General features: G+C 33.0%; 7 protein-coding genes across 10 annotated transcripts in view; 3 read left to right on the forward strand and 4 right to left on the reverse strand.

Moving 5' to 3' along the window:
- The first annotated feature begins 10,878 nt into the window (after positions 1-10,878).
- Positions 10,879-15,134, forward strand: LOC129317977 (calcium-binding protein CBP-like). Its single transcript, XM_054962438.1, has 5 exons — positions 10,879-11,437; positions 14,096-14,142; positions 14,222-14,397; positions 14,526-14,544; positions 14,829-15,134. Exons 1-5 carry the CDS (start codon positions 10,957-10,959, stop codon positions 14,931-14,933), a joined length of 828 nt encoding a protein of 275 aa, XP_054818413.1. The 5' UTR covers positions 10,879-10,956; the 3' UTR covers positions 14,934-15,134.
- Positions 15,135-15,252: 118 nt separating this feature from the next.
- On the reverse strand, positions 15,253-17,462 carry LOC129317985 (alpha carbonic anhydrase 4-like). The gene is made up of 7 exons (XM_054962447.1): positions 17,259-17,462; positions 16,690-16,907; positions 16,433-16,539; positions 16,255-16,357; positions 15,879-16,037; positions 15,730-15,783; positions 15,253-15,463 (listed from the first exon to the last, which is right to left on the reverse strand). The coding sequence occupies exons 1-7, from the start codon at positions 17,356-17,358 to the stop codon at positions 15,389-15,391; spliced, it is 816 nt and encodes a 271-aa protein (XP_054818422.1). The 5' UTR covers positions 17,359-17,462; the 3' UTR covers positions 15,253-15,388.
- Positions 17,463-27,049: 9,587 nt separating this feature from the next.
- Positions 27,050-30,330, forward strand: LOC129286836 (eukaryotic translation initiation factor 3 subunit E). 2 transcript variants are annotated; one of them, XM_054922908.1, is made up of 8 exons: positions 27,050-27,307; positions 27,387-27,541; positions 28,234-28,461; positions 28,563-28,684; positions 28,878-29,097; positions 29,292-29,434; positions 29,631-29,801; positions 29,962-30,330. In XM_054922908.1, exons 1-8 carry the CDS (start codon positions 27,100-27,102, stop codon positions 30,059-30,061), a joined length of 1,347 nt encoding a protein of 448 aa, XP_054778883.1. In that variant the 5' UTR covers positions 27,050-27,099; the 3' UTR covers positions 30,062-30,330. The 2 variants fall into 2 exon arrangements, with proteins under 2 accessions (XP_054778883.1, XP_054778891.1); XM_054922916.1 differs by having other exon boundaries at positions 27,051-27,307; positions 29,664-29,801.
- A 1,467-nt stretch (positions 30,331-31,797) lies between these two features.
- LOC129302231 (cytokinin dehydrogenase 1-like) lies at positions 31,798-34,127 on the reverse strand. The gene is made up of 5 exons (XM_054940944.1): positions 33,482-34,127; positions 33,031-33,158; positions 32,677-32,937; positions 32,305-32,567; positions 31,798-32,217 (listed from the first exon to the last, which is right to left on the reverse strand). The coding sequence occupies exons 1-5, from the start codon at positions 34,125-34,127 to the stop codon at positions 31,878-31,880; spliced, it is 1,638 nt and encodes a 545-aa protein (XP_054796919.1). The 3' UTR covers positions 31,798-31,877.
- A 21,387-nt stretch (positions 34,128-55,514) lies between these two features.
- Positions 55,515-58,276, reverse strand: LOC129284374 (protein FATTY ACID EXPORT 1, chloroplastic). Of its 2 annotated transcripts, none has more exons than XM_054919839.1 (6): positions 58,067-58,276; positions 57,273-57,516; positions 56,327-56,494; positions 56,156-56,202; positions 56,031-56,071; positions 55,515-55,901 (listed from the first exon to the last, which is right to left on the reverse strand). In XM_054919839.1, the coding sequence occupies exons 1-6, from the start codon at positions 58,163-58,165 to the stop codon at positions 55,808-55,810; spliced, it is 693 nt and encodes a 230-aa protein (XP_054775814.1). In that variant the 5' UTR covers positions 58,166-58,276; the 3' UTR covers positions 55,515-55,807. The 2 variants fall into 2 exon arrangements, with proteins under 2 accessions (XP_054775814.1, XP_054775820.1); XM_054919845.1 differs by having other exon boundaries at positions 57,273-57,509; positions 58,067-58,257.
- Positions 58,277-63,242: 4,966 nt separating this feature from the next.
- On the forward strand, positions 63,243-69,101 carry LOC129316675 (DNA repair protein recA homolog 2, mitochondrial). Of its 2 annotated transcripts, none has more exons than XM_054961082.1 (10): positions 63,243-63,279; positions 63,429-63,566; positions 64,325-64,348; positions 64,479-64,539; positions 64,901-65,121; positions 66,373-66,460; positions 66,626-66,798; positions 67,859-68,005; positions 68,113-68,247; positions 68,481-69,101. In XM_054961082.1, the coding sequence occupies exons 2-10, from the start codon at positions 63,495-63,497 to the stop codon at positions 68,754-68,756; spliced, it is 1,197 nt and encodes a 398-aa protein (XP_054817057.1). In that variant the 5' UTR covers positions 63,243-63,279; positions 63,429-63,494; the 3' UTR covers positions 68,757-69,101. The 2 variants fall into 2 exon arrangements, with proteins under 2 accessions (XP_054817057.1, XP_054817052.1); XM_054961077.1 differs by having other exon boundaries at positions 63,249-63,333.
- Positions 69,102-69,168: 67 nt separating this feature from the next.
- LOC129316664 (protein IQ-DOMAIN 12-like) overlaps positions 69,169-70,851 on the reverse strand; it is a 2,978-nt gene continuing 1,295 nt past the window's right edge. The window contains exons 4-6 of the mRNA XM_054961066.1: positions 70,772-70,851; positions 70,177-70,308; positions 69,169-70,056 (exon numbers count right to left, since the gene is read on the reverse strand). The exon at positions 70,772-70,851 is cut by the window's right edge and continues 151 nt beyond it. Coding sequence (XP_054817041.1) covers positions 69,517-70,056; positions 70,177-70,308; positions 70,772-70,851 — 752 coding nt within the window. The 3' untranslated portion in view covers positions 69,169-69,516. The remainder of the gene's footprint in view (positions 70,057-70,176; positions 70,309-70,771) is intronic.

The following is a 70,851-nucleotide window of genomic DNA, read 5'->3' on the forward strand; positions in this document are numbered from 1 at the left end:
TACTTGATCTAAAGTTTAAAGGGTTATTTGCTCATTTATCCTGTATTTTAAAATGAAAAATAAAACAATTTTTAGATGGTTTCATGATATAATTAACTTTTATTGATTATTGTAAGTTAGTTATAAGTGACTTGTAATGGAAATAGGACTGAGAGGAACAAGGGAGCATTTCTTAAAGAAAAATAACAAATAAGAACCTTTAAATATCACAAATAATAACTTTAGACTACGAAATTTTGAAATTAAATTTTATGATTATATTCCTTTTTGACAATTAACAAATTTTTGTTTTGACTAAAATACCCACCTACTCTCTCAGGGTTGAGATGGTTTCTTCCTTCATGAGGCCAAGTTTCAACTCTTTGATCTTGACAACACTCTTTCAAAATGAAACCTCTATGACGCCACCCTCTACCCTCTGCAATTGGTCTAATGTCACCCGTGACACTTGCTCATGGCAATGAGTGCCAACAATAAGATAAACACGAGAGATTATTCAAAGATTTAGAAAGAAAAAGATTGAGGACATTATAGGAATCTGATACCTCCATAATAATAGATTTAATGATTGTATGATTGTAAACATTATGCAATGTTCTCACAACAATGATTTATGACTAAATTTAATAGCAAGGTCATATTGGTTTTAAATTAGGGTTGAAAAATGGGAGAAAAATGGCAGACAACTTGTTTTGTTAAAAAAGCACATTTTTTTACCCTATTTGCAAATATTTTAAGTCTAATTAGTATCTTATACTTCCATATTTTTTTACCTCTTATACAGGCTTGTTTTTATCTAGATTTAATGTTTAGATTATCCAAACTTGGTATCACATATTTATTACTATTACGTTTTAAGCTAGGCTTGATTTATTAGATTTTTATTTAGTATAATTTACATGATTTTAAACTATTATATTATAGTAGAATTTATTCTACGATAGTAGCATGTATTGAAATGATAAATTAACTAGTTTTAGATAATTTAACAATAAAATCTCTGAGTCAAACAAGTAAAGTTACTTGTACTAATCCACCGTAATCTCTAATCATTACGGAAATTACCAAATTTGTTAAATTTCATAAATGGGGGTCTTAAGTTTTTCAAAATTCAAAACATCCACTAAACCTTTACCAATTAAAATTAGAGTAATTAGATGTATGCAGAAGCATGTGATTGCTCACCAGTTAAAACATTTACATAAAATATGAAAACAAGAAAAATTATGCAAAAAAGCAAATGTGCGCCGTGGCTTATAATACATGCGCCGAGGCATAAATGCCTCTATGCCAAGCGCCGCAATGTATTACACATATTTAACAGTATTACTGTTGTCATTTGATACATGCCTTATTTTTTTGCCCAATGTTAGAATAAGGTGATCTATGTATTAATAGAGAGCTTTCTCGTAACTCTAACTAATAGCACTGATTTCAGTCATAGCATTTTTCCATCAAAATTTGAACACCCATTTCAAAAACTCATTTACAATCTTGATACACAATTTAGGTGCTCATTTTCTATGACAAGTGCTAAAAGCCAAATTTATGCCATAGACTACACTTAAAAGACTAAAATGGACCTGTTCAATTCGCCATATGTAAAATCTCACTCTACTAACCACAATTAATAAAAAAAATTTATGGTAATCAAATGATTAACACAAAAAGATGATTACCAAGTTATAGTTCAAATTCAAAGAATCCCAAGTTTTCATAATAAAAATGAGTTTAAACAATAATAAACCCTTATATTAGAGTAAAAATAAGTTACAGAAGTACGAGATATCTCTGAGGAGTTAATCAAAAATAACTCATTTGCTATGAAATAAGGCAATACGCCGCGAATTATGCACGCTGCACTGTTGTGTGTTGCTCTCTCTACGTGTTGTAGAGCCGGTAATTTGGGCTAAGCCCGAACCCACTCGAAAAATTTAGGGCCAAACCCGATCGAGTTTGAGCTTAGCCCGAATACCCAAATAAAAAAAAAATTTTAAAAAATATATAAAATATGATAAATATTTATTAATTTTTTAAGTTTTATATCATTTTATACCAAAATACTATATATATAAGTGTTTTAATGTAGTTATTTTTTTTTAAAATTAAAAATAGTTATATTTCATATTTTTATTATTTTTAATCAATGAAATAGCTTAAAATAATATTTAAAATATATTTTAATATTGATTTTTATATTTTAAGACCTAATTTTTTTAAAAAAATTTTGAATCCTATAAATCATTTGCATGTAAAAAAATAATTTTATATTTTTTATAAATTAAGATAATTAATTTTAAATTAAAAATAAAATGTAAGCATGTACAAATTTCTGACTTTAATACTAGATAAACATAATAAATAGAATAATATTTGTGAATAATTACTTAGTTATTATTCATGCTAAATTTAGTTAAAAATTAAGAGTAAACTAAAGTAAGAATCTCTTATATATAAGAGTTAAATAATGTAAAAACTTAAAGAAAAATGATTTCAAAAAAATAATATATGGGCTTATATAATATAATGATGGCAATTTTTTTTATATTCATAAAAATGAAAAGTACAATTTACCTAAAAGTTATTAAAAAATTTAAACTAATTGGGATAATAATTTTAAGTTAGTAGTCTAACTGTAATTGAATTAAGATAAACTTAATCATAATTAAAATAATATAATTTAATTAAAATATATAAATTATTTATATATGACTATGATAAGAGCAATATTTAAACAACAAAGACATTAATTTACAAGTAAAGAAAATATTAATGAATAAATTATACATAATACAATAAAATAATAATAGAGCTACTTAAATATAAAATTAATAAGTTATTTTTTATTTTTTTATTTTAAAATTAAGATAATATTTTACGCTTAATAAAATTATTTAAAAATTAAAATTGATTCAAAAAATAAAGAAAAAATACTTTTAAAAAGTTTCAGGTATTCGGGCCAGCCTGAATAAGCCCAAAGCCCGAAGGTGTTAGGGCCGGACTTGGCTATACGAGCTTTTTAAAAGAGGTAAAATACTATAAGTTTAATTTGAATAAGTCTGGCTCGCCCAAATTACCGGCTATAGCCTGTTGCACAAAATATCAGCAGATTCTGCTACCATTTGATAGCAAAATTGGGAAAAGTTTTAATGTTTTTTTATTCTCTATCCGACATCCAAATAACATTATCTAGTGTTTACAAAAAGTTCTTTTTATAAACTAACTAATAGCATGGGTTTCACTTCCAAAACAAGTCACACATGAAGTTAGATGCCCAAACATATTTTGATTACTTTTCACAACTTTCACATAATAAAGGTATTTAAAACCCATAACAAGTGCCAAAAGCCTTTCTCAACACCTGAACTATTTCCATTGGACCTAAAACTATCAATACAACACATCATACGCACTTACATACCAGTATAACATAAAATCATTCTTCAACCCCTTTTTATCAAAAACAAAAAGGAGAGGCAATTACCATTGCATTGCATCAAAAGCCATTTTAACTTGTTTAAAACATCATTCCTACACTAGCACTAGTATTTTGGCCCTATTAACATATATGTTTCTTAATAAATAAATACTCATGACCCAAAATACAATTCAGATATTTGTAATAACAAAATAGTACAAGTACAACTATATGCAACCTATAATTAGCAACCATATGCTATTACATAAAATAAATAGATACAAGAGCCATGCTAAATGAATACACAGATTTCTAGGCCTCAGTAGCTTTGTCCCTCTCAGCACTAGAGTTAAAGCTTAAAAAGTGCTGAATAAAAAGGGTGAGTCTAGCTAATTAGTAATCAAGGTAAAACCTACCATATACAGTTATATATCAATTGTAAATCAAACACATCCATATGAAACCAAGTACTTAAAACATGCCTACACACACATTATAACTTATCATTACTTATTTTATATCATCTTTATCTCACATACATTAGGTGCATTATCACAATGTTTTTAGACGTGTGACTATGAACCATTAACTACACGACTTGCCATAACTCAATATATGTGACACGTCATATATTTTTTCATAGGCAATAATCAACCAACCTTATACCTTTTTTATTTTCTCAGAATGAAACCGTGGGCTGTAACATTGAATAGGGACCCATCCGTGTGACTGGACTACCCAAACTCACCAATTGTGAGGTATGACATCGTTAATGATTAGATGACTTACTCTTAGACCACGGCTTTCTCTACTCTTAAATCTCTAGGGTGTCTCGTACCTTAAGCCATTATCCTTATTGAACTGGTAGACGTAGCTAAGTTCTAGTCCCTCAACAAACTATGGGACAAGGCTATACCTATGTACATAGAAAGGCAATCAAAATACCATATGAATTTTTCTCTACTCCTAATCCTTAGGCAACTAATCATGCCATAAATGATACTAACTCATTTTCACATTTTCATTTATTCATTATCACAATAATCACGTTGGGCTCACAACCGTGCGCTACCTAAGTAAGCATCAAGTTTCATTTCTCTTATAGCACATAAACACAGCATTTTCAATCTCAATCACTCATCTTTATCAAGATCATTATCCACTATTCATTCAAATGCATTATAAACATGAAATTCACTCTCGAATATCACTTTTACAACTTAAAACTCATTTTGTAATCTCTTTAGCATGTTTAATACATATTAAAGTGTTTAGATAAATATAAGATTTTATTGCATGATGTACTCATTCGCAAGTTAAAATTTACATGTTTAACACATAATTCACTTTATATTATAATTAATAAATAACTATTTAAAATAGGGTTTCCCCAGTTACCTCAAACTTTTAAAAGGTCAAAGATTTACCTTTCAATATAATAGCTTCCAAACTTGAATTCTCAAGCCAAATAGGTGTCCAAGAGCTAAATCTATAATTTACTAAGTTAATTTTCATTAACATTGCCAATCTCACACATTTCAACTCTAATCTTCCCTTTATAGATTACCCAATGTCTACATTACTTACATTTAAAAGGTCAAAGATTTACCTTTCAATATAATAGCTTCCAAACTTAAATTCTCAAACTAAATAGGTGTCCAAGAGCTAAATCTATAATTTACTAAGTTAATTTTCATTAACATTGCCAATCTCACACATTTCAACCCTAATCTTCCCTTTATAGATTACCCAATGTCCACATTACTTACATTTGGGCCTACCCATTAAGTTTATTAATTATCTTTAGTTTTCATTAACATTAACGAGTCATTAAACTCCCATTAATGGCATCACACTCTTCCAACATCCAAGACACCAAAATTTATTATACCTAGATTTAGATACTCTAATATACTCTCATTAACGGCATTTGTGTTAATAGATTTGGACTTATAACTCATATGGACTGAAAATCATCTTCTACTATCAAACTCTAACCATAAACCTTATAATATAGAAGAAAATAGGAGACTAAAAGGTATGATACTTACTATGAGTGTTTGTAGCTTCCAAAACACTCCCAATGTCATCCAAGAATAAACCTTAGCAGAGCTTGGTGTGCCTCTTCTATTTTCTCCTTCTTTGTCTCTATTTTTGACTCAGTTTCATGTCTAATAAATTGCAAAAAATGACCACGCGTCGTGGTAAAGTCTTAATGTACCGTGGTGCATGGCATAGAGAGGTCTTCATTCTGCATTTGAAGTGTTTGTGGCACAACAACACTATATCTTTATTTTCTTCTCTTTTCGATACCTGAGGGGCCCAACTTAATACCAGACCCACCTTTAGGGCTGAAACACAATCAAATATGATTATTAGACCTTTCTGACAACACACCATTACAATTATACTCAATTATCATAATTAAGTTTAGTTAATTAGGGAATTAAAAATTAAGATGTTACACCACAACACAAACATAACTCATAAAACACATTTTCAATGCTCAACCCATTGCTTACAAAGACATAAGGGGGAGCCTTAAATTTATAAATCATCATATCAACCTACAATAATCACAATCTTACTAACTTCTTATTTGCACTAGTATTTTGGCCCTATAGTATCTTTCTCAATCAGTACATATACACCCTAGAGTCCAAAATACGCAATATAGTTTAACAACCTTCTAATGCAAGTAAGCCCGAAAACTTGCATAACCCTAGTTGGCAGCATCATTTAAGTTATACACATAATAATAATAAAAACAAATGAGGCCTACTAATTATTAAGATCAAAGTCCTAAGCCTCGATCTGTTTCCCTCATTCACGTCTCGATGAGTTAGTTCCTATAATATTTAAAATAATGGTTGAGTACAACTACTTAATAACTAAGATCCATCTAACTTATGCTAATGCATGTTAATTAATTTAAATGCAAGTGTCAAGGATATTGAATTTCAAATCATTTAACATGTTCAAGAGTATAAATTTAAAATTCTCATTCATAATGACACATGCTCATGAAATAATGATTTAGCAATACAATTCTATATAGAAATAGGACTAATCACATGATTTGTTTAACTAGAGTCATAATATGAACAATTATATGCCCTTTTATCACTATATGCATGATCACACATTTTTTATATTCTCCTTATACCTCTGACATGAAACCGCGAGCTATGACATATTGGGATCATCTATACATTGAGATTACCCTAACTAAACATGCATGAGAGGTTACTTGACTAAAGTTTTCTAACTCACTTACGGGTCACGAATTTTCCCATTTCTCCCATTATGAGATGACATTCTCCTTAGACTAGCTTCCTCGTTGAACAAGTGGTAAATTAGTTAGGTTTGAGTCCCTCATCGAACAAGTGGGACAATATGAATAATAAATCCAGACTAACAATCAAGCTTTGATGGAAGCCTTACCATGTAGATTTAGTTTCCTACTTTCCTTCCTAGACAAACCCCCGCCTTTCAAGATCATGCGACATATAATAATGCAACATTTTAAAGTATGCAATTACTTAATGTCCAAGCAAGCATAACATCATTATTGCATTAATCTTACACATGAAAAATACATTAACTCATAAAATCAAATCATTGAACTCCACTTTACTTTTCTCATCGAACTCCTCATCTACACATTCATTGAATCGCTAATAACACATCATAGGACTCCACAACATACTATTTCATTTAACTTTTCATTTTTTAAGTTATTGAACTCCTCATGACAACAATAATTGAATTTCATTTGCGAATCACATCATTTAACTTCAATTGAAAAACTCATCATTGAACTTTACAAGATCATCATAGTGGACTTCAAGTGAGTCATGACATACTAATATTTCATTTAATTTCACACATTTCAATCATCGAATGTAACTCAATAAACTAATTAACACACAAAAGTATAAGAAAGAATTTCTCTAGTTACCTCAAACATTTGAGAAATTAAAGATTTACCCTTCAATTTCATACTCCCAAAGCTTTCACGAAGTTTGAATGGTGCCAAATGCGATTACTCTATAATTAGTCACAATATAATTCATCAATATTCCTTTTTGCCTAACTTTTACTATCTAGTTCAACATTTCTTCATCCTTAAGATTCATACCCTTAACATATAAAGGTACTCACAGGATTTCTTAGCTTCTTCTAACTTTCATTAACTCTATTGAACTCCTAAATAATTATTAATAAAGTCACATTGCTCCAACCATTTCAATAATAATGGATTTTCATCCATTTATAGCCCTTAACCAACTAAAAACATATAGAGTTATAAATGTTAGGTTTACATAACTCAACAAATTTCAATAAATTTATTTAAGTCAATGGATTCGGACCTATAGCCTTTATGAACTAAAAATTATCTTTTTCAACCAAACTCTAACTCCCATCATAAAGAAATATACAAGAGAAAGAGAGGTTCAAGCTTAGGAAACTTACTTCTGGTGTTTAAAAACTTCAAAACACTTCCAATACTTCAATCTTTTAAGCATTTTCTCTTTGTTTTTCTCACTTTTTGATGCTCAAGTAGCCTGACTTTGCTTCGCACTCAATCCTAAGGCTGAAATGACAATTCAAAACACCCATTAGCTCTCTGTAACCATACACCATGTTAATTTACTTCATTAATCCTCATTTATTCAACTAATTAGGGGTTAAATTCTCCAGGATGTTACATTAACCATTGTAAACCTTTAAACTAGTCTTTTCTTTTATACCATAATTAATCTTTTTATAACTACAGTTAAAGTATTTCATTATAGAATGGTAATTAATGTGGGTTAATCTCAAATTACTACAGAGGTTGTGGTTATGTGTTGAGGTAATGAAGGTGGTATTTCAATAGAAGTTCAAAACAAGGAAAATAGTAATCAAAGACGTTAATATGAAATTTTTATCTGTCAAAGATCAATTATTGTCAAAACTTGAATGAATACTTGTGGATCCGGGTTAGTCTTCTATCAACAAACATCCACTCAAGTTTTACCAATAACTAATTCTAAATTAACAATAGTTCATTCAAGTTTTAACAATATCTCATTCTCGACTAATATAAATTTCATATAAAGGTCCTTGATTGCCATGTTCTCTTTAAAATATCATCAGAATTTGCATTATCAAGGAGGGGAAAGTCCAATAAAGTCCCCGAATGCATCACTGGGTTTCACACAAAGGCCTCCACATCTTCAATAACGCCAACCATACTATCGAGTTCATGTGCTACTTTCCTTCTCTCGCGTCCCTTTCCTTCTAAAACAACTTAATCAACTCCTCTCTTCTTGTTGGTATCTCTCTCATAGTACTCTCATAGATCCTGCATTAAACATACTCTTGTAAATTCATATGCAATCTCTTGGATTGCTGAGGGTTACTATCAGGGGTATGTCGTAGGTGATGTCAAACCAAAGGTGGCATCACAAAGGTTCCAAATTGAAAGAGAATTGTAAGGACCAAAGAATTGAAGCTTAACCTTGTAAAGGAAGAGATCCTCTCAAATAAGAGAGAGTAGAGGGCTACTTGAGTCAAAACAAAAATTTGTTAATTGTAAAAAAAAAGGGAATAGTCTTAAAATTTAATTTCAAAATTTTATGATCCTGTATGATTATTTATAATTTTCAAAGATCCATATTTGTGATCTCCTTGTTTCTTAATTTGTAAGCTTGTCACAAGTTTTACCATTGAATTTGTTTGATAAAAAACTAAAACACAGCATAATTGATTTTAGATAGGACTGTCGTAGACAAGTACTTTCCTAGATCTGTAATTTTTCCACATTGCATGGCACTCTAAACCTTTTGATCAATAAATCAAGTGTGAGGAAGAAGCTCTTCAACACAACCACCCCTGCATCTTTTGTTCTTGTTGAAGATGTTTTAAATTAAAAATTTTTGAGTGAAAGACCCTTGACCCAAGATAATGAAAAAGAGGACCCTTGAATTTTTGAAATTTCACTGAATGGCCCGTATGGATTTTCGTTTGAATTTGCAACTGAAATGATAAAATTGCCCTCATTTAAATGAACAATATAAATGACTTGTTTATAGTCATAATTTCACTTAATTTCATTTTAAATGTTGGTTTCATGATAAGACGACTTATTTGTTTTCATATTGTATGCTGTTTATTTACTTATAAACAATTATTGTTTTACCTACTTCACTTGTTTATGACCTTGGAATAAAATTAAGTGAAAGTAGGACTATAAACAAGTAAAGTAGGAAAATAAACAACATTTCATAAGTAAATAAAGAACATACAGCATGAAAATAAACAAGTTGTTTATGTTGTTCATTTAAATGAGGAAAATTTTGTCATTTTCATCACAAATTCAAACAAAAATCCATAAGGTCCTTCAATAAAATTTCATAAATTTAGGAATGTTCTTTTTCATTTTGTTTAGTCAAGAATCACTCACTAAATTTTTTTTTAATATAAGGCGACGAGAAAATCGTGCAAAAAGACTAAGGTCTAGTCATATCAGAAGCCATGGGGCTTATGCAATTGTGAGGCGAGTTGATTAAGATAAATGTATTAAAATCTTCATAAAGAGTCTTGTGAGCCAAAAGGTTAGTGTAGCTGTTTGCTTACCTGTAGACGCAATCAAAAGTAATAATTTAATCTCTCATGGAGAGATCTCCAATGTTTTTGACAATCACAGAGAGGAGGTGGGAGTCATAACATCCATTGTTAATGAGCGATAATACTTTTAGGGGATCGGAGTGGACATTAATTTTAGTGAGTTTCTCATTCCAATAAAGTTTGAGACCTTTTAAAATTACATAGAGCTTAGTTGTAATGGTAAGGTAATAACCAAGGTTCTTGGAGAATCCCTTAATCCATTTACCCTTGTCATCTCTAATTATGCCTCCACATGAAGCAGCACGATAAATATTGACAGAGTCATTCATGTTGAGTCTAGCCTAACCAAGTTCAGGAGGACTCTATTTAGCTTCATATTTGATGCTATTATTGTTTAATTGGTTAATCTTGAATTGAAGCTTTAGATCATTCATAATCTATTGCATGATGAAGAAGGCAATGTTGTTAATTCAAAAATTATCTTTTAAATAAATTTTTCTGCATATGACTTTCCATATATTCTAATAAGTTTGGATAAAAAAATTTTATCAAGAGATTTTTTTGATTATTTAACTGTCAACTTCATTTTTAACATTTTAAATTATTTAATCTTATATATTATGAAAGAAAAAGGTGTTAAAATTTGTAGGATTCATTGACCTTTTTCAAACTTTTTGGGTTTCAAAATTTTTCTTTTTAAATTTGCTCCCTCCCTCTCTAGTACGATAACTCTTCCGTGGTTGCCAGCTGTCTTTAATTTGACCACGCTACTTGGCATCATTGTCAAATGGCTTGATTGTAATAACTAGCAAAGCTTAGGGCTTAGAAAACGTCAATCCGCCTAGAATGCCGAGGTAGAGGTTTTTTGAGCCAGCCATCATTGTAAACGAAGTCTCTCCCAGCTTTTTCCTCACCGCCTCATCATGTCTGAGTACCCAAACAAGCCCCCTGGTTACGGATACGGTTACGGGGCGCCGCCATCAGGCCATCCCTATGGCTCGGCGCCACCCTATTCCGCCAATCCATACGGTGCAGCTCCACCACCACATGGCCAAGGTAACCCTTATGCTCCGGCAGCGGCTCCCTATGCTGCACCCTACGCACCACCTGGTCAGAAACCCCCAAAGGATAATTTCCAAACCCATGGCAGCAGCGGTGGAGGCTACCCGCCGGCGTCGGAGCCTTCGTACCCTAGCCCTTTCGCGACGTTGGTACCGTCGGCGTTCCCTCCTGGCACTGATCCCAGTGTCATTGCCTGCTTCCAAATTGCAGATCAAGACGGCAGTGGATTGATCGACGACAAGGAATTGCAGATGGCGCTTTCTTCCTACAGTCAGAGCTTCAGCCTGAGGACTGTCCATCTTCTCATGTATCACTTTACCAACACCAACATCAGGAAGATTGGTACTCTCTATCTCGCATTTTATCTTGTTTTTCCCCAATTGGTTAGGGAACTGTGTTTTGTGGAATTCGGACCGGGGATAGTAAATGTTCTGATAAATTAAGCCGGGGGAGAATTTTTCCGGCATGCGGTGCTAAATTTTGCGGCCTCGCCCACCCAGGGGATCGTCAGAATAGAAGATGCCCGGTGGATGCGGCGTGTCTCAATCTGGACACGTGGCGGTGGTGCGAGTCCTTACTTCGGTCAGCCGGCAACTGCATGTGAAATGTTAAAAAATGCCCTTGTTTTGTGCTTTGCGCGTTTTTTTCTTTCAAAAATATAATTTTTGGTCTCGGCACTTTTGCCCGTTTTTTGTTGTTAATTCCTGTATTTTTTTTATTTTAAATTCTTATATTTTTATTTTTGTTGTTTTAACTTCCCACTTAAAAAAGGTGTAAGGATAAAAATAAAACGCGAGCAAATGTAACCTAAAGCTGTGTTTTTCCTTCTTTATTTTTTGTACTTTTGGATAATAGCGCGTTATCTGCTTTCCTAAAGCTGTGTTTTTCCTTCTTTATTTTTTGTGCTTTTGGATAATAGCGCGTTATCTGCTTTTCTTACCGCCCTGAAAAAATGGTCCGGGGACTGCTCTTGTAAAGGGTCACCTTGCATAAATTACGCGGATTTGTCATCAACTAAACATCTTTAGCTTTTATTTCGCTCAAAAGAAAAGCCTCTTTAGCTTTTAAGTTTTATCTAAATAAACACCTCCCCTTTATAATAATATATTTATATTTATATAAAATATAAAATTTATGCTGAGCTGAAATATCAATGGCTTGTAATTTGTAACTGTAAGTCTGTAAGCAGTGTTTTATATAGATATTGATATATTGACTCTCTTTTTTGGTTTTGGCTTTTGTGGGAGCTGTATATATGGGGCCTCCATTTACTATGGCTGGAATAGAATCCACGCGTTGCGTTACGCTGTTACAATTAAAACTACGGGAAAATCACACCCAGGTCTCCACAACAAATGTAACTATCAGCAATAAGTTCTTTTGCAGTTTCTTGGTTCTCATGTGTGAATAAGTTTGCAAGCAAAATAACCTTATTTGCCCTTACTGGACTGGGTCCCCTTAGCCCCATTTGGCTGGGAGTTAGGTTTCCTTCTTTGTAAAAATAATATACTGTTCTAGATGGTTAAATTAAATTTGATAATTCTTAAAAGTACAAACAGTTCAGATTTTACAGGAGGTGAAGCCAATGGACAGAAGTTGACTCCCTTTGGTCGCCATGTTTGCCCTCACTTGTTTCTCAACCACAGGTCGAACACTTGACACTGAAAGTAAAACCCAGAGAAGGATGAAATGATTCAAACAAGCTGGTCTCACTGTCACGCCATGAATGGAGAAGAAGGGGGGGGGGGGAGTTTTAAAGAAGGTAAGGGGCGAGAGGTGCAGGAAATATGGGTGGCATTGAAGAAGTGGCATTAAATTTGACAACAACCGATCAAGTAAGGAAGTTGGGAACATTAATTTAAGGAGGGAGGGTACAGGATTCAATTTTAAGGAGGCAGCATTTGTGGATCATGGGGTTGGGAAAGAGGGGTTGTTAGTTCTGTTCAAATTTCAATCTGCATTTATTGCATCAAACGGAAAGTTGAAAGGACTCTTTGGGGTTGGTTGAAATTATTTTTATTTTATTGTTTTGAAAATTAGTGTTTTATAAAACATATTTCAAAAAAAAGAAAATTATGAAAATAGGTGATTTTTGTTTTCTCCTTTATTTTTAAAATAATAATCTCAAAATATTTAAAAGATGTTTCTGTTTTTTTTATTCTCTGAAATAATTTTTTTTTGTTTTTCAAAACTTTTTTTAAAAAATATGTTACCAAATAGATTTTTTGTTTTGTTTTGTTTGAAAGAATAAAAAATTGGTCTCAACACAGGTTGTCAAATAAGCCCTGCTTTTTTTAGCCTTTTTTTTTTTTTTTTAAAGGTTTGGGTTTCTGGTACTGTTTTAGTTATTGTCATGATGCCCCTCCTCTTACAAGGTGCTTCGTGGGTTCAAATTTTCCTTTACTTCATGCCATTGATGGAGGGAAGGGAAAAAATGGTGCTGGTGGGGAAGACGATCGCGATAAGAATTTAATCAGCACAAATAGGTCATTTTACTGGTAGTTGCGGTTGTCATGGAGGACCTAGGTGTGATTTTCCCTAAAACTTAAAGAGTTAAGGCATATGGTCGGTTTGGCAGCTCATTGGTTTTGCCACTAGATTATCGCTTTTTAGATATTTAATGATGATTGTGATATTTGTTTTGATGCATGTCGAGTTAGATCTGGCTGTGCAGTGAGCTGTAATTAAAAATTAATGTGGAGGATTGTGAGTAAGGGTTCAATTCCTACCATCTCTTTGAAATAATATATAGGCGGCTGTTCCATACTTCTCACTGGATAAAGCTTATGGAGATGCCAAAATATACTAGGCTTTGTCCCCAACTAGAACAAGTGATGGCTAAAACCCAACCCAAAAGATGGAGTGAGCTGAGTAGCCATATGGCCTCGGTCCTTGTTTTGCATGCGTTTCATCTCCGGACCTAGTCCTTATATTATCCATCTGCTATTTGGAGCTGCAATTCATTTACATCTTCTGTTTTCTCTGGTCATTTTAATGCAGGACCAAAAGAATTCACTTCTTTATATTACAATCTTCAAAACTGGAGGGTACTTTCGTCTCAGTCAATCTCAATTTGAAATTTTCCATGCCCCTTTTTCTCACATTCCGAATTGTTATTTGTTTCAGTCCGTCTTTGAGAGATTTGACAAGGACAGGAGTGCCAAAATTGATTCATCTGAGTTGAGAGATGCTCTACTGAGCATGGGGTTTGCTGTGTCACCTGTGGTATTGGATTTGCTCGTCTCCAAGTTTGACAAAACTGGTGGAAAAAGCAAGGCTATCGAATATGACAATTTCATTGAGTATGATTTCGCTACATGTACTTCGTCCCTTTTTTTGTTGAATATATGCATACCATCCTTGAGAAATTTTGTATATACGATCCCCTTAGGACTGATTTTTCCCTTGTTTCCCGTGTTTGCTAATGCAGGTGCTGTCTTACCGTTAAGGTGAGCTCCCTAATCACATTTCATTTTAATCTCACTTTCAAATAAAACGATTTCTTGAAAAATCTCGTTCTTCGTTGATAATATACTCTTGTTGTTTGGTCAGTTAGTAACATGATTAATTTGATAAAATAAGGAAGTAATCTTATATTTAATATTTTGTACGTGAGCTTATTCCTATATTGAATGGAATCCAATTCCTTGATTAAAACCAAATGGAACGTCACATAATCGGCCAATTAAATGGTTATCTAAAAAGGTCTTACTTTGAATGATGCGACTTGCAGGGACTAACCGAAAAGTTCAAGGAGAAGGATACCAATTACTCTGGTTCTGCAACATTCAGCTATGAGTCCTTCATGCTGACTGTTCTGCCATTCCTGATTGCTTAGAGAATAACGGTTTGCCTTTGTGATTGCTAGTACCTGGCTTCTTAAATATCATGTACCTTTCCTTGTAAGTAAGCAAGTTCCGAGATAGTGATAGGATCTCATGCTCTATAGCAGTTTGCATGGAGCACTACTTTGTTTTGTAAAAATTACCTTCTCTATCATTTGCTATCGTTATCAAATTGCTATCATTATCATGATAAATCAACCATATGATGCCGATTTTTCAAATTAATGAAAGCTTTCTTCTTTGAAAAAAAAAAATTATACGATACAACACTAGATATACGCTTGATCTGCACAAAATGTGACTGTATCTCCGATTCAACTGAATAACTTGACAATGGTGGGAGGCTGTAAATCATAACAAAATGGTTTATTTGTTGTCCATCCAAGAACGTCACGGAAGAAGTTCACTTCCCTCTCTATCTTTAGAGCACGCGCGCGCGCACATATATTTACGGTCCCTTGGTATATAGCCAAACTGGTCTTCCGTCTAGTTCCTGCGTAGGCCTTGAATTTTTCTCGAAACCCTGTTTCACGCCATAAACTTGTAAATTACAAGAATCAGAAAGCTGCCCAAGTCTCAAGGAAAATTTCAGAATTTTTAGCCGCCTTTGATTTTAATCCCGTGGCGCGAATTCTATTAGCTAACTTGGGAGTTTCCGAAGCAGCTTTTTTTTGTTTTTTTGGGTACTTCCGAACAAAGTAGTAATTCTTAATCTTCAAGTTTATAAGAGACGACTCTTTTAATAAAGAATAAAAAAAAAGGAGCAGAGAAGCTGTCTGATTTGCTTACATCATTAACAGCATCTCTCAATTCTTTGATCTGCTCCCTTGAGGCTGTCCTCACCTGCGATGAACAAACACAGCGTATAAATACAACAGGAGTGTGATTAAAAAGTTAAAAACATGCGTAGTTTAAACAATGGTGTGAAAGCAATGAACCTTTTTCACTATAGTCCAGACGACACCTTCAGTGCAAGGTGGGACTGTAATAGAGCCAAGGTATCTATAATACTTCCTGCTTCCAAACTTAATGTCTCCAGGGTTTAGTATTCCCAAATCTCTTTCTTCCTCGCCAATTGACTTTACGTGGGGAATCAGCTGCCAGAAAAGAAAAAACGAACTGCAAATCAATAACCTAGTCACGATCATACCCAACCTGTTTAAGGAATTACATATACGTAGCTAAATAAGCATCATGTTTTGTTTTTACACGGGTGTGTCAATTTCAGTAGAATGTCGTGTATTATACAGGTTAGCAGTGGATGCATATATTAATTCCTAGGAGTAGATACAGACAAGAAGAAACATGTCAAACCTTCGAAAGCAAAGGATCTGGGCGGCCATATTCATATAAAATTCCAATAACAGCCAACCTTCCATCATCTGATTCATGAACTGCATGGAGCTCCAGGTTAAACCTGCAAATCAAATTTGAGTGGATATAACACATGAAGAGCCCTGATGAGACTGTTTTTTATAATTAACAAACCGACCTTTTTTCCTTCACCGTATGCTCTGAAGGTACATGCCAATGGCACTGCACTAGTTTGTAATAAGTTCCATTTATGTTAATCTGACCTGCATATCCCTTCCAATGGACCTGCCAATACCAAGTACAGCAATTAACACATCATCGACACACCATAATTCTTTTGAACAGCCTGATGACTAAATAGATATCTAAAACTCTGCAAGAGTTATTCTCGATGGAGAAATGTGTATTAATTAAGTAGAATGGAGATGAGGCTACCATAATGTCGTGACCCCTGTTCTTGATGGTAGCTGGAGCAGGTTTGTAATCTCTTTTAAGTTTGCCCAAGTTTGGAAAAACCTGGACCCTTTCGTCCAGAAGATCAATCGGAGATTGCAATTTCCCAGTACCACAAAGTTTCCATTCTGGCTTAAGACTTCCCCAGCGTTCTGGCCCTTTCCCAGTTCCCTCTTCGTAAAGGAATGGGTGTTCATCCTCTGTCCAAAGTCCAAACACCAAATGAAATTCCACTCACAGAAATAAAACAAACCAAAAGGAACCCGCTGCACAAGATTTCACGAGGAAGGCATTGTCCAGGTACAATTAAGTATCTGTCTCGTCTTTGTGCATTGATAAACAAACAAGAAAAGATAAATATTGGCAGGGTAAGGAAAATGTGTTAACTACGACATGTGAGCGAATTTTGGTCTGTCTACAAAAGCAAAACAGGAATCGAAGCTTTGTGAGAAAATCGCGCTTGATCTGCATAACTTGAATGCCATTATTTTGAACCTAAATTTCAAATAGACGTCAAAAACAGAAAATGTAGTCTGAAAGAGGGATCATACCAACTTCTTCTTCAGAATGATCGGCCAGTAGGACGGGAGAGGAGCATAGAATGAGAATGAGGACGAATGAGAGAGATTTGGTGAAAGAAAGGGGGGCCATGCTTATTGTTGATTGTGCGACGAACACGGATAGGCAAAAATATTGTGAGGATCGTGTCCATATACACACATATATATAGGGATTAGGTACACGAATCTTCCTTCGTAGTGCTTTGGGGCTGCAGGGGAGTGGCCAGTGCCTAAAATCTCTGGCCGCTGCTATTTACTGACATTAAAATTAAAATTAAAATTATAACAATTAGCTGTTTCCTTTTTCGCCAAGAGAATAGTACATTTTTTGTCTTCATTATTTTTAATAATTTCATATTTATAGTACAATAAGATAAACATAACTTTTTAATTTTTGTACTTCACTTACATTTTATTTTAATTCTTATATTTTTTTTAATATTTTAAGTCCTTACATTTTTATTTTTTATTATTTTATATTTTTTCAAGTCTCTACACTTTGCTTATAGAAGGTTCAAAAATAATAAAAAATAAAAGTATAAAAATCTAAAATATTTAAAAAATATATATAAAGATAAAAAATAAAACGCGAGTAAAGTATAGGAATCAAAAGTTATATTTATTCAATATAATTTTTTTAAATTTTTAAATTTTTTTTACATACTATCATTAATATCATAATTAATTTTTATTGGATGGATTATAGATGATATGGTGCATCAAGTTTACTTAAAAATTTCTCCATTTTTTGAATATTATGCTGTGTGTTAATTGGTAATTTTTAAATAAAAAATGTCTGCCATACAAGTAGCTTCAAGCACAATAGATGGCACGTCATCGTTGATTTTTTTTCCTTTCACTAAAATCTTGGGGGAAAGGAATGTAATTATTTTTAGAAATTTTTAAATATATATCAACTGTCAATCTATTAAGCTACTCGTATTCTATGTTATTTTAAATTATTTTTTATTGCCTTAGGTATTCTTCAATGGCAATTCCTTTCACGAGAATTTCAAACTTTATTTAATCACAGTGTGAGAGACCAGTCATTTAGTTAATTTATTTTAATTGTTTTTATTGTTGTGTGGATAGAGTTTTATATGGTCTGGCTAAAAAAAAAAAAAAGATAGTTTTCTATGGAGCTCGTGTTTTATCCAGAGGTTGTATATATGATTGCATATATAGTTTTTTGTTTGATTACAGAGTTTACAAAAAGAGAAGAAAGTGACGTTGGAGGGGGAAAATGTCATAGATGTCAAAGATAATAAGCATCCCCGGCAAGGGAAGACAAATAGTTGCTGATAAATTATCATTTACGGAGATTGAATAGTAGAAAATTCGTTACTAAATGCGAATTAATACTCATAAATAACAAATAACTCAAACATCAGTATTAACCTGCCTCCAACTCTTCAACTCAACTAATCAGAAAATAAGATTAAAGATTTACAGTTACTAGTCAAAAGTACACCGAAGAGTCTTAAACCGCGATTAATTCGCAGTTAATTTGGACGCGTGACTGTATGTCAACCAGAAATTATGGAGGCTTTGCTCAGAATTAAAGTTATCTAATATAACCACTTTGGGCCAAAATTAGAAGAGGCGTTTGGATTCTTTTTAACCAAAACCTTGGTTTAATTAGGGACACACAATCGATTATAAATGTTTATCCAAGCAGGTACAAAAACGGCATCGTAATGTATGCTTTTTGACAAAGAAAGGAGACAGTGTTAAGGACAGATAATCGATTATGGATTATTGTGACAAAAACAGGTGTCACGGCATCGACATTAACAGTAAAAAGTAAAAAGAGAACAATTATCCCTTTTCACGTACGTTTTGTGCCTTTCTTCTTAGTGTGACCCAAAATTCCTGAAAGCACGCACTTATGATCTACGTGTCGCAGCAATATGAGTTATTCTTTCCTCTCTGCCAGGGGCCCGAGGCCCAGAGAAGTTATTCTTCCCTTTGTACTGAAATTTAGGAAGCTTGTGCGTGATTAATCTAAGAGAATCCCATAAAAAGCGTGCTTGAATCTTTAATTAGATTACAGTTTTTCTGCTGCATGCAACGCACGCGTTGTGATTACATGTCATGAGAGTCAATAGCCAGTTAATATGGGAATATTCTTTTTTTCTTTTTTGGCCTGAAGTTAATAGGGGAGTTAATTCAATGGCCCGGACTGTGGGAGTTAATGGAGAATGTACGTGCATGTATATAGTTATATTTTGCACTCAAGGATTTTCCTCTATATATGCATGAACTGTTGCATGCATGCGTGTTTTGAGATGAAAGTTTATTCCGACCGTTTGTATTTTTTATATTCTGTCGTCTAGCTATAATTAAGTAGCCAACGTAAGTGGTCCGCCAAATCCAATGACTGTCCGCGCGCGCAATGTTATTTACTGTGACTTGATAAATAATGTATTTCATTATAAGTTTTATTTATGTTCTATACTTTATTAATTTTATACTATACATTTGATGATTGATGATTTTTTATTATTTTTGTTGAAGCACGTGCTTACAAAATTGAAACACTGGTCCGTAATTAGGCTGGGAGGTATTGATGCTAAGAAGTGATCCCCCCCACCCCAAAAAAAAAAAAAAAAACACATATACACATAGAGAGAGCCCCTAAGATGACTCGACCTACCAATTTTTGACAAACAACAATGTAATGAAACGGCAGAGCATAAATTATTCGAAAGCACGTGTCAATACGTAGCAGGTATCGTATGCCAGCTGCGGCAATGATTATACCGAAGAATATTAGACTAATAAGTCAGGCTCTGGATTTTCAACGTTTTCTTTTTCTTCTTTCCTCTTGCTGTATTTCTTTCATTTTTCATGGCAATAGATACATCCTTCTTCTTCCTATTTTCTGAAATAAACTATTTAATACTATTTCCCAGCAAAGGTAATTTAATAATTTTTTAATAGGTATATAATGCACGCATATAAATATATCTTCAATAGAAATTTAATTTTTCCTTAATATTATTTGTATATACTCTTTAATATTTTAACCCCTTAAATAGATATACTTGACAACTGTTCCGTGGTCATTATTTTCAATTTTCAATATTTTTTATTATGATATTAATCAAATATCTATTAACTATAATTATATTTTTACCATCCGCGCCCTTCAATCATTTTTTTTCCTGGTACAGTCCCTGGCAGGGATACTCCAATTTTAAGTTGAGATTTACATAATTCATATATTTAATAAAAAAACGATGCTAAATAATGAAGCTACTATTTAACACTATATTAACTGATTTGCAATTTAAACAGACACATGCACACAGAATGCTTATATTACTACTGTCACGTCTTTACAGGGTGTAGAGTTTAGTCGCCCTTTCCAGCGGGAAAGGAACAAAGGAAGTTGTTGACTAAACTTCATGCTCATGGATTTATAATTCTTGAGAGGCAAGCGGGGACCTGGAGCTCGCGGGAGACGTTGGGCTTGGAGTTGGGTGTGAGGTCACTGATGGTTGAAGTTTTGGGCCAAGACATGGGCTTAAGGAAATTGATATGGGCCCAAGAGCAGGCTTGGCGATGGAAATGAGAGCCCATTAATGTCATGTCAATCTTATGATCATTAATATTAAATATGCACATTAAAGTAAAGCGAATGGTGAAAAGCAAATGCATACTATGTAACTAGATGCAATGGAAAGTAGATTAACAAAAATTTATAATTATTTATATCAAATTATCAAAGGTTTCTTTATAAACAACATTAAAAGTTATATATCTGTAATGACCATCCTCATTATGAACTAATATCTTTAAACCCTTTATATTTTAGGCATGAGAAACAGCAATATATAACTGGCCATGGGTGAAAATAGGATGAGGCATGTACAAAATAGAATAATACAAGCTCTAGTTTTGACTCTTAATAGCCATTGCAAAGGCTAGTACGATGAAAAACTGCCTCCTTTTTATAGTAAGTTGCAACCTCAAAGCAAATAGATGCATAGCAATACATGGCATATATACTTTCGTCCTTGTAGTTTATCCAAACATTTCTCAGGTCTTAATACATATTTTATAGCTCGTGTAACTATAAGACGTATGCCGCTGCATGACTCATGCTTGTTGTTAGTGTAAGAAGTTGATAATTGTCTAAAAATAAAGAGTTAATGGCAAAAAAGATGTCTTCTCTTGACCTATTGGGTGTAGCATCCTAAATTTTAACTTTGAGAATTTTCAATATTTATAAGGGTATTTTAGTCAAATTAAGTGAATTTTTAATTAATGATGTTTTGGGAGACTAACTGAGCTTATGAATTATTGGACGGCCTTATAAGAGGGCTAAATTAGAATTTGAGCGAGCCATGGTACGGAGAAAGACCCAAAGCGAGTCTGGGGTTTCTTATGCCATGCGCAGTAGTGGACGAGCCAATGCACCACAGCGCACGTGCAAAATCTACATTTATCTACTCATAAAATCAAACACAAAATGATAAGTGGGATAAAAAGAATGCAAAGAGACGATGGAAGATGACTGGTTGGTATTAGGGCTCAACCTTTAGGTCACTTTGGAAATATTTGGAGCAAGATTTAGTTTTAGGTAAGTTTAATCCACTTCACCTTCTCCTTATATTCAAACTTTCTGATGATTTGAGTATCGTGGGGCTTTGATTTTGTATTTTCTTGGGTAATGGCTAAATCCATTGTCTTGGTTAAGGCCTTGGGAAGTTAAATCAAGCCTTTAAACCTAAATTTTTATGATTAAATAGTGATTTAGAGTTGTTGGTTAGGGTTTGGACGAAACCTGGTAAAAATTGAATGATTAAGAGCAGTATGAATAATGTAATGTTATTTTTTATATGTTGGGGGTGTTAAATAGGGTTAATGTAGAGTGTGGAAGGATTGTTAGGGCTAAATTGATGTTTTGAGCATAACAGGTACTCCTAGTTGTACTATAAAATGAGATAATTAGTGTAGGAATTTGACAATTAAGGATTTAATTGTGTAGATTAACTTTTGATCAAGCATTGTGGTGTTAGAGGACGTGTGTGGAGTCGTTGGTTGACCACAATAGCTCTTTCAGTGATAAAAGAGTTGAGATAACCGAATTGTCGAATCTCTTTTTATGTGTTTGGATAGTAGTGTGTTATATTTAAAAGTAATGTTTTGGTTTGATAATAGCCTGATAATAATATAAAATTATGATTATGAAGTTACGTGAAGTGGAATGAAAAGTTATTTTAATGTCTTAGCATTTGAAGAATAAATGCTATTTTTATACATAACTATTTATGAAATTCTATAGTTTATGTGGAAGTGAGCAATTGTGATCATTGATATGTTATGAGTATGTATTGGATGCATTAGGCATGTTGGCATGATCATTATGAGAGGGTAGGAGTTTACCCTAGTGTGTTGCCGAAATATTGTTCAGAAATCTATATAGTACATTAGCACTGTAAAGGTCTATGTACTCAATATTATATTGTTTGGAAGTCTTGGTACTACAAGTAGTAGATTGTGCATTGACACCTCTAGTAATTATGGACAGGGGGAATATGTGGTCCACAGTGGATGAAGGCACTCTTGGCCAAAGCTGCCTTTTACTGATAGTGAGTTTGGACCAATCCAGTCACATGGACTTAGTCCTATCAAATTGTTAGCCCACAAATTTAGTCGAAAGACATAAGAAGGGTATAAGGTGGTGTATTGATCATGCATATCATACTATAACCATATGTGTGAATTTACGAGACATGTTATTTGATTTACCATGCCACTTTACACATACATCGACTGTTCTCACACACGAGTAGTCGATTAGATTATTTGGTTACCGAGTCCTTAACTCACCCGTTGTTACATTTTATAGGTGAAGGCTCTGATAGGGGCAAGAGAAAGGAAGGCGCAACGGAGCATCGAGGGAACTAGCTTGCAGTTGTATAGTCCTTTCATTTATTTTGAGTTTGTAATGAATATTATATGCATATGCCAACTTAGGACTTACACAATTTTGTTACACATTTGCATGAATTTTATTGTTATTTGTAGGTATCTCGGCTTGGGTTTGTTGTGTCTGTGTTGTAGTAGTTATAAGAGGTCGAGATACTAGTGTAAGTATTGGTTTTGTTTTGATTTATGTATTAGATTGGCCATTTGATTGTTTATGAAAAATTGTTACCCCTAATGAAATTTATGTTGAAATTGGAGTTTTAGTGGCCAAATCTTATTTAGACTATTGTAGTTGAAATTTGAATGCTTAAATAGGTTGTTTATGGTCTATTTAAGTTGGTTCAAATGGTTTCACAGTTATTAGCACTTGGTTTGAAGGTTTAGGCACCTTGGTTGTAATTTTTGAAAGAAAATGAGCTATTTTTGGTTCGAGTGTCCAAATCTCATTTGATTCAATGTTTAGGTGTGAGTCTAGTGCCATAACCAGGCGCTCTAAGATTTATGTGTGGACACTTGAATCGCTCAGTGTTCAGATGGTGAAATGATATGCTCCGGAAGTTGGCCGAGAAAACTGTCACGACAATTGTCACGCGCCGTGACACGTTGTCCATCATGCTATGGCGTGAGGCATAAAGAGGGGCGTTTCCCTTTGTGTAGTCTACTGCTGTGGACAATGCACTGCGTCGTGGCGCACTGTGCCTATATGACTAAAAATATATTGTTGCTTATTATTTTGTAGTATAATGAATTCCCTATGCTTCCGTTGTCTAATTTATTTAGTTTTAAATTATAGTTTAAGCTCAAATGATCTTTTAAATAAGTTTGTTAAGGATATCGTTTTGCTTAAATGTTTTTAACTCTTAAGTTATGATAACTATTTATGAGGTTAATATAATCTCGGTCATCATAACATTGTTCCATATTTAGTGTTCTGTGTGTTTGGTAATGTTGAAGATGACATTATACTTGGAATAACAAGAAGGCTGTATTTACTTGAAGTCTCCACCAAATGCAACAACTTTTCTTCAAGAAGGAAGATCATTAACCAACATGCTATTTGACTTTTAAGTATTTGTCAAGAGCTTTAAGACAAAATGTCTTATCATGTATAATCAATGACATGTAAGCTAGTAATTCAATTAAGCTGCTCCACTATTTCGTGCCACATATAGTATCTTCATTCACAAGAAGAGGAATATAAAAATGTGAGTGAATTATTTGTCCTCCGAAAAACATTAGATAAGTTATTATGCTTGATGATGCATTGAAGTCTATTTTACCTTTAGATCTCAATGAAGTAGAAAGATTCCTTTAAACATATGTCTTCCCAATACCACCCATACAAGGAAAAAAATATCATTGTATTTATCAAATTTGATGACATATAAAAATCATAAATCTTCTTTTTCTTGAAAGTTAGGTTTTGAAGCAACCTCATCAACTCATCATGTAATACAGTTTTATCATAATTTAGTTCATTTTTTATTAATCTATACCCACTTGTATCTAAACTTGACATGTTAGATAAATGTATAGGCTCATAATCCCAATGACTTTTTCTATTATACTATAGTATTTTCTTAATCTCAGTTAAAATTGGCAATATGAGTTGAGCTTGTGGGTCTAACTAAAGGTGTTTAAAACTAATTCAAATTGATCACATCGAACCAAACCGACATGAACAGATAAAAACCAATTACAAATGAGGTTCGGTTTAGTTTTTCTCTTGGCAAAATTGATTGGTTTAGGTTTTTGCTTCTAGAAACTTGAACTAAACTGAACCAAGTCTTATTATATTTATTATATATACTCCTTCCGTTAAAAAATATAAGACATTTTTAACCGAATCTCACTCTTAATAAGGTAGTTACCTACTTTTAAATTAACCCTATTTTTTCATATTTACCCTTATTAAATACTCAACAATAAATATAAAGTTATTATTAATTGGGGTATTTTTGAAAAAAAGACAATGATTATACCTTGAAAGACCAAAAATGCCTTACTTACATTTTTTGAATATCCAACTCCTTAAAAAATGCCTTACAATTTTGAACAGAGGGAGTATATTTTTATGAATTTGTCAAATTTTTTTCCCTTTTTTAAATTTAGTTAGTTGTAAATCATGAGTAAAGATAAGTTATAATTAGTTAAATGTCATTTATAATTATTTAGGGCAATTTTTTAATTTTATAATCAAGTGTTTTAAAGACAATATATTATTTTTTAATAGTTAAATATGCTAATTAATTGTTTAAGAAAATATTCTTTTGTGTTCAGGAGATTTTTTCATTGTAGAAAATAGTTAATAATTAAAAATTATTGGTAAACATGAATATATATTAGTGATTACGAAGAATATCTCATTAAAAAAAATTAAACCTGATCCAGATTTAAATCAAATCGAATCAAATTACTTAAAAACCAAACCAAATTGATTAGAGAAAAAGATTGAATAGGTCTCAAATTATAGTGAATCGATTAGTTTGGTTTGACCTAATTTTTTCTCAAAACCAAATCAAATCAAACCTGCGAACACTTTTAGGTCTAACCCCATGAAAGAGTGATGGGTTAGGTTGCGTAATTTGAACCTTAGCTAGATGCAAGCCAGTTTTAGCTCATACCATTTAAACTGAGCCTACCAATTTGCAAGATAACCCATTTATAATTTTTATGAAAAAATAATAAAATATATTGCAATAAAATAATTTTAATTTTAAAATAAAAAATCATGTTTAAAAGTAAAATAAAACAAATTAAATAAAAAACAATGATAACAAATAATTAAATTATATTTAAAAAATTTATCATAATAAAAAGGAAAAATTACATGTAAGTCTCATGAACTGATTTATTTACAAACAGGTTCCATAAAATTTAGAAACTACAATTAGGTCAATTGAGATTTGAGTGTAATTTAAAATTTGGATAAAAAAGATAATAATACCTTTATTAAACATATATACATTGCATCGGTCAAATAATTTACAACTACTTCATTAGTAATTCATAACTGTAACTTCAACTTTTTACAGTTGTAACTTCATATATTCATTAATTAAATTAGACTGATCAATTTAACTATTAAATATGTGAAGTTACGATTGTAAAAAATTAAAGTTATAATTATAAATTACTGATAAAGTTATTGTAAACAGTTAATGTTAAATTTTCTTAATAACACATGATTATTTAATTATTAGATATGCGAAGTTATAATTATACAAAGTTAAAATTATAGTTATAAATTGCTAATAAAGTATTTGTAAATTAATTATTCGATCGATGTAGTGTATATTTAATACGTGTGTTACTATCTTTACAATTTAATTTCAAATTACATTCAGGTTTAAGAGATTTGATTGTGGTTTCTAATTTCACAGGACTTGCTTGTGAATAAATTTGCTTCACGGGATCTATACATAATTTTTTTTAAATTAACAATTAAAGTATACTTTTCATCCTTTAAATTTAGACAAGGTTTTAATTTAATTTTTTAATTTTATAAAAAATCTTTTCAATCTTCTAATCTTAACACTTTTAGCTTCAAATGATTATATTTTATACTCTCATTGTTATTTTTTATTTTTAAAAAGCCATATTTAGCTTGTTTATATTTATATTTAATGAATTAAAAATATAATTTATAAAATTAATTAAAATAAAATTTTATGTAAAGTAAAAAAATTACAGATATGCTTTAGCCTAAATTAATTAATTTTATTTACTTGCTCGTAAAGATCAGTCAATTAATTTTATTTACATACTGGGTGAGACGAATCTCAATGGTTTCTTATTTTTTATTTTTTTAAAAAAGCTAGTTTGCACGCCCTTATCATGCTCTCTTCGTCTAGGGCTTAGGACTCCCCGGCTTAGCACTCTCTTGGTGACAATGGCGAACTACGACCTAACCCCCCGGATCGCGCCGCACCTGGATAGACATCTCGTGTTCCCTCTTCTCGAATTCCTTCAGGAACGCCAGCTCTACGAGAATGATCAGATCCTCAAGGCTAAGATCGAGCTCCTTAACAAGACCAACATGGTCGACTATGCCATGGACATCCACAAGAGCCTCTACCATACCGAGGATGTACCCCAAGGTCCTTAGTTTTCATTGTTCTTTTGCGTTTGTTTTGATTTTTATCATACTGTGATGGCAATTTCGGTAATTCTGGTCAGAGATGGTGGACATGAGGGCGGAAGTAGTTGCCAGGCTCAAGGCACAGGAGGAGGCCGCCGCACCGCTCGTTGCCTTTTTGCAGAACGCCAGCGCTGTCCAGGATTTGAAGGCTGACAAGCAGTATAATCTTCAGATGCTCAATGACAGATACCAGGTTTGTTAACTTATTTTTACCTACAATTTTGGGGATGGAGATATGATTTTCCTGCTAGATGTAATATGGTCAGCCCTGGAATTGAATTTAGACCTAGACACTTGATCTCTGGCTGAAGAATCTCCCCACCTCAAACTCCCTCTATTTTTAAGTAGGTATGTTCATTGGCGGATTGCTAACCAAATTTATAGAATTGATAGCGAGTTCCTAAAATGTATTTTTTGCCGGTTTGCCGACCGAGTTTAAATCATTTTACCAATATTGGTAGTTGGAGGACCAGAATATTTTATACACGTATTCGAAATGTTTCTGTATAATGGGTGGTGCTATGCTTTTATAGCAGCTTTGTCAAATGACTCTTGCTTGGGACCTAAATAAATTGTATCGATCAATACATACTACATAGCAGAGCTTTTCCCCCCTAAGAGCTCGTTGGATTTGGCTTCAGTGCATAACTGCATGTGCACCCCTAGGTGATATTGAACTGATTTTTTTCCTGAAGATGTCATTGCAAAACTTATATGTATAATATAATCTTTCCCAGTTTCAACTGAGAATCTGAGATAATAACGTCTTGATAATGTTCCTGGACATTATTGCTGCTTAACTCTTTCCCCTTCCAACTTCTTGTGTTGAATGTTCAAATTTTGTTTGACCGAGTTCTGACTCTTCAAATGATATCTTTCTAACAGATTGGTCCTGAGCAAATAGAAGCATTGTATCAATATGCCAAATTTCAGTTTGAGTGTGGAAACTACTCTGGTGCCGCGGATTATCTTTATCAGTACAGGGCTTTATGCACAAATAGTGAAAGGAGTCTGAGTGCTTTATGGGGGAAGCTTGCAGCTGAGATATTGATGCAAAACTGGGACATTGCTCTTGAAGAGCTGAACCGTTTGAAAGAAATAATTGATTCAAAGGTTTGTTTGATGTTTGAATAGTGACATCAGGAATTTTATTTATTTATTTATTGAGGTTATCCTAGTAAACATAGGCTTATCTTTGCTGATCTCCATTGCAGAGTTTTGCATCACCTGCAAATCAGGTGCAAAGCAGAATATGGTTGATGCATTGGAGTCTCTTCATCTTTTTCAACCATGACAATGGAAGAACACAGATTATCGATCTGTTTAATCAGGACAAGTATGCTTTCCGGACTGAACCTGCTTCTGTCTTCATCTGTTGATAGACGTTTTACGCATTTCATTTTTCATTGCCATTCCTTATTAAATTGGATAGTTTCTTCCTTTTCTTTGCAGCAGCTTTTGTTTGCGCCTCCAGGTAGCAATATTTGCTATATTTACAATTTGACATATCTAAAATACATCTTTCCCAGGTATTTGAATGCTATTCAAACTACTGCTCCGCACCTTTTGCGATACTTGGCCACAGCATTCATTGTCAACAAGCGCAGGAGGCCTCAATTCAAAGATTTCATTAAAGTTGTTCAGCAAGAGCAGCATTCATATAAAGATCCCATCACTGAATTTTTGGCATGTGTTTATGTCAACTATGACTTTGATGAGGCACAAAAGAAGATGAGCGAGTGTGAAGAAGTAAGTGACCTTTATGCTGACTACCCAAGATAACCCTCGAAGAACATTATGTGCACTGTTTTAAGTGCTACACGTTAGGGTTGAAGTATATATCAATTTCCTGTTTCACATCTTTCTTGCTTATAATTTGTCTTTATCTACCTACGTTATTACTTAAGGAGCTTGTCACATATTACCACCTGCAATAATGCCAGGTAATACTCAATGATCCCTTCCTTGGTAAACAAGTCGAGGATGGCAGCTTTTCAACTGTACCGTTGAGGGATGAGTTCCTTGAAAATGCCAGGCTATTCATCTTTGAGACATACTGCAGAATACACCAACGGATTGACATGGGGTATGAACGTGCTTTCTGATAACTAATGTTGTAACTCTAATTATACTTTTTAAACGAACTTCTTATCATTCATTCATGTAAAGAAACAGTTCAGAGTTGTATGCCTTTGCTTCAATCTCTCCTGTCATTCTTTTTTCCTCCTTTTAGAAAGAAAAATTACTGGCCTTCATAACTAAGTATATGCATGAATTGTCAGACTGGTTTCACCAATTGCTGATGTTTGTGATAGAGTTCTTGCTGAGAAGTTAAATTTGAATTACGAGGAGGCTGAGAGATGGATTGTGAATCTCATTCGTAGCTCAAAGCTTGATGCCAAAATTGACTCTAAAACTGGAACTGTTATCATGGAACCCAATCATCCTAATGTGTAAGTGTGATCAAACATTCAGTGTTAATTGATAGATATTGCCTCTTGTGGTTATGATTTTGTGACTTCTCCATGTTGACGAGCCTACCTTTCCCTACATATGACCTGCAATCTTTTTTGTGATTCTTGATCCTTACTCATGGAAAATTCACTGCTCCAGATATGAGCAACTTATTGACCATACCAAGGCACTGTCAGGGCGTACTTACAAGTTAGTCAGCCAACTTCTGGAGCATGCACAAGCACAGTCAGCTCGATGAATAATATGGCTCATGAGCTGTGTGGAGATTTGTTGCTTATGTATTTTTGGATACAGCAATTTTGTTTTTGTTCTTTATTTAGAATTGCATTCAAATTGAGGCGCTTTTCAACCTCAAGCATATGGCTTAGGGCATCTCTTCCATGTCAAGAGCACAAGTAAAAACTGCTGTAGAGAATTGACCTTTTTTTATTGGTTTAGATGTTATCGCATACATTTAAGAAATATCTGTTCCAAGGAACTAAGTTCATGTATTAACTTATTTTGATATCTCTGATCTCATTCCCCACTCCCCCCTCTTAATTTAAAACTAAAATGTGAATTTTAATGATAAGTATTTCATGGCTCAACATGAGATAATTTCGTCTTTTGCCAATTTTTACTGGTAGTATTTGTGCAGACAATTGTGACTATTTGTCACAAGGACGAGCCGTTTCAGAGGTGCAGATCAATCTTCAGTTTGGAGAGTCGAATGGATGTTAGAGAAAGACTCAAGCAACCACTGAGATTACTGTCTTCAGATAAAAATTTTTTTGAACCGAATAATAACAAATGTTATATTCTATTTTTTATAACATGAAAACGAAATATTTTTTGGAGCTTTTTATAATTCATATTATAAAATTAAATTAAGCTAACAATTTAGCATTTCTTATATTTTTTATTATGATTAGTTTATTATATTTATCAATGTTTTAATGATATATTATCATATGTTAATGATGGATTTTTGTAATTTTTTAATGGTAAATCTTTACATATCAATTATAAACTTTTTACACTGATACCTTATGCGAATTGATTATATTTTTAAAGTTCTAAAAATTTGATCTATCTTTTTGGCATAAGATTTTGTACAACCTGTTGTTAATTGAGAGAATTACGTAGAAATTTTACATAAAAAATTAATTAATAGTAAATTTATCAATAATTGAATTAAGTAAATTTATAGTAATTAATTTTTTTATGTTAAACTTCAGTGTAATTTTCCCTCGCTAATTTATTCATATTTTTATTGCAATTGCCAAGTGAGGCCATGTCCTCTGTCCGTTAATTCCTAGTCCATTTCTGGGCCATGATTTATTAATTCCCAGTCTTTTATGCATTTTAGATCACAGCGCAGTGAACTCCTCTCAAAGTTTCCAGCGCAGGCGTGGTCGTATCGCTCGTTGGAATCCACCGACTTGAAAAACGAAACGTCGAGGGCTAAGCTCCTCCTAATTCTAACCTTTGCCTTTCGTGCCTGGTACGGTCTTGAACTGCATTGTAAGCTCATTTGAAGTTCTTCGTTCCTGGTATGGCCTTGAACTGCATTATAATTTCTCTCGAACGAGTTAAAATCGCATTTGGAGAGTTGGAAGGTTTCTTGCTTGAAAATCCTAAATACTTTTGGTAAAACTCTTTCATTTTAATTTAGAATTTTCACGCTTGGCCGATTATCTTGTTCTTGTTTAGCGCTTCTGAAATCGATGGGAGATGTTATATATTTTTTCCCTGGATTTCATGTATTGAGATTTTTATTTTTTATTTTAAATTTCGGGTTCAAACTAAAGAGACGCGCAATTTTGTGGCCCCAAATATAAAGAAAACGGAAATAGCATATCCACATACCGTGAGCTTACTCTTGGGCTTTTTAAGGCCTTTATATAAAACGCTTAGTCTCTCTCTTGAATAATTCGTCCGCTCATATTCTCGCCTTCTAAATAAGCTCGATGAAATAGTTGAATTGGCCCAAAAGGAAGATGCAACAAGAACAACGGTCGTGCCTACAGTTACTGAAAGCCGAAAATGCATTTGATTAATTAATTGCCAGTAATTCACATGGCCAACAGGAGGTTGGTATCGGCTTTTGAGTTTTGAAAGATTCTGTGGCCAGGGGCAAGAATTGCCAATGGGTCATACTCGGATTTCCTTCTTCTCAACAGTTCCCATCTTGTCCCAAAGTGGCCTTCCCATTCTTCTCGTGTGCTGTAATGTGCAAGATATTGCTTCGCTCCTAGCTGAGCCCGCTTGCAGAACTCTATGATCCTTTCGTTTTGGCTTAGAATGTAATCTAAGCTGTCTTTCCCTGTCGAAAATGGTACAGCAGAAGGAAGAAATGCCACCAGATAGAAAACATCTTCCTCTGGTGTAACCAAAAATGTTCTATTGTTCCACCTGTTACGAGAAAAAGACATATTTCATTTGCTTGCTCTAAAGTGGAGTATGATTTGGTTCGATTAAGGGTCGACAAGAGAGCAGTACCTTGATTGATTGACGGGGTATATGAGTATGGGTCCATTGCTTGTATCCGAAAGAATTTTCTCAAACACCTCATGTGCGAACTCATGAATTTTGCTCCTTGGGATCAGAAGATTGAGCCATGGATGGGGAACTTCCCACAAGCCTTTGGCTCTTAGCTTCATCTCGGAAACATGCACTCTGTCCAGGAAATCTACGTAAGGAACTTCTGATAGAAATATTGTCGATGGAATATAGCTCAGTTCTGATAACAGTTGGTCGATTTCCTGCATTTCATTAGGTATAAATGAGATCTAACTACCGAATTCCTCAGTGGAGATTCTTTGGTTACTCGCAATTTGCTAATGTTGAAGATCTAACTCACGAATTCCTCACCTGATTCATGGCTTCAGTTTCGCCTGGGTTGAAGTATTTTGCCACCTCGAGACAGTAAAATGTCCTCCCATCTGAATTGAATTGGCTGGCTTGAATTGGGTCTTCGGGATTGAAGGATGACCTCCAGTTGTTAAGGATGCCTGTTCTGTTTATAATTACGAAGCCTTCAATATAATCAAATGTATTTTCAAGTGATATCAAGTACTCTTGATCCCTTGTAAATACTGAGAATTCTGAGTATAACACTCTAATCCATTTCACCTGGCAGAAGTCAAGAATTTTGTCACAAGTAAGATATCTGTATGGAGTTTGTTAGTATCAACCTCCGGAAACATGAAAGTACACTACAGTAACCTTTATTGGTGCTGGTTCAAGAGAAATTCTAGCCCTGGTTATGATGCCAAATTGACCAAGCCCTCCAAGAACACTATAAAAAAGGTCAGCATTTTGGTTCTCTGAGCAGGTAAGCACCTCTCCTTTTCCTACAACAAAAATATGTTTTGCGTACTAGATCAGTGCAAAAAATTCAAAATGATTATCACGTGAAAACATTTGCTCAGTATGTTGAACGAAGGTTCTCGTTTCAAAGAGAGTAATATTGTCATTAAGCTACTAAAATAAATCTTCTCCTCGTGTGAGTTTTGATATGCTCTGAGATTTGGCCAGAACCATACTATAAAATCCTGTTTGGTGGGGAAGGAGTGGATTTTGCTTGATTGATAATATATACACCGGTGATTACTTCAACAACAACAACAACAACAACAACAACGAGTCTTTATTTCACTAGGTGAGGTTGGCATACCGGTGATTACTTCCAGCTGAAAAATGTTATCGATCTGGGGTCCATGCTTGAAGGCGTGTCCGCTTATTCCAGCATTTGATAGAGTTCCTCCAACTGTAAGATGAAGATAGTCTGTCCAAGATTTAGGTGCCAAACCGTGCTTAAGAGTCTCATGGAGAATGACTATCCATAACTCACTAGCTGAGACATCCACATAAGGAAATTCTCCACCGTGAACAACCATTTCTGATCCCTTCAGTGACTCCATGTTCACCACTAGGCCTTGATATGCTTGTGCCTGACCTTGAAGAGAATGACCGCGGCCTCTAGCTGCAACCTTTAGCTGTGAAGCAGAATCCATTTCAAAAATATGCTTTATTGTGCGTGAGATATCAGAAACTGTTTTTGGATGCAGAATTGCCAGAGGAGGACAATGGTATATGTTACCAAAGTCTTTATGTCCATTGTCTTCCAAACTGAAGTAACCATCAAGAGCTAGTGTTTGCAATGATGAAAGAATATCGTAGGCAGGAATTCTTGGGGCAGCAACAGAGTTATTGCAGCATAGGTTAGCTTTAGTTGTTAAACAGTTAAGGGTTACAACTATGAAGACTATGGCAAATAAGAACTTGCCATGTTCAAAACAATCAGATGGTAATGACCCCATATTTTTTCTGAAGTTTGCTCGGTAGGATAGGGGATTGAATGCTGTGTTGGGAGGCAGGGAATAGAACAAATTTAGAAGAGCATGGCCAAATGAAAGGGGGATTTTGGTTTTGTATTTTTTTTTTTTTTTGGGGGCGGGGGTTTGGATTTGCAGTGTCACAGATCAAAGGGGTGACTCCTTTTATAACACTTTGTCACGGGTGTGGCTTTTTTTTTTTTTTTTGGATGGGAATGGGAAGAAGACGTGCTCAACATTTTCAGTGGGGGTTTAAACTTTAAAGGACATAAAATCTCTACGTGGGACTAGCTTATGGTTCTCAGACGTGTGATTTAAAGATTTAACGCATAGATGTCACGCTCAACTATTGTCAATAATGAGGTGGGATTTACAAGAATGGGAATGAGTAACTCAAATATCTATTGTTAGATTAGATATAGCTAGAGTTTGGAAGAGTTTTAGAGGTGATATCCCAGAAGCTGTTGTTAGGTTCTGAAAAAGAAAATGTATATACAAAATGAATTTAAAAGTTAAAATATCGTACTTATGAATTATTGTTGATATTTTTATTTTAAGTCTCATTCTTTTGACTGTGGGACTACAGTTATTTGGACTTATAATTCAGAATATGTTATCAGGCACTTGTATTGATATATTTTCTTTAGAAGAAAATGTGTCATAATAATGTCATGTATAATGCTAGTATTAAATCGTGTACTGAAAGTAAGCCTGGAATGGCATTGGATTGGTTGATTCATTGGGGACCGTTTTGACTTACAGGTAATTGGTTGCAGATGAACTTTGAACTTAATTAATCAAATGCAGTACTGTCAGGTTTTGGAGCACACTTCTTTTTTCTCATGGCGAGTGATTGCAGGGGACCGGCCCCTACTGCCATCTCAGCTGCTTCGCCTTACAACCCTGTGAGAATTGAGTCAGATACCGCGGGGTCCCGTTCCTGCATTCGCCAAGTATCTTGGTATGTTTACATGATATTCCCCACAGTATTTGTGATGATAATCTTCTTCAGTAATTATTCAATCATATAAATATATATTTATTCACGCTGTTAATTTTTAGCTGATGGATAAGCTTATAATCATGTATCGAAAGAAGAACTTTGAAAAGTATTGAAAAAGAATGATGTCTGGGTTGTCTATTTTGGAGCTATACAAGACATGTATGAGGGATAACAACTAGTATAAAAATGTTTGATAGTGGAACAAAAGATTTTCTTATAAAGATTGGACTGTATCAATGATCATCCTTGAGGCTTTATTTTTTTGACCTAATTTTAGATGTTTTGATTGAGTATATTTAAGAGGAAATTTCTAAATACATACTTTTCGTAGATGATATAGTTCTTATTGTGTATACAAGAGAAGAAATTAATTGTAAACTTGAGTTGTGGGGGGCATTAAAGTCAATTTTTGCCTGAATAAGAGTAAAACAGAATATCTATATTGTAATTTTAATAAAAAGTCAGTGAGTGATAATTCGAAAGTGAAATTGAATAATCAGATTATATTTCAAGTGAAAAAAGTTTAGATATTTGAGAACGATTATTCAACGTAATGGAAAAATTGATAGAGATATTGTATATAGGATATAAGTTGGTTGATTTTATTAAAGAAAGTTTAAAAAAATTATTTGCAATCGTAAGGTATCTAATAAATTTAAAAGGAAGTTTATCAAATTTTATAAGACCAGCAATATTATATGGACACCTAAGAGAATAAAGTTTGAGTAACAGAGATGAAAATGTTGAGATGTACGAAGATATACATGTAAAGATAAAATTCAAGATACGCACATATGAAAAAAAGTGAGCGTCCCACGTATTGAAGGAAAAATAGTAGAAAATTATTTGAGGTGATTTAAACATGTACAAAAAAGACTACTAGAGGCATTTGTGAGGAGAGTGAAACAGATAACTTTAAGTCATGTCAAGAAAAGTAAAGAAATGTTAAAGAAAATACTTTTGAAAGTTGTTAATCGAGATTTATTAATTAACAATATTTTTAAAAATTTAATAAATGATAGAGTTTAATGACGTTGTATAATTCATGTAACTTGCCTCACTTTGTGAGATAAGACTTGTTTTTATTTTTTAGCTCATAAATAGATATTCAAAAACCATACTTTTTTTTGATCCCATATATAAGTCACATTTTAAAAGGTCTATTCAATTTTATTTATAAATCACAGTGCGTTTTTTAAAAAAATATTTAGAAGATATTTTTAAAATTGCTCTTTATTTATGAGAGAGAAAAAATAATATGATATTATTTTTAAATTTATTATATAAAAACATATTTAAAATTTTATACATTTTTATTTTATTTTTTTGATAGTGATGGAGTCGGTGTAAATGACTTAACGAGAGGGGTAATTTGATAGTTTTAATGAGGCGCCTTTGTTGCTGATGTTGTTAATTAATGCAAGAGCAGAGCCGACATCTTCATTTTCGAGCTTTCTAAAGAATCCAAGGAATCTACATGCTATAATTTGTTTACCTAAATTGCAGCGATACCTTGTACATTTTGCACAGCATTCCCTTGGCGTATTTTTAGTTTCTAATGCGTTTATCAAGCTCTAGATATGAATGGTTTAATGATTTACATATCATTTTTTATTACAATTATTAATAATTATTAATATATAATATTAAATTTATAATAATTGACATGTTAAGTTCAAGTCCATCATGAACAATAGAAATTCATTCTGTATGTAATAACGTTTTTCATTGGTAAATATTCTTTTGGTTTTATTTGTAAAGCAATGAGAGAAAAAAATTTAATCTTATTTATAAAATATTTATCAATTTTCAATGATCTTCTTTACATTTTGTCCCTTATTAAATGTTTTGAATGAAAATACTAATAATGAGATTTAAGAATATATATTAAGGATAAATATAAAAATTTGTTAAATTTTAAGATAAAATTGATGAGGTTTAACATTTTTTTTTTATTCTAGTGAAACATGTTGGAAGTAAGTTATAAATAAGATCCAGAAAATATTCTTAAACTTCTTTAGCTTATACATCCCTTTATCAGCAAATATATTTTGTTTTGCTTCAACTTCATGTATTTAAGATTGGAAGTCTAGAGCGCTCTCATGAGAGAAATTGAATCCATGTTCTGGAGTGAGATGCTATATGTCTTCGGGGCTCTGACTGAATCAGCCAAACCCTTTGGCTATATATATATATATATATATATATATTATCAGTTTCTTTGCATTGTTGAAAGAAATCCACACAATACATCAGTATATTGGAAGAGCTATGGCACAATTAGTAGATTATAATTTCCATGACAATTAGGATGATCATAAATTGAGGAGTAATTGGGTCAAGTATGCTGAAAAATTAGGTGGAAACATTCATTCTTGAAAACGATATTATTTTTAGTCTTGCGATGTTATGTTTCTAACTGGATGCCGACATTTAATTATCCGAGGAATGGCATATTAAGGGGATCGTGTGGGGATCAGCACACATTATCACATGTACCGCACTAATACAAAATTGCTTTTTATGCTAGGGATTTAGCACAGATTCGAAGGCAACCGGTTCAAAAACATGAATTTATACTTTCCATACTGATTATACTCTCTCTAGTCTTATATATAAAATATTTTTAATTAAATCACGTAAATTAATAAAAATTAATTATTTAATTAAAAATATAACTATATTTTATTTTTTAATTATTATAAATAAAAAATAAATCTCTTTTTTAAAGTAAATTAATGAGAGTATTTATTTTTTTATCTTTTCAATTTAATAAGGATATAATAATTTATTCATTAAAAAATATATCAACAATCTCTTATATTTTGAGGTAAAAAAATTCTAAAACATTTTTTATGTACAGGGAAGAAGGGAGTAGCTCACAACGAGCGTAGAAAGTAAATTTTGTGTGTGTGTGTGTGTGTTATATTTTCTTTCGACACCAATTCTACTACAATCGGCGTGACTTTCTGTAAGGATTATTTCTATTCTAAATTAAAAAGCCATTTTAAACTAATATAAAAAGTCTCTTATGTGCTCGTGTGATTTCAACGTAGATACACCCAGCACCACTGAAAGAGCTAGTTAATTGATTTCTCCTTGACTCTTGATCTCACTAGAGCTAGTAGTGCCCGTATCCTAATATGACATGACAGTGATACGTGTACTAAACTTTGCTCGTGTAATGCGGTCTGCTGTGTTTTTGTGTCTGTAATATTAGATAGAGCCAAAGAATACGAGTGATACATATATGCATTCTGCTCCTTCTTATATTGTACCGTCACGCCGTGTCATGCATGCATTTTCATGATTGCCAAACACAATATTTATCATGAAATCTAAGTCTTAAATGTTGTTGTACTAACCATATATTGCCCTCGAAAAGCTTGATGGTGAATTCTTTTGTTTCGGCTCTTGTTGATGTTTTCCTCAGCAGATATATATATATGGAGACCATGAAATAAAAATCTTGGAAGAACTGAATATCCAAAAAAAAAAAAAAATCTTGGAAGAACTGTCGTATATCTTTGAAACCAATAGAGTAGGTTTTGGCTTGAACCACTCACACAAAAAGATACTGAGTACATTGACGTACACCGATTCTGTTGGCAGGGTTGCTGGGGGTATTCCTTGGACACACTAGAGAGAGAGAGAGAGAGAGAGAGAGGTGCATTGTTGCTTTCTTGCGTCATTGTTACTTACCGTCAAAATATAAAGCCTCCTAATCATTGTACTTATGCTGCTTTATATTCCTTATCCTTCTTCATACTTCATCATTCCCCCCCTCCCCTCTTCCGATCTTTGATTGGACAAGGCTTTTCAAAAGAAAAAAAACTTGCTTTTACACGCGCCTTATTATTATTACAGTGTGCCTGTGTCGAATATAGAGTTACTACTTGAGGCACCTCCATCTGTCCATTTCACTATATAGGACTGTGATTGTGTTAATTTAGCATCAAGTACCAGTGTCTTAACTTGCTCTTTTAAACTGTTCCTTTTTCCATCTTTGGATGAGCGGTCGATTTACCTAAATAGAGAAAAAACGTATGTATAAATGCTTTTTCCCCCTCATCAAGTTATATAGAGCATAATAAGAGTGATTTGAGAGATTCAATTATAGGATGCTGAACTGTAAAAATTATACATTTATTTTATCTTCATTAAGAATATGTCGAAACAAATAAAATTTGCCCCTAAGGTTTCTGTTATAGACCATGCAAGCAAAGAAATCTGAGATGCATACTTATGTATGGGATATTTATGGCCAGCAATGACTTTGCTAGCTTTTTATTGTTGAGGATATGTATGTTGAACGTTTGGTTTTACAGTTAGGTTGCGTCTGAGACAATATCTATACGTTGCATTTCAGATCGAGGGACATATAGTTACTTGGTATGCAACAGCTGATAGCAATAATTAACATACATTCGTATACACGTGTGTTTTGTTTTTCCCCTAAAAAGATGAGCACAAGTAAAATGCACATATTGCAATATCAATTTTAAGTGTACCGTTGAGCAAATTTGTGTTGGATAAGTCAAATGCTTCTCTAACTTAATTAATAACCCTAATTGAGCAAAATTTATTATCACAGCAGTCGAGCTGCTCAAGTTTGGAGTCATCCCTAAGACTCTAACCAAGCAAGATACCTTTGTATTCAAATGTTCTTTCTTTCTTTTTTTTTTTTCCGGCAGTATGTATTCAAATGTTGAATCTTAAAACTAAAGCATGCATTAACGTGGGCCTGATTAGAAGGATATATATTTTCACACTGGTTGATTAACTAATTATGGAGAGCTAGATATATCAGTCTAATCATTTTCCATTTTTATTTTTTTCACAAGCATTGCTAGAGAAGTAACGTAGAGTCACAATCATCATGGTGATGAAGAAATTATTGCACTTTTTTTAATTATGTTTTGCCAATCAAAGCTGAGCATCGTGGACACTACTATTTCATGCCAGACCAACAAATTATGTCACAAGCGACCGAGTAAGTACATTTTGTTTTGTTAAGCAAAGTTGGGCAGAATAAGGTTATACTTCTTTTTAATTATATTAAATGATTTGGTCTCAAAATTCCACCACAAAAGTGTAACAGGAAACTTAAAGATCAGCGCACTAAACTAAAAAAAAAAAAAAAAAGGAAAGGAAAGGAAAGGAAACATGAACCAAGCCTTAACAAATTAATTTTACCATTCTCATCCTCAAGTTTTTTTTTTAACTTTTGACAATTTTTTTATTTGAATAGTAAATTCATTTTTTAAGTATTATAAATATTTGCTAAACTCTTCTAAATATTTTTTTTTTCAAATAACTTGAGAATTATTTCAAAACAATGATGAAAAATCCTTTGAACTTAGACAAATCTGAATAAATTCAGACTCGGAGCTCTAGCATCAATATCCTAATAAATCTCGTTAATTATTATGATAAGGCTGAGAGTTAATCAGGAGAAATTGACGAAGTGTATCATAGTGAGTGAAAACCAATGAAACGAGGACACGAAGTGAGATGATGACAAATAGGAGGGTGCCACGCGGTGACCCACGCAGAGGACCATCATCATAAAAAGAATTCGAGGTATGGGGTCTACAACACTGACTCGGTCACCCCATCTTGTTTCCCATGTCTGTTAAATCATGTCTCTATGTTTTCCAATCACTCCCTCTACACATAGACGTGACTGCATATCAAGACAAGCGTCAAATCTCTGTAGGCATTTGGCAAAACCCTAATGGAAATTACAGAAAGAACACCTGAAATGAAAAGTAGAGAAAATATCTGTTCGGCTTGCCCAATATAAAAAGACTGAGACATGTACAGTATGTGTATTTGCACAAGGATTACAAATAATTGGCTGTATAATTGGGAGAATGCTCGTAAAAGCAGTGAGGTCCTAAATAACTGATTAACTTGTATATAAATAAACCTTTAATGGATTCTCACAATTTTTTTTTGTCGTTTTGTGGCCCTCACTGGCATTCTCCCTGTATTATATTTTATCATATTTGCACAGGATCATAAGGTCCCCAGAATTAATTGTACTAGGTATGTGTAGTGTATAGGGAAGCAAAGTGGGTAGGTTATACGCATGCATGCATTTTAATACTTATTGACGGCAAGCAAGCACTGGCAGGTATGTGTGTTCGCACACACACTATGGGGAATCGATCTGCTTTGAGGAGACTTGTTGCAGCCAACACCTGAACCTACTTCTCTCTCACTGGCCACTTTCTTTACTGAGTGCTCTGCTCTGCATCTTTTCTTTTGTACGTATCTCTAAGTACAAGCACCGCCTTCAACATATATTCATAGAGACATACACAGATCTGGTAATTTCTTCACATTTATTTCTTTACTTTCAATATGTTATTTATCTTGTTTTATATGTACTTGATATTCGGAATGGGATCCTCTCCAGACACAATAATCACTACCAATTCATGTGTAATCCATTGGCTAATATACAACCGTTAGATTACATAAACACAGTTGTGATTGTGACTGGAGAAATGGTTGTACAAAATTTATGGCAGGAGAGGATCCAAGTCCCTTGATATTCATATTACATATCGTGATTGTATATGTACTCTATAGGAAGTTATGTATGTTTTTTTTTTTTTCCGTTCCGCAAATATATATCAGTCCTCTCTTCCGTAAGATCAATTCTCAAAGCAATCAAGATCCTACTGCAGTATTGCATCGATCTGTTACCAGTGAATATATATATATATATATTAATGCAATAATTGATGAAGTGCAGCGAGTGAACAATACATAGTGGGTACACATGAAGAGGTGGAGAAAATGGTCCATCGGAGGAAAGCTAGCTAGGCCACATCGTACGTTAAGTTGAAAAGGATAAGATAGCATGTGAATATATTAGTGGTACATACGTGATAATATCATTACGTACTGAATCAATAATTAACGCTAAATCCTCACGTGCATGCACCGATTATCTTCTATGCGGTCTCTCACAATAATAATGTCATTTTCTCTTGCAGTAGTCAAAAGTTGCATTATTTTTTCAACAAACTCGACCTTTTTCACCATGCACTCCTCTATATTTACAGTATTTCCTTTCAGTCCATATATAGGGTTTATTTACTTAGTTAACGCGCGCGCGCGTGCACACACAAAGGGTCGATGGCCTGGTGATGTAAAATAGGAGGAGGAAAAAAGGGAATAGAGATAAGAGAAAGTGGGAAGAGAAAGAAAGAAAAAGAAAAAAAAGCCAAAAATCTTAAAATCTCTATTCAATAATAATTAAAATTAGATACAAACAAAAATTGATAGCTCTATTCATAGACCCCTAAAATAATAAAAGAAAAATAATTTAAATTTAAATTTAAATCTTAAATCCTAAATCTAAATCTAATATCAAAGATGCTAATATCTAAGATGATGATAAAATAAACAACAATCAAAGTTGATTCTAGTGGATAAATACCATTATTTAAATATTCTTATTGGATAACCCTAATATCCTCAATTAAATCCTAACTATATTTTTTTCATATTACACCATTTCTTCCTTGATTGAAGAACTCAGCTCCTAATGAGTTAAAATTGAGGCAAAAATCCTAAAAGGGAAGGGAAGGGAACAGTAGGATAAAAGCAAGCTCTGGCAAGAGCTAGCAACTTGATACAAGTGAGTATATGGAAATCCCTTTCAACAAGCTAAGTAGCAAAAGAATGAGCTGATAGGAATGAGTAGTTTGACCATACGGAATCTCTACAAAACCTTTCAAACATATAAGGTATAGCTTGATTTGACCATTAAGCAACAGAGTGAATTTGAGAGATGCAACCTACAAATGAGGAATTGTCATAGCATGATAAGATTGATCCTTTCTAGGAATAATTTGAGAAAGAGCCACTTGTACTAGTGTATAATGAACAACTGGATCATTGTTTAGAGAATCTTCTACTTGTAAGGAAGGAGCTTCTACCATTATTGTCTCACTTGATGTCTGTTTTTCTATTTGTTTTCTCAATTCATCAACGATCCTCTTAACTTTGTAGGTTGCCTTCTTAACTTCACCGCAATCCCTCATAAGCTTGCCAATTTGTTCTTGCTAAAAGCAATCTAGTTTAGTTGTAACTTAGTCTATTTTCTCTTGAAAGTCATCATACTCGTAATGGTGATGGGTACTATTCTCATATTGATCAACATAATCATGTCAATGGCTATTAAAAAGTTCATATCATCGTTGATTAATATACTCATATTGGTATTGATCATTATACTCATATCGCTTAATTAGCATACTCAAATTGGAGATAACAATGCTCAAAATTATCACAATCAATTTGCTCATACTGCTAATAGCTTGTGTATATATATTGTTACTCTTCATAACTATACCGATAGCTCTCTTATCAATAAATATTTTGTGATGGACAAAGCATATCATGGTAGATCAGTATATTCATATCAATAGTCAGAATGTGTATCTTTGTAGCTCATATAGGTAACTAAGCATCATGACAAGTTTTTCCCCTCTCTTTTTCACTTATTTTCTTTTTTCTTTTTTCTTTTCTTTTTTGTTCTTTTTCAAAATACCAAAATTTCATATCGATAAGAAAAATGAAAAACCTGCCAAGAATGCTGCAAACATGTGAAGAAATTGCAAACTTCAAGATCCAATGATGAGAAAATTTGTGAAATGTGATGAAGGCACCTCAGTTAGTAATATTGAATAGTGAATTCATTGTACCTTGCTCATATCTTTGAGTCTCAATGAAAAAAATTATATTTTTTAAATAAGATTGGCAACAAAAGTGTGATGGGAACTTGGCCCACCAATAGGAAGGGGAAAGGGAGAAGAGGGAGAAGAGAAAGAGGGGGCTAGGAGAGAGGAAGATGGAAGATTAAAACTCTCGAAATCTCCATTCAATAATAATTAAAGTTGAATATAAATAAAAATTTCTTTTTAAATCTTAAATCTAAATCTAATCTTACAAATGTTAATAACTAAGATAATAATAAAATGAACAATCAAAGTTGATTCTAATGAATAAATATTCTTATTTAAATATTCCTAATGGATAACCTAATGTCTTAAATTAAATCCTAATTATATTTTATTTCATATTATACCATTTTATAAATTAATGACATGTAAATTCTCTTATAAATAGGAGATTACATATTTGATTTCGCTTATAATTCCAGTTCATTAGTGCTTCCCCATCCAATTCAAACAGAGAGAGGGAGGGAGGTTGTTTGCAAGAAGAATAATACAGCCTTTCAGGTTATATTGTTTCACTTTTTTTATATATTGGTGTGATGATGAGTTTTCAAGTGAATTGACTGTTGGACCATAAAATTTGTGCCGAAAAAATCAACTGCAATGAAGTCTTTTCAAAATTATGAGATAGAAGAGCAGCTTGAAATTAAGTTGCAAAGGACAAGAGGCATCACGATCAGACACCTGGAGTGGTCCTCGTCGCTTGTAGATCTTTGAGACACAACACACGGATATGGTGCTTGCGAAATGTAGCACTATAATGTTGACAGTCACAACATACAAGACCTGACACACCAAATGTATGTGTGAGGAAATTATATTATTAAAGCATTTAAATAAAGCCTCGAGCACTTTACATGCCTGAAAGGTTGCTGTCCATCACTTTCTGGTCGGTGCCTCAACTCAGTCCAGCCCTCAGCACATAAGAAAACGACAATACCTCACTTCGCAACGTCTAGCATATATTTGTAAAGGTTTAAAAATCAGGTTGATTATTGAACCGAATAAAGTAACAGTTCACGGTTTAATAATAGAATTAGGGTCAAACTGTAGTCAAATTAATAAATAATAAATTAATATATTTTAAAAAATTTACATTTAAAACCTGTTAATTAAATTCTTATATAGATATAAAAATATCATTTAAAATGAAAAAAATCACAAATATTAATATTTAATCTATAATATACCGGAAAAATTCATAATATAACAATCCAATATTAAAGAAAAAATAATCCTCCATCCTTACACATATGTTTAACTCATAATTATTACATTCTTTTCAAGTCTAAAGTGAAAACTGAAACCATTAATCCACAGCAATACACATTCAAAATCAAGATCCAAACATCAATTATCATCACAAAACTCATCCAAGTGAAGTTTTGTAGTTGCTAAGTCATTAGCAGCTACACTGCGATGGAAAATTCGAGAACATAGCAACTTGAGGAGCAGATTGAGCTCCAAGTCAAACATAATCAAACAAAGGTAGAGGTATAACATTCATATATTCATCACCTATTATAAACAAGAGAAATCAATCTTAAGGTCTTAACTATTATTTCTCTCAAAAGTAATTATAGGATAATAATATCTCAAATAAAAATAAAAGTATAAACCTTCATTATCCCTAACAGTAGTGAGAGGTTGTGAATTTTTTCCATGCAACAAAATATCACAATCTGCTTTATTAAACTCGAGAGTTGATTGTCCTTCAGTTATCCAAAAGTCAAGTTCGTCAATGGATACATAATTGATAAGATCATAATTTTTCTTCTTCAATTATGACCTATTAAGCAAAAATGAAAAATTCAAATATTTTTTACTTTTCAACTAAAAATAAATTAAAAACTAGATTATTTAAATATAACTACCTATACTGCAACCACAAATTGTAATTAATGAAAACTATATCATTTAGGCATTCATGATCTAATTTATTTCTTCTTTTAGTATGAATATATTCAAACAAACTCCAATTATGCTCACATTTCAAAAAAGAGGAAGTTTGGATAAGAACACGGATTGCAACTTATTGCAATTGTGAAGTATCACCTCCAACATATGACCACTATTTATCTGTAACAAAACAATAAAATAATGCAATATTTTTTCTTATCATTTCAAATTATAGTTAATAATTAAAAGTAATAAAAATATAAAATTAAAAACTTACGAGGCGCTAATTTTTTTATTACTTGACCCAAGTGATCCCGAGCAAAAACAAAACATCGTAATTTTTGTACAAATTCAATTGTTCCATAATTGAACACAATTATCAATTTCATACATTCTAAGCAAATCAAGCACAGCATCTATGATAAAGTTGGGTGCGTCCGCACTTATTAAGCACAAATCATATGCGCGCGCGTATATATAATATATATATCATTTGATAAGGTTGTGTGTGCATATAGATACATATGCAATGGTTGGTCGTCATCATGGATCAGCTTTTGCAGACCATGAAACACGCATGCACTAGCCCTCTTATCTTTTTTATACATACCTCACCATTGATATATGGGGTCCTGAGGATCAGCCACGTTTCGTTTACACTATGGCTGCGATTCCTGGGATTTGTCACCAAAGGATTGGTACACTTTTCAACGAGAATCCCACTATCAGCGTTACTCTGGTTCGTTTTTACATTGAGTAAATTCAAATTGTTGAAGGGCAGATTTCGCAGAACCGTAATTTCACTGAGTTTGATTATTCTCCTTCTGCTGGCAAAAAAAAAAAAAAAAGATGTTCTTCTTCTGCTTAATAATAATAATAATAATAATAATAAAGGAAAATTCATGTATATTACCGTTAGAAAAAATCTCGCATCGTCGTATTGACAGAGATAGAATCTCAAGCGGAAACAGATTCTCTCCTATCTTCCAGGATTCACTCCTGCCCATTAAAACTATGAGAATATGGTAAATATTTTGGACATGGAAGCTTGCAAAAGAATGCAATGTGATAGTCAACATGCTTGGTTTACCTCACTGTGGGCAAAAGCTGGTAAAATCATAGTTTGAATCATGTTCAGGGACACTGTCCTTAAAAGCTATTCCATTACATCAGGTTGATTATTGGTAGCTTCTTGAGATTAAACACTTTTCATACAAAAAAACAAGGATATAGAACAATAAAAATTCTCAGAATATAAACTCAGGTTATAAAAACACTAAAGAAGCAATGTGATAGAGGAGAAGAGAAAACCTATATCCAAGGTTCTTCTAAAACATATGGCAAGCACTACTTTTTACAGCTGATATCTCAAAAATCAGGTAATAAAAATACATCAAACGCATTTAAAAAAACAGTTTCATAAAATAATAGGGTTTAATATATATGTTACAACATATATTGATTTAAATAGAATTTAATATTATTAATTTATAATAATTTTTTTTGAAATACTCATAAATATTTTATAATATTCAATAATCTCCCACATATTTCAAAAGGAAGGGAAATTTTTTGAAAAGTTATCTTATACAAATAATTTTGTATCTCGGAAAAATAGTTTCCAAAATTTCAAGAAATTGTTGGGTATCACATCTAACTCACGCAATTATATGTGATAGCTCATTTCTTCTCTAAATCCATTTACTAACCCAAGTTCACACCTTAGTATACATGGACTAAAGTCAACATTTATTTGAGCAATATGGGATTTTCTTTTTTAACATAGCTACAACAATCCTCCATATATATCAAAAAAAAACATAATCATCTGAGTTATTCACACAAAGGATAACTAATTTGAATATGGTGTCTTTTAGCTTGAACTAAATCGAGACCAATAAAACTTAGCACATAGAAAAATTAGTGTAACTTTAATATTAAACCAACAAATTTTAATTGTGTGCTAGAGTCTTATTAGTTGGATTACACCCCCCACAATTTTGATCATTAATGATGATTTTGCACGTCATTGACCATGCCTAGTTTTAACAAATGTCCTAGAGATTTCACCAAGATCTCATAGGAGTGCCTCCACTCCATATTCGTAGAGATGCTTTCATCAAGTGTATCTGTAATGAATACGCCATTCATGAGGACTATGAAAAATATTAAGAGCTTTCGCTCAACCTCCAATCAATGCATTCTAGCACTTTCTCAAGCCGTAGGAAGGGACAAAAAATTTAATGCTAGCAGAACTAACAAGTGAAGTGTTCTTACCTATTGAAGTTTATTTATGCAATCTCCAATCACAAAGGTTAAGTTGCCATTACCGTTAATTTTAAATAGGCTTAAATCTCATTCCTCTCAAGTTTCAACATTTTAATAATTAAAATCATCTCTAAAGGCTAGTTAATGAATCCGTCAAATTTACATCTGATCTCACATAGTCGATTGAGATATTTTTTTAGCATGTTTAATTATATCTCAAACGATATCTACATATGTCAATATTCTCTTTGCAATGACTATCGCCATTTGGCAATTACATAAATTATTAACATAATAGGTGTCGGTTTTACTCTCAATGTAATATTATTTACTAAGAAGTTTATCAACTATATAGCCTCGTTACTAGCCAACTTTAGAGTAATATACTCTGACTCATATAATATTTTATTTGGCTATCGATGAATTTTTTCCTTATTTGAATATAAAATTTAATTTACATCATTGTATTATTTTAATACAATGAAAATCCATTATATGTGATACTAACATTTATGGTATCCCTCAAACACTTGTTTGTCTCATTCTCTCATGAGACTAATTGATATGCTCAATCTCCATGCAACATAACTATATCATGGGATAAACATTAATTAATGTAGTTAACTCTCTAAAATTTATACATGCATATATATATATTGAACAACAAAATCATCCCATTTTCATTTAAAAAAAAAACATGTTAGCATCATGGAATGCTTTTTGACAAGTGTTGGTTTCATATCAAAATAATTGTTACAAAGATTTTTCACAACTTAGCCTTTCAATTTTAGGTAATGCACTCTAACTCTATTATGGTCGTATCATTATATTTGTTTTCATCACTACTAAAGATAGATTATTTGTAGTGAATTTTTTCATAATTTATAATTCAATTAACATCCATGTTATTTATGCAACAAGAATCCACTACACACAATACTATAACTCACAATATCTTTCGAATATTTCATTTATCTCATGGGACCTAACATATAAACAAACCATTATTTACAACAATGAATATTTGTACCAAGATAATTAAATAAGTCATGTACTTATTTTAAAATACAAAATATCTATACCAGATAAATGATTAAATTTTTGCCACCATCACGATGCTTATTTCTAAGCCACTTAATTTCATAATTAATAACTTTGCCTTCATGCAAATAATAGCCTCCTCCTAATTTTCCTTTCTAAATTACAATACAAAATAATATCTTGGCATTTACAAAATGAAGCTAATATTTTGGCGCGACACATTTTTTAGTAAAGCAAAATCATTTTTTGCAAGACACTCCATACATTAAGTACCCCCACACTATTAAATATTTCAATTACATGAAAAATATTTCCATGCCTTAACAACAATAATTCTAATTAAATTAAAATCTCATCATATAATCTTCTCTCATCCTAAGTAAATTAGAACGATTTCTTAAATATCATTCTAATTAAATTAAAACGCTAAAGCAATCAGAATTTTCATTTAAAAAAAATACCACGCACCCATATTCGGATATCGTAAAGCATATTAATCATGGTATCATATCAAAGCAATTTATCCTTGCTCGAAATGTTAAAAAAAAAAAAAAAAACTCAACGATATGCCCTTCGGCCAGTCGAGAATCTGAATGCAATAACCACAAAATTGAATGCACCAATAAATTCACATGGTAATAAAAATCTCACATCAATAAATTCACCATAAACACACATCAAGACATGCACCAAATTTAGATATCACCTAGTTACAAATTACAAATATTTTAATTCTCTAAAAATTATTAAGTTCAACAAACTGATATATATATATATATATATATATGAAATATACTATCACATAAAATTGCAACTTCTTCCATATTAATATAACCAAAATATTAAGGTTTAATCCTAGCGTTTTCCTTGATCGAAAAGCCCAAAGTTTTTGCATAACTAATATGAAAATGATAATAAATAATAACTCATCACTGCAATTTCTTGGCGATTGCTGAGTAAAAACCAATCATTTGGTGAATTGATTCTGTTCGTGTTGGCCAAATTAGAATACTCGTTGCAATTCAATAATGGCCTTTAAAATTCATTCGTTAAATTAGTTGGGTCATCACCGTCTATACTTTCGTTTGATCATCTACAATTTACTGGGGGGAAAAATAGATATACTCCAACTCTTATGATGGGCCTAAGAATTATATCTAATTGTCATTATTCAAGATGTTTATATTTTTTTCATCTTATTTTCTCAGCGAATTCCCCTTAGTTGATTACTTTATGAAGCTTTTTCCATGCATATCATAATATCTACACATTTCTGCATCAAACTCGAGCCACAAATCCTATCATGCCTGTGGATGAGGTGAGCTCATATTAATATTGCATATTACTGTTATCTCTATTAATCTACCAAATATCCATTTGCATTTGTGCCGATTCCCACCGACAAAAATAGCATTACAAACTGCAATTTCAGGATGCAAAAATATATAGATACTTGAAACAAAATAGGACCCCATGTTTGTGCAGGAAGAAGAATTGCAATAGAGCGATTAAATTTTGTCGAGCCATGCATTCCTAGCTATTAAATTTTGTCGAGCCATGCATTCCTAGCTATGGTGGGGTCAACTTCCAAGTTCATTTTTGTAGCTGAAGGAACCTGAATGCTCTCCTAACATATTTGATAACTTTGCCCATATCATAAGCATGTGTTATTCATGCTTGAGTGTTCCACTCAAATGCACAGCTATTGAGGTCTTAAGTGAGTTTGAATTTTAGAGCAAATTTGGCATTCTTGGTCTTCATGCTCACCATTGTCCATCTCAACATGTACTTACTCACATGCACCCCAACAGTCAATTCTATTCATAAACACCATCAAAATCCATTAGCTCACCCACCAAGTTTAGTACAGTCATAACATATTAGAATATAGCTTTAAGATTGTTGGCAAAAGTAGGTAAAAACATACTTTAAGTCGTACTCAATAACATTATCCTTAAAAGCTATTTTATCACACCAAGTTGATTAGCGGCAGCTCCCTAAGATTAAACAAACCCTTCCTATAAAAAGTAAAAACATAAAGAACAAAAATTCCTAGAATATAAATTTAGGTTATCCTAGTACTAATGAAGCAACATGATAGCAGAGAAGAAAAAGCCTATATTCAAAGCTCTTTTAAAACATGTAACAAGCACTACCTTTTATAGTTGATATCTTAAAAATTAGGCAATAAAAACACATTAAATGCATTTAAAAAAATAGTTTCATATAATAATGGGGTTTAATATATATGTTACAACATAAATTGTTTTAAATAGTATTTAATATTATTAAGTTATAGTAATTTATTTTGAAATACTCATAAATATTTTATAATATCCAACACTAACTACCTCCAAAAGTCCGATTAATCTCCATTTAGGATAGGGACGTACCTACTTGTAACATAAGCAGGAGGGAGGGGCAAGTGCTCCCAAAAAAAAAAAAAGGTCCATTTTGCTCAAGTTTATATATGTACAATGTATATAAAACATTCCCAGATTTAACAATATTAGTTATAACGTCTCCATAAAATATACGTATATCTATGTTGTCCCATATTCTAAAATTTCCAGGTCCGTCGCAGAGTTAGGATGTATTTTTATCAAATTCAATAAATTGTTGCTTCATACCTTGGATTGTTGGTGAACTCAAGCGAAAAAACTAACATGGAAAGTGTATTACTATTTAGTAAGTACTAAGTGGACAGGAGAGAAACTCTGCCCAATCTCCGTTGCATACTTGTATCTAGAATTGAGGGCTTTCAAACAGAAATGGAAAATGTTGACGAAAAATCACAAAGCGACTCTATCAAGGGAGAATATCATGATCTAAGCAATTTAATCTATTAAAAGAACTTCTAACAAGTAAGTAGTAATAATTAACGAGTAAAGTTCTTGTATTGACAAATATTCAATCCCTCTAAGTCTTTTCAGATATTAAATTTTTTCATACACATCCTTCATTGATATTGGCCAGATCATCATGTGTAAAGCAATCATGCATGCAAAGGTTCGTTAAAAGCAGCTATTCCGTTCCATCGTTAATTTTTTTTTTTTTTTGGTTTGACCTTTCCATAGTTGACTAAACTGATCACCAGTCACCACGAAGGAACAAATCATAGCATTTATAGAGTTATATAGAATAATGGCTTGTTATGAACGATTATTTTTTCCCGCCTTAGAAGGTTATGCTTCTCTGAGGAATCTCACTTATTATCCCATGAAATAGTTTGCCATATTCACCGTAATTCATTTGTTATCTATCTGATGAAGGACAATTGGACAAAAGCTACTGAAGCGCAGCTTCATTCGTGGGCCTGAACAATGTCCAGTCTTGCTTGCAAGGCGAGACAAGGTTCAAACGTGAAAACAAACAAGACACGAGGTAAGGCGGTTCCTATCTGATAACGTCTCTTGATACATTCATTCCAAGCAGATACATCCCATCTATCTACTTGAAAAAATTTCACGAAAATCCCTAACCATGTGTCAAACGTGAACTGAAAACCACATACACAATGAGTGTATCTGGACAATTGCAATCCTTTCTTGTTGACGACAAACTCCAAAGCCTGTTTGAATTGCTATGAGTTCTGCTTCAATGGCGGAAGTTGGAAGCCCAGGTCCTAGTCACCAGTAGCATGCCTTATGACTCCTCCGCGAGCAGCGTGACCATAAGCATCCACCTCTACACCAAACAGTTACGTTCGCGCTGCTTGAATTAATCTCCCTCACTTCTCTTGGGTAAACATGTGTAAGGTTGTTCAATTTTTTTTTTCTGGTATGGTGTTCTATATTTTTAAGGAAAAATTAATTTACATGTTTTTTTTAATTTTAAATTAGGTTCCTACAATGTATTCTGTGTTAATCAAGTTTTTATAATTTGATCTATTAAATATGTTAATTTTTAAGGGTTAAAATTAATAATGAATTGTTAAATTTTCCAAACAAAACTCCTTTTAGAATTTATAGAAAATTTAATTTACTACTTACAGCCAAAATAAAAGAAGAAGAAGAAGATTTGATTTGATACACTTTAATTTTTTAATGAAAACTCTACAAGTATAAAAAAGATTTAAAATACAATCTAATTATATAAATATTGAGTTATAAAAATTATGAAATTAATTCTAAAACTATATAATCATTTAATGAAAATATAAAAGTTCTTAATTTTATTTTTTAAAAAAAAATTAAGGATTTTAACTTAGATAAGGGACATGAATGTCTAGAAAGTTTTTTAAAAGGAGCATTGAGTATCTTTAATTATTTTCATCAATAAGGCTGATTGTTTGTTTCATTTTATTTGCCACGTGACAGACACTTAGCATTTGAAAAAAAAAAAAAAAACATTGAATATCTTTCCTGTTGTCATTCTCGGAGATGGGAGCTGCTAGCAAAATAGGAAAGGTAATCTCAGTTCTTTTGTTCTAATCATCATTCTAACTAAATAAGTGGGATGATTCAACAACATCCGGAGAAACAATCTATCTACGATTGTCGACAGAATCGAACTCTGTCCCTTCATTTTTTTTCCCCTTAAATGATGTCGCTATCGGACATTGCCATCAACATCTTGGACGGCTCCAAGGTACTTGATCGTGTAAGGAAAGAGAAAGAGCTAGTGTTGAGAACAAGAACCTTGAAGCGAGTCACTCCATTCTTGTCTTTTTTCCCTGCTACTAATCATCCATGTCAATCTTCTTGTGACTTGGGAATATTTTATTTCTTTTGGGTTATTTAATGCTGGAATAATTTGTTCCCCTATATTACATTGATGTGACCTTAGTGGGTTTTTTTCAATAACTTTTTAAATCATTTACCAAAGTATTGTTTCCTCTCTATGTAAGCCTTGGTCGCTGCCATTGAAGGCTGAGAAGATTGAGTTCCAGGACTTGCAGATGGTGGCAAGATAAAAGGATGTGAAGAGATTGAAAAATGTAGACAAGATGGTGAATGGGAAGAGATTGGTGTTGCAGAAGCAAAATAAGGTGGAAGTGCTTGCTCGAGCTGTGCTTTTGTTTCCAAGAACCTTGCTTCTGTTTTTTTAGTAAATAAAAAATAAAAAATGCCAGCTGCTTGCCATGTGGCAAATAAAATGAAGCAAGCAGTCAATCCTAATGGCAAAATTGTACCCTCATTGAAGTTCGGAACGACATTATTTCAATTAAAAAATAAAGGTACCTACTGTTCCGTTTAGAAAACTTATAAGTTTGCCCCTTAACCCTTTTGATTTTCAAGGGTTAAAAAATTTAATTAACCAAAGATTCAATTAAAACAAAATAAATTAAAAAGACTTAATTTAAAATCAAAAAAATTATAAGAAATTGTAGATATATTTTCTCTCTCTCTTTTTTTTTTTTATGTTACATTGTTAGACATTGATTTTACGTTTTTGGGCCCGAGCAAGAAGTTCAGATTTAGGCGCTCCAAGGCGTTCAAAGCTCTGAACTTGCATAATTCCAAAGCTCTCGCCTAAAAGTCATTTACAGTTTTTCCCCTTGGATTTGTTTTTTTATTTTTAAGTTGGGTTAAAAGCATTAAATGCTTATCAGATTTTCAGATATCAACCAAACCATGTGATTAAGATTAAGTATTCAAGATAAAAAAATACGTGATTTTTAATAGTTTAAATTATAAGAAGTTTTATTTTGTAGAGATTTTATGAAAGAAGTGCAACAATAGAAAGTGATTATTATAACGCCACATCTTATCGCCCTTCTCTGGTTGGTAGTTGTAGTTTCTCAAATTGAAGTGAAATCAAATTATCATACCAAAAATGGGGCAAAAAAAAAAAAACGGTTCTTGCAGCAGAAAGATCCTTTCTGTGCCTCTACTTATGGTAATATAAGAAGTCCTATTCACAAAAAAAAAAAAAGAAAAAAGGAATATAAGAACTCCTCTAGCAAACAGTGTGCTTATTGCAAACCCTCCTTCGAAATCAGCCGAGTTTCTCACCTGGTCAGGGATCGGGGAAGGCATGTGCATCTATGCCTAGAGTTTGATCTACCAAGTGCAGACGTCATCTCAATGAAAGTGGCAAAACACATCAGGACTTCAAGAGAGGTCTCCAGAAGCATCCCATGTATAAAGCATTCTCCTTCTTGGTCCGAATGTTCATTCCGAAATATAAATTTGTGCGGTCAGTATATGTACTCATAGTTTTACAAATACAAGTGAGCCTTTTCCTCATACTTCACAAGATAGAGTATACTTGATGATTTGATTCCAAAGGACCAAATCAACAATCAAATAATGACCTTTTTGCAAACCCACACTGGGAAGCGACTTGAACCACATTATCTTAACCTCACTTCAATTCTAATCATTATAGGCTTTTATAACTTATAACCTAAGTTTTCTTACCATGATGCAATGCTGGCAGATGACTTCCAGAAAGGCCTTTAAACGCAATCCATGTATCAAGCATTTTATTTATTGGTCCAGATGTTCATTTCAAAATCTAACTAAAGTCAATATCAATGCTAAATAACTACAAATACAAATAAGCCCTTTCATCATAACTCGAAGTAGACAGAATACTTAATGGCTTGTACTTCAAAGCAGTAATCATATAATTACCTCTTCACTAACCCACCTTTGGAAGTGACTTGAATTGCACTAGGTTAACCTTACTTCCACACAAAGAACAAGAAATCACATCTACCAGTAAATATAGGCATGCATAACCTTTTATCATGATGCCATGCTGGCAGTCGACTTCAATTTCTTAGGTGGCGGGTTTCCTCCAGAGAGAAGCACATACAAATAAAAGCACAGCATTGCAGAACTGAAAACAAAAAAATTTATCAAGCAAATGGGAGTCAAATCAGTGCACGCTAGCAACCAATAGGCGTGATAGACAATTTCAAACCACAAAAATAAAATTAGTAAGGTTCGAAGCCAAGCAGTGCCGTACCTTGTAATAGCAATGAAGCCAGATGGAAATAATTTCTTCGCCTGGATTGAAAATAAGTGAATAGCGTAAAGTGACACAATCCAAGAGATGAAAGCTGTTTTTGTCTAAATAGATAGATGCATTACCAATGAGTAGGCCTGAAAATTTTTCCATATGAGAACCCCTGACAGCACTGCAAAATTCAGCAACAAGAGGTGAGATGAAATTGTAATAAGCTTAATAACCAATCATGTTTTTTTTTTTTTTCTGGTTTACCCCTAGTCAAATGTTGCTTTAAACACATTGACATCATATACCTGCTTGTCCTAGAATAAATGGTAAACTAGATTTTCCTTGCCTCCAGACCTTCAAGCTAAAGGTACTGAGGAACAGTAAAGCCCCTCCAAAGAGTACACCATTGCTCAGGGTTGCAGTACTCCGTGAGGAAAAAAATCCAATAATTCCCCCACCAAGCACAAATCCACCTGCAACAGGAAACAGAGATTAGATAATGCTTCACATCGTTGTTTAATCAAGGCAATATGGTAATATGTTACATGTTCGCATTAATGAAGCCACACTTAGGTGACCCTGACACCAACAAAAATTCAACATCCTGTTCGACAAGAAATTCCATCTTAAATTATCATAGAATATTAAGTGTTAATAAGCCATATTCTTTAAAACAATACCCTGACCCTTTATTAAGGTAAATCAACGCATTGAATCATTCAAATTTCAAAGATTTCTCATTTAACAACCTTAGAACAGAAGGTAAGATCATATTCTTTCCAAAGTGATCTAAGTCAAGCCATTTACTTCAGTTTCCAAGGGTCTTGCAATAATTCCTAAAACATATCTCCTATCAAGCTGAATTTAATATTAAATAGCCAATAATGACAATTGAGAACATTATTTACAGGCGGCTTTAAGTAATTGAGTGACCTGACTTAGTAAAAAAAAGGCAAAAATGAAGGGAAGTGGGAAGCCAAATGCCCAAACAAATACATTAATTCAGAGAGGTGTGCATGGGAAAAAATTTCAATTTGTGCAATTCAGTTCCAATGGAACTAAAGACACACCCAGAACAATTTTTTTTTTTTTTTTGGGTTCATTTGCAATAATAGACAACAAAAAGCATAACTCAAATCAATAAACTATTAATAACCTTTTATCTACCAAGTCACCACCAAAAATGAGTCGTGTGACATGCATTATCTCTAAAATCATTTCAAGTGCAAATAACAACCAAGGAACACTTACCAAAGGGGATGCCTAAACAAAAATCATGAATCTTTGCAGTCTTTTTCTGCAGATTGACACCTTGTTCCTGCTTTGCCTCTCCAAACCCTGTTTTTTCAGCATGCTGGGTTTCTAAAGTCGAGTACGACTCTTGCTTTTCTTCAACTTGCAATTTTGGAACATCAGATGTATATCTAAGTGCATTTTTGGTATCAGAACCAGTAGCATCTGTGCCATGCCCCTCGAGACTCATAACAACTGGTAACTATATCAGATATTAGAATCAGGATCAAATAATTGCTCTAGCAAACTTTCAGTCAACAAAAATATTTCACTTTGCAAGCTTGTTCATGCGAGTTCTATTACTCTGTTTGCAATCTCACAAATAAAACTATGATTTCTGTCTCGTAGTTTCAAAGATACGCCTGTAGGCATGTGTGCTTGTCACTAAATAATTCATACATATCATGTTTACACAAATTTCTAGTATTCTCTTCAGCAATCTCACTAGAGTTACATGTACAAGCAGTGGAGCATGTTTGCTCAGTGCAGCTATGACCAAAAGCATAAAATTAAGAAAACCAATTGCAGGAACAAAACGGTCAATCTCAATAGTTTTTATTTACATTCTTCGACTTCGGAATCATTCACCCGACCCCCTCAATTAAAATTCAACTATTCCAAACTCGCCGACATACAACGAAGTTCAAACTCCTATAAACCTTGAATTATTTTCTATCGTTCCAAAGAAAGAAAACCTCAAGGACGGAATCGAAGAAGAAAACTGAGAACCGAAGCTAAGAAGTGAGATTTACCCTGGAGCGAAACGGTGGACATTGCAGTGAACGTTTTCGCAACTGCAGGCTGCGATCAATGGCGGGGAAGCACGAAAGCTGAGAGATTGTTGCAGCCATCGCGGTGTCGTCAGGATTCAAGATCACAGCCTTCGGTCTTCGTTTGCGGCGATGCTACGGATTTTATTGCCCGGTGACCATTGCAGATCTCCAAATGAAGGAGTCGAAAATTTGAAAAAAAAAAAAAATAATAACAACAAAAAAATCGAAGTGCTTCAGTCCCACGTTGTACGAGTTGAAATCCCATAATTTATGAAATATTTTGTTTTATGACAATGAAATAAATAATAAAACATGTATTTTCATTTTTAAATTTTTATTGCTAGCGCACAAATCTTTTCATTCTTTTATTTTTTAAAAAAATGATAAATAAATCTCTGTTAAATTAGAAAATGACAAATTAATTTCGCAAGATGTGATAATCCCTGTCAAGTACTATGTGACTTATTTTTTAATAAATTTTAAAGTGAAATGGACTTCATAGAAAACAAAAGAAATGCAACAATCCAATGTATGAATTACATGCAGGTTGAATTGCAAGCATTTGTTGATATTAGAGAGAGGCTAGCAAAGATAGCGATGGTGAAGAGGGAGTTATCGTCGACAATGCTGTCAAGAGTGATGGCTGAAAGTTTGCCATCGGTGAAGAAGGACTGTCCTTGTGTTATCTTATTGATTCACCTTAGAGCGATGACTTGAATGTTCACTTGAGGTAGGTAGTTATGGGAGCATTGATGATGAAGGGAGAGGCCAACGTATCCATAAACAAGACACACGCCTCATTGATAATTGGATGCAGTAAATGAAAGGACCAAGGTTGATTATTCATTTCCATGTGATTGGTTTAGCCTTTTTATGTAAAATCTCCCATCATTTCAGTTTTCAGGTTCAGGAGTGTCATCATATTAGAATGATGAAGCTAGTGCTACATGGAATAGGTAGAGGTGGCCTTACATGTAAAATGCTTAAGTAATCACAATTATATTTAACCAGTGAATAAAATGGTTAGAGAAATCACATGCTTTGATTAACAATTTTTTTAAATCAGTCGAATCTTATACTTTGATATTGTTCACAAGTTTAGATCAATCATTTGCAAGTTTTGTTCAACCAATGATTAATATGATTTCAAAAATCATGAATTTTACTATATTTGCAATTTTGTTGAATCAGTTGAGTGCATCACTTTGGTATGGTTGGCAAGCATAGCATAAGTACTTGTAAGTGTGTTTTTGCAAATGAAAAATATAATTTTTTATTCCTATAAATTTATTAAGTTTTATTTTTAGTTTCTATAATTTTTTCTAATATCTTTAGCCCTTATATGGACTAAAAACATTAAAAAATGAAAACTATGTCACCAAATCTTTATGAAATTATGGGGATTAAAAATACTAAAAAGACTACATGAACTAAAAAATAAAACTAAATAAAACTATAGAGACTAATGATTGTACTTTTCCTTTCACAAATGACTAAAATGAGTTAGCAAATTACAATTTTCTCTTAGTAATTTTCTTCAATTGGCAAGATCCAACTAATTTTTTATCGTTTATAAGTTTGTATAAGTATTAGCAAGTGTGGTTTCATCAATAATTAAAATGATATAGGAAAGCCTATTAATAAATTTCTTCAATGAGCAAGGTCCAACTAATTTTATATTGTTCACAAGTTTAATATAAGTATTTATAAGTGTGATTCTATCAATAATTAAAGTTATTTAGAAAATCAAAATTGTCTATTAGCAATTTTTTTCGATAAGCAAAGTTCAACTAATTTTATACCATTCATGACTTTAGTATAAGCACTTACAAGTGTGGTTCCACCAATAACTAAAATAGTTTTAAAAATTATAACTATTTGTCAATAATTTTTTTCAATAAGTAAAGTCAAACTAATTTTATATTGTTCACAAGTTGAGTATAAGTACTTACAAGTATGATTTCATCAATAACTAAAACAATTTAGGAAATTGTAACTTTTTGTCAATAATTTTCCTTGACAAGAGAAGTCCAACTAATTTTATATTATTCACAAATTTGACATGAGTATTTGTAAGTGTGGTTCTGCCAATGACTAAAATGACTTAAGAAATCACAACTTTCTATTATCAATTTTCTTCAATAAACAAAGTTAAACTAATTTTATACTGTTAACAAGTTTAGTATAAATATTTATAAATGTGATTCCACTAATAACTAAAGTGATCTAGGAAATTATAACTTTCTATAAGTAATTTTTTTCAATCAGCTAAGTTTGGATAATTTTGCATTGTTCACATGTTTAGCATGAGTATTTATAAGTGTAGTTCCACCAATGACCAAAACCATTTAAGAAGTCACAGCTGTCTATCAGCAATTTTTTCAATTAATAAAATCAAGCTAATTTTAGATTGATGAAGCTAGTGCTAACTGGGGGGTAGAGGTTGCCTCAAATGTAAAATATTTGTTTAAGTGATCAAAAGCTTTGTTATGAAGGAATATTAAAATAAATAATATACTGAATAAAGGAGCTAGGTTAGAGTTTTATCAGATCTGGGTTTAGAAGAGTCTATCCGACTACCAATACAAGTTTAGATATAATATAGATTATAGTATATAACAGATGCACATAAGAGAAAGAGGAGAGGAAGAAGAGCGAATGAGAGAACTATTTGCTATGAGATAATTTTACCTCCAGCCTCTGATCACTATTTGTAGTGAAGGGAGACCTCCATATAAAAAAGAAGATCCAAATGGCATTAATTTATCTCATAGAGGAAATATATTGATTGAAATAATCATTATTATGTCGAAGGATTATTTCCTTTTCTAATATGTTAAATCAATGACTAAAATGGTTCACGAAATCATAAGTTTTGATCAACATTTTCTTAAATCAGTTGAATCCTGTATTTTGATATTGTTCACAAGTTTAGATTGAGTACTTGTAAGTAATGAATGTGCAAATAGAGTACTCACTGTACCAAATTGGTGAACAGTCTAGGATGAATCATGGAGCAACTAGGAACATATAATACCAAACTCGCAAAACTTAATAATTCATTAAGAATCCAAATTGCTACAAGAGGATAAATCCCTAGTGGGCCTTGCGAAAGTTTTACAACAATGTAAGCTTTTGGAGTTGGGCTCAGGAGGGAAAGATAGTTTTGAATTTGCTTCCGAGCAATAGAAAATTAGTTGGATATCGTTCAACTTGTAAACGATTTTCTTGATATGGTTCATGAGCAAAGATAGGGTAGAAGTAATGATTTTCCTCTTCACTGATGGCGAACATTCAGGCCATCGCTCTTGATAGTGTCGTCATTGACGACTCCTTCACCATTGCCATCTTTGTTGGCCTCTTTGATATCAACGAATACTTGCAATTCAACTTGTGATTAATATCATATTGTTGTCTTTATTTTGTATTTTATAAGGGGCAAAATTGTTATTTCACTTTAAAACTCATTGATAGACAAGTCCCTTTGGACTTGAAAGGGATCATCACATTTTGTGAAACTAAAATATCTTTTTCATATTTTAAAGGGGTTCAACTATCATTTTTCCTAATTTTTATTACTAGTCCAGTCCTGTGTCTTTTCATTAATGTAGAAAATTTCCTAGCGAAAAAAAAACAATAATAATGGTGAAAAATTTAGAAAATATGTTTATGATGCGTATAAATTTATTATATATATTGAATCAAGCTAACCAAAATACACGCACACAAAGCATATGAAATTAGACTCTCTAGCAAAAAATGTTCACAAGGGGAAAAAAGAACTCATCTTTTTCTACGAAAATAACTCAATTCATAGTAGATGTTTGATGCTATTGGTCCCATATGAATCTTGAATTTTACAAGGATGTGTGGTTATTCAAAAAAGAAAAAGAGAAAGAAAAATGTCTAATGGCTTGGAGAAAGATATGCTTCAATTGGCATCAACGACCTTGTTGGCTGTGGAGGAATCATTCATAATGATAAAGAGGTTTAATCTAAATGATTTTCCAATTATTTTAACTAGGAAAAATTATTTTAACATTTATTCTAATTTTATGAAGCCCGATCGTTCGTCAAGCATAATTTTTTTAACAGTCATTTTTGTGAAAATTTTTTATAAATTTTGACACGCCTTAATATATCTTCTCTTCATAAGTTTTTTCGTGATTGCACTAAAAAAATGAAAAATGTTTACAATGATAAATATTTTTTTTTGCCAAAGACAATAATAAATATTGAAACAATACAATTTCCTATTAATTTTATATTTTATAACGTGACATAATTTTTATTTTTGAATTAGATATCAAATGTGTGGAAAGACAAGGCTCAAAATAACAAAAGATGTTACAACGGCTCAAAATTTATAAATAGTGCTGATTTATAATTTATTTTTTGAAAATCGTATATTTTTTATTGATAAAATTCAACGTTTAAAAGAGAATTTAACGTACATTTTGTTTTTTTGGACAACAAAGTATCCGTATACTCATATATTCATGCTTGTGTATAACATTTACTAAAAATCATATTAATAATAATAAGCCATAGACAATTCAACTTATCCCAAATTTTATCCAAAGTTTCAATCCACAATCTAATCTGTTTCAGAACAACACACAAATTAATAAGTAAATTTTCCCACAAAAATTAATAAGTGAATTTGAATTGAATGCAAAGCTGGTAGTAACCTTATTAATTAATATATCAACATTTAACATTATTCAACAAATTTTATTACCCTGAACATCGAGTAAAACTCTAATTAACCGCGCTGTTCTATAAATGGCGGGAACCACATGTGGTTATTATTGAGGATAAATATGCATTTTTATTTTTAAAATATTTTTTAAAAAGCATCCAGCATCCTAATAATTTTTTTATAATAATTTTGTTTTAAAATTATTAAAATGAATTATTTTTGTTTTTTTTATTAAATTTTATAACTGTTAAATGTTTGAGGTCAATATTAAAATTTTTATAAAAAAAATGTCCTATTTTAATAATTTTAAAAATAAAATTATTTTAATAAAAATATTAATATATTGAGTATTTTTTAAAAAATACTTTAATGATAAAAATACACTTTAATTCCGTTATTAATTAACGTTTGATAAAAAATGATTAATTGGTAATATCTTCGTCCATGCCTGTCTCCATGTGTAACTCCGGGGAACCCCGCCAAAGTTGAGGTCTCGTTTCCCTCTTACGACCGGCTCGTTCCTGCTCTGGGACTGCTAAGTCCAGTTCAGTTCATCAGGATAGGGCTTGCCCTACACCACTAAATCTTCCATTCCTCGGTGCTTTTACTGTGTACTAATCGGAGCTCTGTTCATTATAGCTTAACTGGGTAAGCCGTCGGAGCAACGGCGCCACAAGGGCTGCGCCGGAATTTCTGAAAATCAAAATGTCATTCTTGACTCGTCTCAACACTTTGGCAAGACCTCTCTGTTCCTCTCTCTTCTGCATCTCACGCCAGGTTTTTCTCAAAACAGTTTCTTTTTCTACCTCTGTCGCTGATTGACTACTGAGTTTTTAAACTCTTGGAGGTTGCAGCATGCTCTTTGGCTTTCTTTTGGTTTTGGCGCCTTCTCGTGTTTTTTTTTTTTTGTGATTTAGGTGCTGTTCTATCTTCCAACACCCCCCCTTTTGTGTACCAATTTGGCTGTCTCTCAGCTCTAGAGGTTGCGGATGGTTTTCCTCCCCCTCCCCCACCTTGAGGAGCTGAAATTGACATGTCAAAACAAACGTGTGAAATGAAAAACTCGAATAGAGCTTAGCATCTCTAGCAGAGATGTGATATTCATTCTGCAGATAGGTGGCGATTTATGTATCTACTTTTATATCTTTACTTCTTTTTCATTATTTCTATCTCTACATATAGTCACTTTCCTTCATTTTCTTCCTGAAGCTTCTATGGTTTCTTTTTCCCAGTCTTATCTCATCAATTAATTGTCTAGACTCTAGACCAACTGTTTTTTCTCATTCCAAAGAACTTGCTCTATTCACAGTGCATTCCATGTTTTGCATCAGCTAGAAATTTGACCACCTCCGATAGTAGTTTCTATGTTTCTCTACTTTCCCATATTTAATGTTCGGATTTATGACTTTAATTATTTGTTTTGCTACGAGTTTTAAATATTTGGACATCTTATGCTTGAGAATTTACTAAAGAGCAATGTGAGTACGGCCACTAGTAATACACGTTTGGTTTTTTTTATTTTTTATTTTTTGCAGGCGATGGGGATTCAGAATTATTGCGTAAGCTAAATTTTCTTATGATTGTTTATTTGCACAGATTCATTTATTATGTTTTGCTTACATTGGTCACCAATTCAGTTTTGTTTTTAATTATTTTTCTTCATTGATGATGAATTATGGTTTCTCTCAGATTGGAGGTAGAGATGCAATAACTAGGATGGGCATGAAAACCTGCTCTCTTCCTTCTGTAGGTATTAGCTCTCCTTTCCTGCTGTACCTTTATATCTGTGTTGTTTGAATATTAGCAAGAACTCCTACTGCAGCCTCCTTTCCCCCCACTTTTGAGTCTTTGTGTGCGTGCGCACATGTGCCCATTGTTATAGATATGACACACGCAGTTGTTATTTTTGTCTCTTCACTGTATGAGAACACAAAGTTCTTATTGTTTCAAATAATAAATGATATGGCAAAACTATTAGATATATTTGTTTGTTTTAACTGGTAGCTTCATTGTGCCTTTGTCTAACAGAATCATACAAAATCTTTTGATGTTTTTATTATTCAATCGACTTAGACAAATGATTTTCCAATATGTTGTTTTCCTGTTCTCAGTTGAAGAAGCTTCAGATTTAGAATGTGACCAGATCCATGAGGATGTCAAGGCGACAGAGAAAGATTCTGCACTACGCTTGGCTGTTTCACAACTTGCTAATGAGTTTACCAGAGAGTCAATGTTATCTTTGCAAAAGTTTTTTTGTACGCGTCGTGCACCTGTTATTTCTACAGGCTCCCTGAAGCTGGACCTAGCTCTGGGAGTTGGAGGGTTACCAAAGGTGACCATAAAACTAACACAATTATCAATTGGACAAATACATGGTGTATGAATGTGTCACACGCTCATGGCTATTAGAATATGGATCACATGTCTGCAGGATGCTGATGGGGGTGACATAAGTGGCATGGCATAGCGCACATACTTGCTATGCCTTTGAGGTTAAGATGGCCATAAATGCTCTGGCTTTATTGGCCTTCATGGATCTGGAGCAGGCCTTAAAATTCTTTTTAGCTGTAATCTGGCTTTTGAAGTTTAAGAAATTTTATTAAAGGTTGAGTTTGGCTGCCAAAAGAATTACAGATATTTGTATACAGTCAAATTTTGTTGATGTATTTAGATAAGGGATGTTGGAGATTTAAGTTTGGTGTTCTTTGCTGTCATCTCCTCCCCCCCCCCCAAAAAATAAAAAAATAAAAAGAGGAAGCACCCTATTTTCTATCTGAAAATGAGAGAAGTAAAGCTAAGGAAAGATTCCTTTGTTTACACATTAAATGTTTTGTTGTTTCCCACCCTAAATTACTCCCTCATCTTTTTAATAATAGACGTTTAACAATTTTCACACAAATTAAGAAAGTTAGTTGAAATTAGTTACTCTCATCAAATGTATCTATATTTCCAATCATTTTCCAAATACCTTTCGTCAGTTAAGTTAATTAAATTAGTGTAGTCTCTTCTCTCTCTACATAATTAAGGGTACTTATGGAAAGAAAGTAATTAATGCTTCTAGAAATGTGTAAAGTTTCTTATAAAAAGGACTGAGAAAACTTTTTAAAAAGTCTTTTATAAAAAAGGACTGGAGGGAGTATGTGACTTGAACCTGTTACTTTTCAACAATTTTAAGATGTCTGGTTTTGTTGTGCTTGTTTTCTTCCAACTACTATATTTGAATCCATGCAAAGGACTGCCATACTGCAGCCTTGCATGCTGGTTAAATTCATGGGATTTATATATGGATGATCATGCTGATATGTCTGTATCCTGTTGTACATTTTTTTAATCTACTTTGTCAGTTTCTTAATATATCTTATAATAAGATTAATGATTTGAAAATAGGTCTTCCAATAATTAGTAATAGTGTAGCAATTGGCAAGTACAACTTCATGGCTAAGGAAACTATCAATAGTCTGATTTTTTAACAGTCAACTTTCTTCAGATGGTAGAATTTGACTCACTTACCTGGATCTAGCTAACGATGAAATTTCAATCATTGTATGAGTTCCCTTAGCAAAAATCCTTTGGAAAATTTCAGGGTAGAATTGTGGAAATTTATGGGCGAGAAGCAGCTGGCAAGACAACACTTGCACTTCAAGTTATAAAAGAAGCTCAAAAGCTTGGAGGTGCCTCTTGATCATTCTTATCTTCATTTTTGCTAAATCCTTCTGATGTAGATAATTAAGCTGTTAATTCTCTTATTTATTTCCCTGTATCTGTTGCAACTGTGTTGCTCTGCATACGGCATTTTTTTTCATTATTTCATGAACTTCTATTTGTTCTGTTGGCAGGATATTGTGCTTATCTTGACGTAGAAAATGCATTGGACTTTTCACTTGTAGAATCAATTGGTGTAAATACCGAAAACATTCTTGTCTCACATCCTGATTGTGCTGAAAACTTGTTGAGCATGGTGGATACATTAACGAAAAGTGGAGCTGTGGATGTGATTGTGATTGACAGTGTAAGTGACTAATTTACAGTGTTATCATCTGTGTATCATTTGAGGATTTGCAAAAGTGGAGTGGATTCAGATAATGCTGCTTTTACTCAATACCAGGGTGGTTGAGTCTTGAATTCTGAGCCTGCAAAGCGAGGCCTAACAGCCTATGCCATTTTATAAAATGGACAAAGAAACTCTTGCCAGACCTCAATTAATTATTCCATTTGATTAGAAATCCTGATCTTGGTAAAATTTTTCAATCTATGTCCATCTACAGTCTGTTATTCTCTTGCGAGACTTAAAAGCGGCATTTGGCTGTTAAGACAACAGCCTTGTAAAGGTGTGCCGCTGAACTTCATAGTAATGGACTGTCATTCCAAATTTTAATTTTTCCTTCATATCTGTATTTTCTCATTTAATGGGTGATACTGTCCTTCATCCTTACCCAGCTATCCATCACATTCCTTTCGACCATTTTATATTTGGTTTTTTTCTTGGCCCCTTAGGGTCTCGTGTATGAATTTTTTCATCCTCTTGCATCTGAGAATTTGCTTTCCCACTGCTACACATGCAAACCATCTAACATGATAACTTACCTGGTGTCTAGCTACTCATATCTTGACCTAATATGTTTGAATCTGTGTCCTAGTTTATTTTGATCAACACTAGCTTCATTATCACTTCAGATAATTAATTCCTAAGGCTCTACTTTTAAGGCCTCTAAATCTTGCTACCTGAACATGATATCCTGGCTTTTAAAAGCAAATATACTATAGAACTCGGTGTGCATTTTGTGAACACCCCCGCCCCCAAAGGAAAAGAAAAAAAAATGGTACTCATTCTTTTTTGTGAGCAGGACCAGACCCTAGACTCCAGAGTTTTAGAATTTTTTTTTTTATTCTGCATTCAGTTCCATTTGCAACTCAGAAAGGCATACTTTTAACACACTGAATTCAGGAGCTTAATAGATGCTCGATTGAGCATAACAAGTGAATCAGGAAGCTTGAGGACAGTAGATATGGTGTTTGGATCCATGACATTTATTTTTTCACACTTTGCTAAGAAGGTTTTACCATTTCAGGTTGCTGCCCTGGTCCCAAAACGTGAACTTGATCAATTAGGTATTGGCTGTGAACAAGATTCTCTGAAGAAATTACTGACTCAAGCACTACGGAAAATTCATTATTCACTATCTCACTCTCAAACTCTTATCATTTTCATTGATCAGGTCAAAGCCAAATTTTTTGTGCTGCTTGCATCTAGTTGTCTGAATATATGTTAAATTATATCTAGGAAACATTATATGGATTTACGGTTCAGTTCTTTCATAAACAGGTTAGATTAAGACCAAAATCAGGCCAGGCGTGTGGACCTGTTGAAGAGGTTACTTGTGGTGGAAATGCCTTAGGATTCCATGCGGCTGTACGAATGAGACTTTCAAGAATGAGGTTGTTGAAAAGTGAGGACCAGGTAATTTCCATTGGTGTCTTTGATTTTGAAGTGGGATTGAGTAAGACTTACCATTTCTGCTAACTGAATCAGTATTACTGTCCATGGTATTGGTAAAATTTTTGGGAATTCTCTTTCCAAAACTCCTCGTTATCTTGTGCTTTTTCCTGGCTATTTCTAATGGCAGTAAATATTTCTTCTACTCGTCAAGATTCTTGTTTTGATTGTGTTCTTCTTCCTCATGACATCTTCAGGCAGAGGGCCTTGCAATCTGCGTGCAAGTTCTAAAAAATAAGCTGGCACCTGCAATGAAAAAGGTCGAATTGGGGATCAAGTTTGGAAGAGGCTTTTGCCTTGAAGCAGAGGTCTTAGAGTTGGCTTGTGAGTATGGAGCAATTATTAAACAAGGTGACAGCTACCTTATCGAAGGTTTGGCTTTTGATAGTAAACTTGCAGCTCAACGTTATTTGGCTGAAAATGATGAGATTCTTGATAAATTGGTCGTGGACCTGAGGAGAGCTTTGTTTTAAAGATATGATTCACTATCTAACGGATGACCTCTTACAAGCCTGGATATTGCCATGCCCGGTTGCAACTGTTGAGCTTCCCTTCCCGACACTGTCCTTGATGGGCATCCATCATCAAATAGGGGAGCAGAAGGGCATTTCTAATTCATAGGGTGCATTTTGTAGTGATAAGAAATTGAAACTTGTATTGTGCTCACTGATGTTGCGAGCTAACTGATTAAAGAAAAAAGGACACTTGAATTAAATCATGGTCTGGAATCAGTTGCGGATGTACACCTATCAATATTCTCCCTTTCCATTGATTTGAATTAAGATATTCAAAGGAGCCAAGTATTGAGCACGATTGGATATTCGATTCAAGTTACTTCATTACAATCCATAATTTTTTATTTAGAATTAGAGCAGTGCTGAAAACCTTTCAGAGAAACGCAGAAAGCCAAATTAACAATCCAATGATATAAAAGGAGGATAAAATCCAAAAACCAATTTAGATTATGACACATGTACGCAGCAGTAACGTTGCCTGCCCCCAAAACTAGGAAGAATTCTTCGAGAAACCACAATGAGAAGATTCAAGACAGAAAAAAAAAATATTAGCGAATATTTCGTCAGAGTGTGAGCAAATTGAAGGTTCAGCAATGCCTCTTTCAATCTCTAGTATATACCAGTGGCACAACCAAGTGTGAATTAAACCTTGCTGGTGTGCCTCTGCAAACTTCAGGAGATTTCAGCAACACTTGGTTTTCAATATATTCAACACGTTCTAATGATAATGATGGTGATCTGCACTCTGACATCTCTGCCGAAAAAACTCTTTGTCTCCACGGGTGCTGGCAGGCTCACCATAATGACAGGACCAAAAAGATATGCCTTCCTTGTGAGGTTCAATCTGATTGGGGCATAATTCCAGAAATTCTGTTCTCTGCTTTGGTGTGCTTATAGATCTTGATTTTGCCTTTGCTGATTCTGTCACGGCCATGTAAGTGGGAAAAAATGGAGAATTTGGCATGGAACTACCATCTGCAAGTGATGACACTTTCTTTACGTGAGAAAATGATTTTCTTGAGAGTGAAATGTGTGGAATTAATCCTTCCTGTGACTCTTCTCTCTTTGCACTCTTCAGTGCAACTTGTGTTGAACCATGCAAGTCTCTTGTCATCAGGTCTGAGAGAATGTCTGGTTTATGAAACGCATCTCTATTATATGTTTCTTCCTGCAGCCATTGTCCTAGAGTGCGGCAGCTCTCTCTTCCGAATTCCTTACAGGGTCCATATTCTTCTATCATGTGTGAATTTTTTCTCTCCTACAAAGGATAATTAATTACATGGCAATTCTCAGAGATATTCTGAATCATTGTCATGAAAATGAGAGCTCAGAAATAACAAGACTGAGTCATGAATGAGATGAAATCAAATGAGATTACCCTGTGAGAGAAGGAATACTGTTTCATGCGCTCTCTTTTGCTATTGGCCTCTTGTTTTCTCAACCATATGGCTTCTACGTCTTCTTTCGAATGCAAGCTGGAATCCCAAGTCCTTCGAGCATGGCAATCAGGCTGTAATTTCTCCTTTGGATTAGAATAAGGGAATTGTAACATCAATGTACACTTGATTTACGGGTTTGTGGTGTCATAATTATTCAGAAATGTGACCTAGTCCTAGAATGGAGTTCCTGAAGTTTGGGAGCACGGGTTAGGGCATTCTACATTTCTACTAAACATGAAGTTCAATTAGTAAGTTGAGTCCAGTAAGAGGACAGGAAATGTTAGAAATCAGTGGTTTATTTACTTTTTTGCTCCCTAATTATGTTCATCTAACAAGTCATCTGACGTGTTATCTATGATCTGTTTAGTCTATGAATACATAATAGACTAATTCTACTTAAAACTTTTCTCTAACCAGCAAGTGAATGACTGAAGATCATTTTGGGTTGTACTCTTCCCATATTTTTGTTTATCAATACTCTTACCATACTTAATTCCCCATATTTACTGGAAAAAAACATTTTCATATGCTCACCTTAATTTCCCTCTCTTCTAACTTCTTTTTCTGACTTGAAAACTGATTGCTCTTGTCGTTTTTGTAACTTTTATCTGCAG

This window comes from Prosopis cineraria, unplaced genomic scaffold, assembly GCF_029017545.1.
Source record: "Prosopis cineraria cultivar Desert tree isolate PC_DT_omini unplaced genomic scaffold, ASM2901754v1 PC1, whole genome shotgun sequence".
NCBI lineage: Eukaryota > Viridiplantae > Streptophyta > Magnoliopsida > Fabales > Fabaceae > Prosopis > Prosopis cineraria.

What these genes read in the sequence shown, in the direction of transcription:
- LOC129286836 (XM_054922908.1), top strand. Translation starts at nt 27,100, where the DNA reads ATGGCGAACTACGACCTAACCCCCCGGATCGCGCCGCACCTGGATAGA. An exon ending in TGCTCAATGACAGATACCAG is followed by an intron (nt 27,542 to 28,233) that starts GTTTGTTAACTT and finishes TCTTTCTAACAG; the next exon opens with ATTGGTCCTGAGCAAATAGA. An exon ending in GATCTGTTTAATCAGGACAA is followed by an intron (nt 28,685 to 28,877) that starts GTATGCTTTCCG and finishes CATCTTTCCCAG; the next exon opens with GTATTTGAATGCTATTCAAA.
- LOC129284374 (XM_054919839.1), bottom strand. Translation starts at nt 58,165, where the DNA reads ATGGCTGCAACAATCTCTCAGCTTTCGTGCTTCCCCGCCATTGATCGC. An exon ending in TTGTTTAGGCATCCCCTTTG is followed by an intron (nt 56,495 to 57,272) that starts GTAAGTGTTCCT and finishes TTCCTGTTGCAG; the next exon opens with GTGGATTTGTGCTTGGTGGG. An exon ending in GGCTTCATTGCTATTACAAG is followed by an intron (nt 55,902 to 56,030) that starts GTACGGCACTGC and finishes TTTTGTTTTCAG; the next exon opens with TTCTGCAATGCTGTGCTTTT.
- LOC129317977 (XM_054962438.1), top strand. Translation starts at nt 10,957, where the DNA reads ATGTCTGAGTACCCAAACAAGCCCCCTGGTTACGGATACGGTTACGGG. An exon ending in CACCAACATCAGGAAGATTG is followed by an intron (nt 11,438 to 14,095) that starts GTACTCTCTATC and finishes ATTTTAATGCAG; the next exon opens with GACCAAAAGAATTCACTTCT. An exon ending in ACAATCTTCAAAACTGGAGG is followed by an intron (nt 14,143 to 14,221) that starts GTACTTTCGTCT and finishes TATTTGTTTCAG; the next exon opens with TCCGTCTTTGAGAGATTTGA.
- LOC129302231 (XM_054940944.1), bottom strand. Translation starts at nt 34,127, where the DNA reads ATGGGGTCATTACCATCTGATTGTTTTGAACATGGCAAGTTCTTATTT. An exon ending in TCAGCTGGAAGTAATCACCG is followed by an intron (nt 33,159 to 33,481) that starts GTATGCCAACCT and finishes TTTTTGTTGTAG; the next exon opens with GAAAAGGAGAGGTGCTTACC. An exon ending in TACCCCGTCAATCAATCAAG is followed by an intron (nt 32,218 to 32,304) that starts GTACTGCTCTCT and finishes TTCTCGTAACAG; the next exon opens with GTGGAACAATAGAACATTTT.
- LOC129317985 (XM_054962447.1), bottom strand. Translation starts at nt 17,358, where the DNA reads ATGGCCCCCCTTTCTTTCACCAAATCTCTCTCATTCGTCCTCATTCTC. An exon ending in CAGATCCTTTGCTTTCGAAG is followed by an intron (nt 16,038 to 16,254) that starts GTTTGACATGTT and finishes CTTTTCTGGCAG; the next exon opens with CTGATTCCCCACGTAAAGTC. An exon ending in TCTGGACTATAGTGAAAAAG is followed by an intron (nt 15,784 to 15,878) that starts GTTCATTGCTTT and finishes TGTTCATCGCAG; the next exon opens with GTGAGGACAGCCTCAAGGGA.
- LOC129316675 (XM_054961082.1), top strand. Translation starts at nt 63,495, where the DNA reads ATGTCATTCTTGACTCGTCTCAACACTTTGGCAAGACCTCTCTGTTCC. An exon ending in TCTTCTGCATCTCACGCCAG is followed by an intron (nt 63,567 to 64,324) that starts GTTTTTCTCAAA and finishes TATTTTTTGCAG; the next exon opens with GCGATGGGGATTCAGAATTA. An exon ending in TGTTGAAAAGTGAGGACCAG is followed by an intron (nt 68,248 to 68,480) that starts GTAATTTCCATT and finishes TGACATCTTCAG; the next exon opens with GCAGAGGGCCTTGCAATCTG.